The sequence below is a fragment of the Herpailurus yagouaroundi genome, unplaced genomic scaffold, assembly GCF_014898765.1.
Source record: "Herpailurus yagouaroundi ecotype Mexico unplaced genomic scaffold, PumYag 194, whole genome shotgun sequence".
NCBI classification, from domain to species: Eukaryota; Metazoa; Chordata; class Mammalia; order Carnivora; family Felidae; genus Herpailurus; species Herpailurus yagouaroundi.
This window is the reverse complement of record NW_024412425.1, coordinates 1344706-1412042: the sequence shown is the minus strand read 5'-3', so window position 1 is coordinate 1412042 and position 67337 is coordinate 1344706. Positions and strand designations below refer to the sequence as shown.

Genomic DNA, 67337 nt, shown 5'->3' with positions numbered 1-67337 from the left:
GGGGGGGTGGCGCGGTGCGGAGGCAGGGGTCACCTCAACCAGTCCTCTGGGTCTCTGCGCGCTCAGGAGCCCCCTTCCCACCTTTCTTTCTACCTGTGCCCCTGGCCCTGCCCGAGTGACAACCAGGGAGTCGGGGTAGTGGGCGCTCACACGCAGACGCCCAGTCACCCCCCCACCCGCAGTCGGTGCATTTCTGGTTTTGGGCTGTCTGAGTCGCCACCCTGCAGGTCCCGTCTCCCTCAGCCGTGGGAAGGAGCCCCGCCGGGTGGCAGAGCTCCAGTGTCGCATGATAGGCTAGGATCCAGAGCCCGGGACAATCCCCACCTACGCCCCAGGCGGGCTGTCCCACGCTTGGAGCCCGCCCCAGAGGTGACAGACTTCCCTTTCCCTGGGCTGCTGTGGGCTTTGCAGTCCTCACAAGCAGAGGATCGTTCCTGAGCTGACAGGAAGCAGAGCGTAGGGTCTGAGCCTTTTCAGGACCCATTTTCTGCCCCTGAGATCCTTCCGGGGAAACCACCCTCCCCACACCGAGCCCTTGAGACTGTCTCTTTGGGTGGGATGGTGTAAGGAAGGGTCCCCTCTTGCAGTGGTGGACCCGAGAAAGTCTGAATTCCCCTAGCTCCCCAGGGCTCATTGTTGAATGACTTAGCATTCATTTTTATTTGCCAATGTCAAGTAGTTGTAATTAACAAAAGTGTTTCTAGAGATAACACATGGGTAGGGTGTAAATTTCCACAGATAGCAGTGGAGAGAAATTGTAGTTATTGGCAGAACTGTCAAAGGTGGTCAGAGGGGTGCCTCAGTGGCTCAGGTAGTTGTCTGACTTGGGCTCAGGTCATGATCTCGCAGTTCAGGGAGTTCAGTTCTTCCCCACCCCCCTCAAGCTCTCTCCTGACTGCTCAGAGCCTGGAGCTTGCAGCCCGCTTCCGATTCTGTGTCTCCTTCTGTGTCTGGCCCTCCCTGGTTCGTGCTCTATCTCTCAAAAATAAATAAACATTAAAAAAAAAAAAAAAAGGTGGTTGGGGTCCCCGGATTAGATGGTAGTGATCTATCCCTGTTAATTTCTTGATTTTCACCTTTGCCTTAAAGTGGACAATCAGGAGAATGTTCTTGTTTGTGGAAAATACACAATAGAGTGTTTGAAGGTGATCAGGAAACATGTTGTCGACATACTCTGGAATGGGTGGTAGGAAAAAAAATTATTTTAATTCTGTATGCCAGACAGAAAAGAGTCTACTCCATTTTTTTTTTAAGTTTATTATTTATTTTGAGAGAGACAGAGAGAGACAGAAACAGAGAGGGCATGAGTGGGGGAGGAGAGAGAGAGGGGAAGAATCCCAAGCAGGATCCTGGCTGTCAGCATGGAGCCCCAGATGGGGGGGGGGGGGGGGGGGGCGGGAACTCCCAAACCCTGAGATCTTGACCTGAACTGAGATCAAGAGTTGGAGGCTTGGGGCACCTGGGTGGCTCGGTTGGTTGAGTGTTCAACTTCGGCTCAGGTCATGATCTCAGAGTCCTTGAGTTCAAGCCCAGCGTCAGGCACAGCTCAGAGCCTGGAGCCTGCTTCTGATTCTGTGTCTCCCTCTCTCTGCTCCTCCCCTGCTCATGCTATGTCTCTGTTTCTCAAAAATAAGCAAGCATTAAAAAAATAGTAAAAGAATCTTAATAAATAAATAAACTTTTTTTTTTTTTTTAAATTTTTCAACATTTATTTATTTTTGGGACAGAGAGAGACAGAGCATGAACGGGGGAGGGGCAGAGAGAGAGGGAGACACAGAATTGGAAACAGGCTCCAGGCTCCGAGCCATCAGCCAGAGCCCGACGCGGGGCTCGAACTCACAGAGCGCGAGATCGTGACCTGGCTGAAGTCGGACGCTTAACCGACTGCGCCACCCAGGCGCCCCAATAAATAAACTTTTAAAAAGGTAAATAAGAATCTCTGCCTCAGTGGGTGGTTTTAAGGATTGAAAGAACGGTTAGCCCAGTGACTAACACATAGTAAGGATTCAAAAAAATGTTAACTATTGATTTCTTCTTTTTTTTAAGATTTTTATTTTTATTTTTTAACATTTATTTATTTTTGAGAGACAGAGCAAGAGTGGGGGAGGGGGAGAGAGAGAGGAGACACAGAATCCGAAGCAGGCTCCAGGCCCCGCGCTGTCAGCACAGACCCCAACACAGGACTTGAACCCATGAACGGTGAGATCATGACCTGAGCCGAAGTCAGACACTCAACCGACTTGAGCCACCCAGGCGCCCCATTAAGATTTTATTTTTAAGTCATGTCTACACCCAACATGGGGTTCAAACTCATGACCTCGAGATCAAGAGTCACACTCTATGGAATGAGCCCACCAGGCGACCCAGCTCTTGATTTCTTCTTTGACACATGGGTCATCTGGAAGGGTGTTTTTATTTAATGTTTATTATTTTTGTGAGATAGAGAGTGAGCAGGGAGGAGCAGAGAGAGAGGGGGACAGAGGATCCAAATAGGGCTCTGTGCTGACAACAGAGAGCCTGATGTGGGGGCTCAAACTCATGAACTGTGGGATCACGACTCGAGCTGAAGTCGGACGCTCCACCAACTGAGCCACCCAGGCGCCCCTAGAAGGGTGTTTAATTTCTACATACTTGGAGATTTCCTAAATTTCTCTTTATGGTTGGCTTCCAACATAATTCCATTAAGGTCAGAGAACATACTTTCTATGATTTCAATTTGCATACATTTATTACGACTTATTTTATGGCCTTATTTTCTGGTCTACTCTGGAGAATTTCCAAGCGTGCTTGAAAATAGTGTGTGTGTGTCCTGCTTTTGGTAAGCGGAGTGTTAGCTGTTAGGTAAAGTGATTGATAGTGTCTATGTATTCTCAATCCTTACTAATTTCTGTCTGGTTGTTCTATCAATTGCTAAAAGAGGGTTACTACAACTTAATAGCTGTTCAATAGTCTATTTGTCATGCATTTTGGGATCTCTTGTTAGTATACATTTTTACTTGATATGTATATATATATATATGATGTATTTACTATATATGTACGTGTGTGTGTGTGTGTGTGTGTGTGTGTGTGTGTGTATCTGATGGATTGTCCCTTTTATCATTACAAAATGTCCCTCTTTAGGGGCGCCTGGGTGGCGCAGTCGGTTAAGCGTCCGACTTCAGCCAGGTCACGATCTCGCGGTGCGTGAGTTCGAGCCCCGCGTCAGGCTCTGGGCTGATGGCTCAGAGCCTGGAGCCTGTTTCCCATTCTGTGTCTCCCTCTCTCTCTGCCCCTCCCCCGTTCATGCTCTGTCTCTCTCTGTCCCAAAAATAAATAAACGTTGAAAAAAAAAGTCCCTCTTTGTCTCTAGTACAATTTCTTTTACATCTATTGTGTCTGAGAGTAACTCTGTCCTTCTTACTCTCTCATGGTTACTCTTGGCATGATATATCTTTTCTCATCCATTTACATTCAACTTACTGGTGTCTTAGATCTAAAGTGTGTCTTTTCTCTTAATCTTTTTTAATGTTTATTTATTTTTGAGAGAGAGAGAGAGAGAGAGAGAGAGAGAGAATGCAGTTGGGGAGGAGCAGGGAGAGAGGGAGACACAGAATCCGAAGCAGGCTCCAGGCTCTGAACTGTCAGCACAGAGCCCAATGTGGGGCTTGAACTCACAAACTGAGAGATCATGTGACCTGAGCTGAAGTCAGTCGCCCAACCGACTGAGCCACCCAGGCTCCCCAAAAGTGTATCTTTTATAGACAGCATATACTTGGATCTTGCTTTCTTTTTTTTTTTTATTATTAAAAAAATTTTTTTAACATTTATTCATTTTTTTTTTGAAAGGCAGAGAAAGACAGTGCGAATGGGTGAGGGGCAGAGAGAGAGGGAGACACAGAAACAGAAGCAGGCTTCTGTTACTCCGTAACTTAGCACCATAACATTTGTATGATCTTACACGGTTTCTGAAATTAGGATCCAGGAGTGGCCTACTTAGGGTGGTGTGGCTCTGATTTTCCATGGAGTTACATTCAAACATATGTGGAGTTGCAGTCATCTGAAAGAAGCTTTCCAAACTATTGCTGTGGCCAAACTCACCCATTGTCTGATTGAGTATGGCTCACAGGCTAAGAATAGGTTTTACATTTTTAAATAGGTGAAAACATAAAAGAAAGGATATTTCAAAACACTAAAACACTAAAAATTATATGGAATTCAAGTCTCAGTACCCATAACTCAAGGTTTTGGTTTTTGTTTTTGTTTTTTTGTAATGTTTTATTTATCTTTGAGAGAGAGAGTATGAACAGGGGAGGGACAGAGAGAGAGGGACACAGACGATCTGAAGTGGATTCTGCACTGACAGCAGTGAGCCTGATGAGGGACTTGAACTCACGAACCATGAGATCATGACCTGAGCTGAAGTCTGAGTCTCAATTGACTGAGCCACCCAGACGCCCCCATGACTCAAGTTTTATGGGAACACAGCCAGGCTCCTGCATGTCCGCATTGCCTAATGGCTGCTTTTTTGATTCGTTAGTGCAGTCTCTGCCCTTTGATAGGAGTATTTATTTCATTCACACTTGGTGTAATTATTGATACAACTGGCTTTACGGCTGCCTTTTTTGCTCTTTGTTTTTACTCTCTGTTAATCTGTCACTACCTTCTTTTGTGTTAAACAATTCTTAGTGGACCGTTTAAATTCCTCTATTGGTTTTTTTAGCAGTATTTTTTGAAAGCTGGTTTTTGAGTGGTCAGTCTAGTGATTACAATGTACCTCTTTACTTATGACGGTCAACTTCATTTTTCTTTTAAAGATTTTTTTTAAGTTTATTTATCTATCTTGAGAGAGAGAAAGAGAGAGAGCGTGAGCAGGGAAGAGGCAGAGAGAGGGAGAGAGAGAGAATCCCAAGCTGGCTCCATGTTGACAGCATGGAGCCCCACGCAGGGCTCAGACTCACAAACCGTGAGATCATGACCTGAGCTGAAATCAAGAGTCGGACACTTAATTCACTGAGCCACCCAGGCGCCCCAAAACTGATTTAATTCCAGTAAAATATAGCAGCATTGCTCCGTACATCCCTATTCCCCCCCTGCCCCCGCCTTGTGTGGTATTATTGTCATATATATAACATAGAGATGTGCTATGTACCCTACAACTTAGTATTATCACCTTCACTTTATACAATCGTATTTTAAAAGAAATCAAAAGAAGTAAACAGAAAACATATATTTATATCATTAAAAAAATATCTATCTACATACTTCTAATTTCTGGGGCCCATTTCTCCCCGGGGATTTGAGTTTCTGTTTGATGTCAGTTTCTTTCAGTGTGAAGGACTTCCTTTAGCATTCCCTAGAGGGCAGCTCTGTTAACAATGAATTGTCAGCTTTTGTTTATCTGGGACTGTCCTTATTTTGCTTTCGGTTTTGAAATACAGTTTTGTTGAAGATAGAAGTATTTGTTGATAGTTTTCTTTTTCTTTTAGCGCCTTGACTGAGTCATGAAACTGCTCAGCTCCTTTCTGATCTTCTCTGATCCCAAAGACCTTGGTTGTTGGGTTTTTTTTTTTTGGTTTTTTTTTTTTTTTTCTTAATGCTTATTTATTTTTGAGAGAGAGAGAGGGAGAGCAGGGGAGGGGCAGGGAGAGAGGAAGGCGGAGGATCCGAAGCTGCCTCTGCGCTGTCAGCACAGAGTCTGATGCAAGGCTCGAACTCATGAACTGTGAGATCATGACGTGGGCCAAAACCAAGGTCAGATGCATAACCGATTGAGCCACCCAGGCGCCCCTGACCTTCATTGTTTCTATAAAAAGGTAGCTATTAATTGTACTGCTGTTAACGCTGTACAAGACGAGCTGTTCTTCACTTCCTGCTTTCAAGGTTTTCTGTCTTTTATGTTTTTTACAGCAGTTTGACAATAATGGGTCTAGGTGTGGATCTCTTTGTATTTATCCTATTTGCAAGTCATTAAACTTCTTGGATCTGTAGATTAATGGCTTTTGTGAACTTTGGCAAGTCTGTAGCCATATTTCTTCAAACATGCTGCAGCAGCGATAGAAAACCAAACATGACCTCTCCAGGTCTTCCATCCCTCTTGCTGAGCCCCTCCAGGCTCTGCTACTGATTTGTTCCTCCGCTGACATCCCTGGGACATGCCAACCTGGGTAGTGGCTGCCCTAAGCATCCAACTTCATAATCTCTTAGTTGGTTAGTTAGAGCCCCACATGGGGCTTCCTGCTGTCAGCGAGGAGCCCGCTTTGGATCCTCTATTCCCCCCCCATCCCCCGCTCTGCCCCTTCCCCCTCTCTAAAAAAATTTTTTTAATTAAATCTCCCCAGATGATTGCAATGTACAGCCACTTTTGAGAACTAGATTAAGGGAATAAATGAGACAATAAACAATGAATGAACGAACGAACAAATGAATAGACACGGAGAAATGCCTGGATAAACGGATAGGTGAACAAGTGAGGAAATGACAAAGGAATGAATGAATGGGTGAATGAAAGTGTAAACAAATGAACAAATGATTAAATCCATGCAAGGGTGTGGTGGTAAGAGGATGATTGGCTGGATGGTAGATGGTTAGTGGACAGATGGAGAGAGGAAATGGTAAATGAATGGACAAATAGTTGGAAATGAATAGAAGAATATATCATAAAGATATGGATGGATGACATGATAGGTAGAGAATGAAGAAATCGATGCCTAGTCAGAGGGATCAATGGCGCATGGAGAGATGGATAGATGGATGGATGGATGGATGGATGTGATGGAAGGCAGAGAATTGCACGGACAAATGGAGAGATGAACAGATCAATGAGTGAATGCAAGTTGGATGTCAGGATGGCTGAATGGACAGACAGACGGATGAGTGAATAAATAAATGGTTAGATGTTTGAATGGATGGATGGTCAGATGGCTGAGTGAAGGGTTGGGTGATGAATGGATGTACAAACGGCTGGATAGGTGGAGAGTTAGGTGACGGTGAGTGGACGAATGGTTGGATGTTTATTTGTTTTTTTGTGTTTTAGATTTTCAAAAAAAATTTTTAAGTAATCTCTGGGACGCCTGGGTGGTTCAGTCAGTTGAGCGTCCAACTCTTGATTTCCTCTTGGGTCACATTGTGAGGGTTGTGGGATGGAGCCCTGTGGCAGGCTCCACACTGAGCATGGAATCTGCTTGGGAGTCTCTCTCTCTCTCTCTCTCTCTCTCTCTCTCCCTCTGCTCTCCCCCCACCACCCCACAACTCTTGCTCTCTCTTGTTCTCTCTCTCTCAAAGTAAATAAATAAAAGTTCTAAAAAGAATTTCTTTTAATTAAAAAAAAAAGTAATGTCTACATCCGATGTGGGGCTCGAACTCACAACCTCGAGGTCAAGAGTTGCTGCCCCACCGACGGAGCCAGCCAGGCGTCCTTGACTGTGTATTTAGGTGGATAGATGAACATATGCTTGGATGGATGTTTGGAGAGATTTATGGATGTGGTGATGGATGAATGGACAGGTGGATACATGGACGGATGGAAAAATGGGTTGTATAGTGACCAAGAGTGTACCCAGACCACCTTGATTTGAATCCTCATTCTGCCATTTATGTGCCGTGTGACCTTGGGCAATTTGCTTTACTTAAAAATTTTTTTAATGTTTATTTAACTTTTTTTTTTTTTTCTTTTTGAGAGAAAGAGAGAAACAGACCGTGAGCAGGGGAGGGGCAGAGAGAGAGAGAGAGAGACACAGAATCGAAAGCAGGCTCCAGGCTCTGAGCTCTCAGCCCAGCTGACGGAGCCACGCAGGCGCCCCTGCTTTATTTTAATTTGCCCGTTTCCTCATCTTTTCCAGAGGTACGATAATAATAGTCCTATCTCCTGGTGTTTTTGTGAGGAGCAAATGAGTTGATACACTTCAAGCCCAAGATCTGTGTCTGGAATATTCCTAGATTTATTGTGATGGGAAGATCGATGGACAGGTGATGAGGTGGCTGAATGGACAGTGTATGATCAAACCAAGGAAGGAAGGAACAGCGATACGGACGTGACGGACACGCATGAGACACCCTCAGACATTTTATTAAGGGCTTAGAAGAGAGTCCTGTGGGCTCTTTCTCTCTGTGTCCCCAAGAGTTATGGCTCTGGGAATAGATCAGATCTGGATATAGGACAAGTTGATATCACCCTGGATCTCTAGGACGTCCACGTTCTGGAAGGCCGAGAAGCGATGGGAATAGTCGAAGAGGTGCTGGCCGTTGGCGTAAACCTTGAAGCGATCTATGCCACAGCGAATGGACAGCTGCAGGGAGAGGGCAGGCTTGAGGCTAGGGCCAGGACATAGGCTCTGGAGGGAAGGGGGCGAAAGAGACCCCCGACTCACATCAAAGAATTTCCCAGGACCAAATGGGTTGTAGGAGATCTTCCTCTCCTCGGATCCCCACGAACCATTCAGGTAGCTGTTCCGGACCACGGTATCCTCGGTCAGACGGGAGTTAATGTGCAGAGCCATGTCCCCCGTGGACCCCACGATGAAGTTGATCGCAAAGCTGAAGGCAGGGAGGGAAGGAGGTGGGAGTCACACGGGGGCCAGTGCCTGGTTCTCCGAGGGAGGAGGGGGCCGGGGCCCAGACTCCTGGGTCTGAAGGAGGAAGCGGGCTGAGGATCCCCGCTTCAGTGCAGACTGGGTACCTCTTGCCTGTAGGGGGTATAAAGCCCTTGACTATGATGGTTCTTCGGGCCGTAAGCCCCCCTTGCAAGATCCTCCTGAATGGCACGGGCTGTGGGCGGAGAACATGGGGTCCTGTCACCTCTCAGGTCACCAGAAGCCAGAGGCAGGGACAAATTTTCAGAGAGGGGTGCCCACTCCTAGGAAATGTCCCCAACTCCCGTCCCCTCCCCACTCTGGCCACCAGCCCCACCCTCTCCCCGCCTCCCGCCCCAACACCCTCTGCCCACTCTATTTCCCACCCTCTCAGAGCCCCCCTGCCCACCGTCGGCTCTGGCTTCCCCACAAACTGCCCACCACAGAGCCCTAAACGCCCACGGGACACGTTACCGGGTTGAAGATTGGGGGTCCCTCCATGGTCTGTGAGGTGAGGAAGGAGAGGTGTTATTCTAGAATATTTGACAAATATTTATGGCGCACCAACTATGTGCAGGTGTATCTCTGGGTGCTGGATTAGTACAACGGGGGGGCCCACCTCCTTGACCCCCCTCGCACTTCTCACCACCCCTCCCCCCCCACCCCAAGTGGCCACCCAATTCTCCCACTTACAGGCAGGTTACTTGGCAGTTGCTGGGTGTATCCAGGACCCTATACAGATGAATGGAAGGCAGAAATGGTGAGGGGGGCTGGGGGGTCCTTCAGGCCACCAAGCCCCCACCACAAGAATTCCATCACCCATCGACAGGTACTTACTAGGTTTGCCGGCGTGCCCATGGGTGTCTGTGGGCACAAAGGCAATGTGTGTAGGAAGGCAGGCAATGAGGGAGACCCCAAACTAGGGCCTGGGGGTGGGGGGTGTCAAGGATGCCTGCCCAGGGCAGCCCCACGACCGCGGTCCAAGAGGACTCTGGGGTCAAAGAGTGGCACCCAGGTGGCTCATTAATGGAGAGGAAATTGCCACGTTTAGGGATCTTCGGGACACAGTGACCCTGCACCCCTTTAGGGTGAGCCTGGTGCATTCTACTCTTGCGCCCTCCCTGGTCCTGCTTCCTCCTGTCTCTGTGCCTCGGTTCCCCCATCTGTAAAATGGGTCCGATGATCATCAGAGCACTTTCCCCGAGGAGGTGGGGGACGGGGGCGTACAGGCTGGGGAGTAGAGAGCCCTCAGCTGAAGGACATGGCTGGCGTCTAGAATCCGAGTGCTGCTATGGGTGTTTTGGTGCCTGTCTGTCCACTGTGGACGTGGGAATGGGGTTTCTAGGTCATCGCGTGTGTCTCCGCTCAGCTTTCGCAGACGCTGCCCAGTCATTTCCAGGGGAGTGTCGGGCCAGTTCCCCCAGCCTCGCCCACAATCGCTATTGTGTGCCTTTCCCTCGACAGCTCTTCTCGTTGGGGGGGGGGGGGGGGGAGCTCGTTGTGACTTGAAGTGAGTTTCTCTCCGGTGACTAGCAATGTTGGGCAACTTCTCATGGACTCGCCTACTATTCCCCGTGGCTTTTGTTCCTCCTTATCTTTGCTCCTTGACTCAGCTGACGGACTTCCTCCTCCTCCCAGAAGCCTTCCCCTCGGACTCCCCAAACCTCCTGTCTCCCACCCCGGCCTTGACCGCTTAGAGCCAACACTGCCTGGGGAAATGTCTTGTCTTCCCAGTGGATTGTCTTAGTTGCCTCTGAGTCTGTGGCTCAGCCAGCGAAGGGCCTGGCACGGAGCAGGTGCTCGGGGAAATAAAGGAGTGAGGGAATGAATTAAGGAAGGAAGCAGGCACATAAGTGAGGAGACGCCACCCACCTGGCTTGGCGGGGGGTTGCCGCCAATGAAATTGATTGATTGAAGCTCCAGGTCCCCATCCACTTGCAGGTGGGTGACCATCTGCAGGGGCAGCCGGTGCCCAAACTCATAGAAGGGATTTCCATTTACCACCACCTGGAGGGCAGGGGGTGAGGTCAGAGTCAGCCCCCATGACCTTGGGAAAGCAGAAACAGGAAGCAGGCAACAGAGATCTTTTTAACTCGGAGACGCGTCTTGGGGACGAGCTGGGATAGCCACAGAGTCAGGAATCTCGGAGTCTGCAGGTCGGAGGTCAAGCCGGGGTCAAGGGGCAGCTCAGAGACCGGTGGTTGGGAGACAATGGAGAATGTAGCCAGGAGAGCCATCGATCGCGAGATAATCAAGTCAGAGTTTTGGTTTCGGCGCCAAAGGAGATGGGCCCGAGTCTAGCTCTGACGCGTTGGCTGTGTGACCTCGGGGAAGTCATTCCACCTCTCTGAGCCTTTGGAGGGAACATTAAAACCCAGCCAGGCATGTCAAAGGCGTTGTGGAAATCCTGTGTGGAGCCTTGTTATCATATCTCAGCGTCCTTGATGTCCTCACGGTTCTATTTATGGCGCCAGGCAGGGGGCATGGGGCTGACAGCCAGCTCCGGAGGAGTCTTATTTCTGGACTTAGGTGCTGGTGCCACGGGTATGTTGTCTTTGTGAAACACCAGCAAGCTCTGTACACATGGCTCGCACTCTTTTGTGCACTTCAGTAACACATTTTAAAAAATACTTGCGATGCACCCAGGTGGCTCCGTCGGTTAAGCGTCCGACTTCGGCTCAGGTCACGATTTCACGGTTTGTGGGTTCAAGCCCCGCGTCCGACTCTGTGCTGACAGCTCGGAGACTGGAGCCTGCTTCGGATTTGGTGTCTCCCTCTCTCTCTCTCTCTCTGCCCCTCCCCCGCTCACCCTCTTTCTCTCTCCATCTCAAAAATAAACAGGCATAAAAAATTTGTTGTAAATAAAGCTTAATAGAATTAAAAAATTAAGAAAATTAAAAATACTTGCATAGGGGCACCTGGGTGGCTCAGTCAGTGAAAGCGTCCAGCTTCAGCTCGGGTCATGATCTCATGGTTCAGTTCGTGGGTTCAAGCCCCATCTCTGGCTCTGTGCTGACAGCTCAGAGCCTGCTTCGGATTCTCTGTCTCCCTCTCTCTGATCCTCCCCCACCGGCACGCGAGCATGTGCTCTCTCTCTCTCTCTCTCTCTCTCAAAAATAAAATAAACTTAAAAAAATACTTGCATCATAGTAATCAGTCACAGCGTGTGGGCCTTATCCGGAGGCGGAGTCAAACAAAGTGCAGACAAGACTCAGGTCATGATCTCACAGTTCGTGGGTTCGAGGCCTGTGTTGGGCTCTGTGCTGACAGTGCGGAGCCTGCTCAGGATTCTCTCTCGCTCCCTCTTTCTCTGCCCCTCGTCTGCTTGAGCCCTTGCCCTCATGCTCCCTCTCTCTCTCAAAACAAACTTTAAAACAACAACACACCTTAAGGTATTTATGAGGTCACCGGACGGCTGACAGGATGTGAGGGCCCCAGGAAGAATTGTCAGTGCTTGAGGTATGGTAACGGCCTTGTGACTATGTTCTTAAACACTGAAATATTTATGAATGAAATTATATCTGGGATTTGCTTTTAAATCAGATGAGAGGGAAGCGTCAGGGAAGGATGCAAACACAGGGGCCTGGAGCTCACGACCACTGGAGCTGGCCAAGGGGACCAGCGGGTCACTGCACCCGCGCCTCCTCTTGTGTGTGTTCAGAGTTCTCCAGAAGAAAGAGCAAGCATAAGCATTTTGCAAGAATGCAGAGGAACAAAGCGATCAACGTTAAACATGACAAGGCTGCCCACGGTAGAGGAATAGGAATGAGGAACGTGAGAAAAAAAAAAATTGTTTAAGAGAAAAAGTGTTTAATAGGCAGGAAAGAAGGAAAAGAAAAAAGTGAGGTGGGAAGGGGGAGGGGAGAGGGAGGAGGGGAGGAGAAGGAGGGGGAGAAGGGGGAGAAGTAGAAGGGGAGGAGGGGGAGCAGGGGGAGGTACAGCTGGAAGAGAGGAAGAGAGGGAGGAAGGAAGGTGGAGAGGGAGGGAGAGGGAGGCAGCGGGGAGGAGGAAGGGGGGTTAGGGAGGAGGGAGGCCCCGCCCCCAAGCTCAGACCTTGTAGTGCTCGGCCTGGACCATGAACACCAGCTCAAAGGCGGTGCCCTTGCGGAAAGGCATGCTCCTTTTCTTCTCCTCGCTGCCCCATTTGCCACCTTGCATGGAGTTGAAGACCACCTTGTCCCAGCCATCGAAGCGGGGATTGAAGTGGAAGGCGATATCTGACCCCGGGTGCTGCCCCGCCACGAAGTTCACGGAGAACCTGGTGGGACAGGAAGGGCTGTTCCCCCGGCCCCACCTGCCTGCTCACCGGGCCCTCCTCCTGGAAGCCCGCTCAGACCTACCCAGTTCTCACTTCCCGAAGGGGCGGGAGGGGGGTTGGGGGACCAGGACAAAACGGGACAGCACACTTGGGCACTGCTGACCCGAGAGAGGGGGGCGGGGGTAGTGCCCTGGAGTCCAGGAGGACTGCCATGCTCATTCCCTTCCCTTAACCAGACCACGCCCCCCTCCCCCCCCCCGCCCCAAGCCTCCCCCAACTTAAAATAAGACCACACTGGGACTCCTGCATTTCCAAGGGCCGGGCACTGTCCTAGGAACCTCTCTGCTCCCTCCCTGACCTGGAGGCCTTTCCCCACCAGCAGCCAGGGGGGACCTAGGAACCCACGCGACCCACCCCTTCCCTCGGGCCAGCATCCCTGAAGTTATTCCAAACTGGGCACACACACCCCCACCTCAGGGCCTTTGCAAGGGCTGTTCTTTCTATCCGCCTATACTCCCAGGCTCCCTCCCTCCTCTTCTGTGGGTCTTTGAAGTGTTCCCACCCCGCTAAGCTATTTAAAGGGACAATGCCACAGGGTCCCTCCCCACCCCCCACATCCATTCCCCAACTCCTTTCCCAGTGTGTCTGCTTAGCACTTATCACCACTTTGATTTTTGATTTTGATTACAGATTTGATTTTTGTCTTTCACCTCTCCTCTCTACTAGGATGTCAGCTCCATGTGGGCAGAGATCTCGGCCCTGTCGACTGCTCTGTCCCCAGTGCCCAGGCACACAGCGGGCACAAAATGACCAAAACACCAACGAGCGAGAAACAACAATGCCTTCAGCTCGCTTCCATCTTTATCACCATTTTAAGGCCCTAAAAAAATGTTAAGACTTATTTTAGTGCTTACTTTCCAGTTTTACGCATTGAACCCTCAGGACAATCCCATTCTACAACCAGGAACCTAAAGCACAGAGAGGCGTGGTGCCTTTCCCGGGTCACACAGTTGGCCAGTGACAGAGCTGGCCAGGCCGAGCCCAGAGGCTGTGATCTGAATTCATGCTATCACACCCATCAATTCCAGTCCAACATCCCAGCTCCCCGGGCCGGGCTGCCTCTCTCCGTGAGCCTCCCTGACGCCTCCCAGCCCCCAGGCTCCCTGCTCCTGGTCACCGAGTCCTGGACGTCCCAGGGGCTAGGGTTGATCTTTGGCCATCGGGTGCAGGGGCACAGAGGTCCCCTTCCCAAGCAGGAAGGAAGAAGGGCTTCTGCATTAGGGCAGAAGCCCCTGTTTGTAGCCCCTCCTAGCCTAGCCTGGCGGAGGGGAGTGCCTTACCTCTTCATGTGCTCGCTAGCCACTCCTTGGATGTAAACAGACATTCCGATGCAGAGACCACCCGGGATGGGCTTGTTGTAGGGCAGAGTCTGTGGAAGGGGCCTGGTGAGACTTTACCCCTCATCGAGAAGCCCCCCGCACTCTCATTGGGACACTAGGGGTGAAGGGTCCGCGGGAAGGTGAAGAGAGCGGAGCGTCAGGTGTGGCTATGAAGAGCCAGGGCGTCAGGATGGGAGTAAATCAAGCCCCAGGGTCAGTATCGGGTAAATCAGAGTCAAGGTTGGGGGCGAGGGCACCTCTGAGGAATCAGGAGAGGAAATTGGTGTGTGGGGTTCAGGGTGAAACTAAGCCGGGGCCTGCGGTTGGGGCCCGGGCCGCTATCTCACCGGGTTGTAGGTGGGCTGGTAGCCGGGTACGGGGACATAGGCCATCTTGAGAGGCTGGGCTGGTGGCTCGTCGTCGTCGTCGGGTGAGAAGAGGTGCAGGAGCGGGGAATGGTGGCAGACGGCAGGAGGGGGGTGGCTCTTATACCGGAGGATAAGGGAGTGGCTGGCGGGGCAGGGTCCACAGGGCCCCTCTTCCGGGCATTCCCGGCTCCCATCTTTTTCTAGGGCACCCCCTCGTGTCCCCTTTCTTACTAGCCTCACTGGTAACCAGTCAGAACCCAGTTCATCTATCTGGGTCAGGTCAGGAGGACTCAGGTCAGAGCCCCCTCCTTCAGGCCCTTCCGCAAAGAGGAAGTGTAGTGAACTTCAGCCCCGCCAGGGCCTTATCAGAGCCCATAAAAGCCTGCCCAGACCTTTGTTAGCAGAGGGAGGGTGAGTCCAGGAGGGTTGGGCAGGGCAAGGCTGCAGGCGCGACCTGTGACAGATGGGCAATGGGAGTGGGTGAAAGGGAGGAGCTGGATGCCCTGGACACTCTTAGGAACTGCGGAAGGCATTTGCATGCCCACTGCATGCCGGACCCGTGCACACTGCACTGTATAGTTTTTAATTAATTAAATAATTAATTAAAAAATTTCTTAGCATTTACTCATTTTTGACAGAGCACGAGCAGGGGGAGGGGCACAGAGAGAGGGAGACACAGATCCCAAGCAGGCTCCGGGCTGTCAGCACAGAGCCGGATGCGGGGCTCGAACTCACAAACCACGAGAGCTGAAGTCGGCTGCCCAACCGAATGAGCCACCCCGGGGGGCCCTGGACTGCATAGATCACGGCTTCTGGAGCCAGGGGTGCTGGGTTCAGATCTTGCCTTGGCCACTTCCTGGCTGTTTGGTCTTGCATTAGTTTGGCCTGAACCTCAATTTCCCGATTTGCCCAACTGTAAAATGGGGCTATTAGTAGTATCGACCTCACAGAAGCCTTGAAAGGAGTCACTCGGGGAATAAATGCTCAGAACAGGACTCGGCACATAGAAGGCGTTAAATTAATCCTTGGCCTCTTGTACTCGTTCTAAACATAAACCCAGGAGGTTGGGCTTATCTACGGACATGAAAACCTGAAGCTTAAAGAAATGAGGCAGTTGGCCCGAGACTGGGTGTCAGCAGAACTCTAGCCAGACTCTAGCGTCGCATCCCATTAGGCTATGCAGTGAGTGGGTGCCAGGCAGGGTGAACGGAGCTCTGGAGCCTGGAGCAGGCAGGGGGACCAGCCACAGCCCTTAGGCCTGCAGAAGGCACTGACTTTTGCTTGCCCCACCCCTGCCAGACTTTCTATTGGCCCTGGGCTGCCCACTGCCAGCTCTGAATGGGCATCGCCTGCGTGGCTCCCATTCCCATTGGCCAAATCTCTGTCCCCAACATTCAGCACCGCTGAGGGCCGTGGGCATAGGCGCATCTTGGCTCCTTGCTGCCTCTCCTCTCTTTGCAATAAAGACACCGGGTTCCTTAAGTACCTTTATTGTTTGGGTGAAGATAAAGCCCTGGGCATGAGGAAATCAGTGTCCCAGCTATAAATTGGAAATCAGGCATGAAGGCACGGAGACGACGATCCTCACTAATCCTCCTTCTCTGTGGATGAGGAAACGGCATGAGGTGGGACAAAGGGCGAGGCCTGGCCCTTGGGGGCTCTCAGAGCTTGGAGAAGTTCACGCTCTTCAGGTCCTTCTTCTCCAATGCAGCCTGGACAGACTTAACGATGTCCTGGGTTTGCAGCATGCTCATGTTCCAGGTGGCCTGGATGAAGAGGGTGGAGCATAATGGCAAGGGCAGGGAATGGAGTTGGGCCAATGAAAAACAGAGAAGAGACAGCACGCCAATCGGAGGGCAAGGCCTGCAGAGGTCTGCTTGCAGGGGCCCTGATTGGTCGCTCTGGGACTGGAGAGGGGCTGTGATTGGCTGGACGGAGAGCCTTACCACGTAGTTGAGACTCTCGGCCACGGAATGGTTGCGGGAGTAGATCAGGTTGACTTTGGTGCTCTGCACTGCCACAGGGCTCTTGGCGGAAATCTCTTCCGCCAGGGTGAAGGCTGCCTCAAGCATGTCCTCCTTGTTTGGCAACACCCGGCTGCGGACGAAGGGAATCCGTAATGGGGTGTGGGGGTTCTGGGAAGGTTCCCACGGATGAAGAATCGGCCAACCACAGTGGAAAGCGGGAAACCGCCCAGTGAGAGAGACCAATCAGAGCAGGGCACTGGACCCCAGAATAAAGAATTGACCACCCAGAGAGTGGAATCTGTGAAGATACACGGGGACCCAAAGAGCCCTGCCCAGGTTGGCCCGAGCCTTCAACCAGCCCAGGCCTCAGCCCCTACCTGACCAGACCACTGCCCAGGGCCTCATCAGCCATCATCTTGCGGGAAGTGAAGGCCAGCTCGTTGACCAGGCTGCAAGAAAGCGGGGAAAGCCTATCAGGGGACGGCCCTCATCCTGGCCCGGGAGATGCCCGGGGTCCCCTCCCTCGGCTGCTCCGCTCACCTCTGGTTTCCGATGACTTTGGGCAGTCGCTGCAGCGTTCCCACATCAGCTGCCAAACCTATGTCCACCTCCTGGGGCGGACCACGGTATCATGGCTTTGTCTGTGCCCGATACTGCCCCCCACCGTGTAACCTCAGTGCCAGTGAAATCCCGCATTTATTGTAGAGGCACATTCCACACCCACCTCAGAGACTGCCCCCCCCCCCCCCCAATACCCCATTTCATTGCCATCCACATGCTTTCACCCAGGTAACTTCTTTCAGCCTAGAATACAGCCCACTTCCCAATTCCTCTGCCCTCCCAACTTCTTAGGGTCGGCCACGTCTACCTCCAGAGGGAATCCCTCAAACTCTGCCCATCTGACCCCCTTCCTGCCTCTACGGGTTCCATCTTGTCTGCGTCCTCTCCAGGACTGATCCCAGCAGCAACCCCAGCCGCATCTCCACCCCCGTACCTTTACTCACTCCTAACCCCATGTAGATGCATGGCCTCCCCTTGACTTCCTTCATGGCCAAAGTGTTACTTTTTAAGGTGCAGTTCTGCTTGACTCTTCCGTGAAGCCCTCCGGGCTCACTCTGAGCCCTCCCTTCTCCCCCTCCCTCTCCCCCCGCTCCCTTAGCCTCCCCTGTCACTGCTCTGCCCCCACCGAGCCACTCCCTGCCCAGCTCTATGCAAGATCCGAGGACACAGAAGCTCGGGGAGGATGGCTCACCTTCACCTGGAAGAAAGTATCCTGGGCACAGTACCGGATGTCACAAGCAGTGACGAGGTCCACGCCTGCGAGGTGGAGGCCAGGGGCATTAAGCAACCACATGAACCAACCCCTCCTCCCAGGTGGTGGGGTCGCACCCCTGGACCGAGTTGAGCTAGCAACTGATCTGAGGCTGGCGGTCACTGGCCGAGGCGGAAGGGCGGCAGCCAATAGGCGCCCGGCCAGCGTGGGTGCCCGGATGCGTGGCGGGTGTCTGCGTACTCACCCGCACCAATACAGGCCCCGTGGATGGCGGCGATCACCGGTTTAGGGCACTGTAAGGGAACGGAAGTGGGTGGTGGTCAGGGCTGGTCTGGAAGAGGTGGAGGGGGCTGGGGGTGGTGCCCTGCCTGCCCCTGCACCTTCTCGATGACATTGAAGCTCTCTTGGTATCTGCTGATGAGGTTACGGAGCTGCCAGCTCATGCGGGCCACATCATCTCCTTGGGGCTGGAGGATATCCGAAGCCATGTCCATGAGGTCGATGCCTGGTGGGGAGGCACGAGGAGACTCACGTAGTCCACCCCCCCCCCCCCCCCCCGCCCAGGCACCCTCCCTCCCCATCCACTGCCCCAACTAGCGGTCAGAACTCAGACTTGGCAGATTTGAACCCCCAAACCACCGCCAGTGTTTCGAGAAAGCCGCTCACACAGGGCTTTGCCAGGGATCGCATATGGGGTGTGAAATACATAAACGCTGACATTGATAGGGCCGTTACTCACTTTATCCTCACAACGACCCTATGAGGTGGCTATTACCATCGCCAGTTTTACTGGGAGTAAACTGAGGCACCGGACATTAAAGTCACTTGCCCAAGGTCACACTGGCTTGTGAGTAATGGCACTGGAATTGTAAGCCCGGGACCAGGCACTGGCTCCAGAGGTCATGCTTGTCACCATTATGCCAGATGGCACAGGAGACAGGCTTTTGGCAGGAGTCAGTGGTGGGAATGGTCCCTCAGGGAGAAGACGAGAAAGAGAGAGCAAGTTTTCGTGGCTCCAACTGCAAGACGATCCCAAGTCTAACCTTTGCTCCACTAATCCTTCTCCATGACCTCTACTCTGGCTAAAATACTTTCTCCTGGGCTCCCTGTTCCCTGCCCCGACCATTTCCCACACACAGCCAAGAGAACTTGTGAGCATGTCAGGGGGCCTTTTCTTCCCTCCCACCGCACTTACTTAGAAGAAAATACAAGGTATGTGCCGGGACCTTACCAGCCCTCCTGAACACTGTCCCTAGCCCATTCCTTTGGGCACAGAGGCCTCCAACCGTCCCAGGGCCGCCTGGGTGGCTCCGTCGGTGAAGCATGTGACTCTTGGTTTCAGCTCAGGGCACGATCTCGTGTGGCTCGTTGAGTTCGAGCCCCGTGTCAGGCTCCACACTGACTGTGCAGAGCCTGCTTGGGATTCTCTCTCTCCCTCTCTCTCTCTGTCCCTCCTCTGCTCTCTATCTCTCTAAATAAACAGATACACTTAAAAAAAAAAAAGAAGAAGAAGAAGACTGACCCCATCATTCTGTCCAGGCCACAGCCCGAAAGTCATCTCCTCAGAGAAGCCCACCTCAGCCACGCGGGCTAAACAGCAGCCCCGTCATCCTCTATCTCACTTTCTGTCTCTCTTTCTGTCTGCCCACTCCCGCATCCCCAGTGCCTAAACTGAGCCCAGGGCACAGGAGGTGTTCAGTAAGCGAACAGTATAGACAACAGTCCCTGCCCTCACTGAGCTGCCCCTCAGTGGGGGGAAGACAAACGAATAAGAAAATACATTTTGTCGGGTGGTGACAGTGCTAAAAGAAAATTACATCAGGGAAGTGGAATGGAATGTGTGTGTGTGTGTGTGTGTGTGTGTGTGTGTGTGTGTGCAGTGAGGGCTGTTGCAGTATTAAATGGGGTGGTCATGGACCCTCTCATTGACAAAGTGACTTTTGAGTGAAGATCTGAGGAAGGAGAGGGAGGGAGCTATGGGGCTAGCTGGGATCAGAGTTCCAAATGCCAGAAAGGGCCAGCGCAAAGGTCCTGTGGTAGGAATGCCCCTGGGCTGTATGAGGAGCACGGGGGCGGTCAGCATCGCTGCAGTGTAGTGAGTGAAGGGGAAAGTGGGAAGAGCCAAGGTTGGAGAGCTTTACGGGGCAGAGGGTATGGGGCCTCACCGGCCAGGGGGCAAACTCTGGCTTGTTCTCTGAGGGAGGCGTTGCCAGGAGATGATTCTGAGCAGAATCATCCTTCACTTTTTTCTTCCTGGGGTTCATCCTTCTCGTCCCTTTGCCTCTGAACGATGCTATCTGACAAACCAGGAAAACCATTCCCACATCTGGCTACATCCCCAATCCTCTGGGGCTTCACTGCCTCCACAGCTGGTTGAAATAAGTGAGACCTGAGAATCTGGGGCTGAGGGGTAGGGCTGACTTGGTGCACGTTAAATACGCGGAAGACAGGATCGCGCCCCCGCCCCCAGCCTTGGCCAGGCCACTTCCTCCTCTGGGCCTTGGGTTTCTCCTGCACAAAATGGGGGTAACACCCTCCTGAGAGGTGATGGAGAGATGGCAACAATTAAAGGCGAGAGACAGCCCCAGAGGCCCTTCACACCCCACTAATGGCATCACAGTTACCATTTCGGCACCTGCTGGCTTCTGCGCCCACGTCTGTGAAGCCTGGGCGACTCCGCAGAACCCATGCTGACTCCCGGAGCAAGCCCAGCTTGGCACTCGGGACACCTCCTTTCAGTGGCTTTTCTGGCTTCCCTGCACCACCGGGACGCGCACACCCTGGCTTTTCCAACCCCTCGCAGTAAAGGACCCCAGACCATGGGATCAGGTGTCCCCCTCTAAGGTACGAACTACTCGGAGTGCCTGGGTGGCTCCGTCGGTGAAGCGTCCGACTTTGGCTCAGGTCACGATCTTGAGTTTCGTGAAATCGGGCCCCTTCGTCAGCTCCGCGCGCTCTCTCTCTCTCTCTCCCTTTCTCTCTGCCCCTCGCTCCCTCGAGCTCTTAAAAATATACATAATTATATACATAATACATATAATATATGTACGGACCTGTATATGCGTATATCCATATATTACATATGCGTAATATGTTACGGACCTGCCCATCTATGACAACTGCACGCATGGTGTGGGTGGACAAGATATAAACCACTGCCCGACAGCATGGGGCAGATTCTGGAGGACGGAGGACATCATCACTTAATTTCTTTCTTTTTTTTTTTTTTTAATTTTTTTTTTTTTAGCATTTATTTATTTTTGAGACAGAGAGAGACAGAGGATGAGCAGGAGAGGGTCAGAGAGAGAGGGAGACACAGAATCTGAAACAGGTTCCAGGCTCTGAGCTGTCAGCCCAGAGCCCGATGCGGGGCTCGAACTCCTGGACCGCGAGATCATGACCTGAGCCGAAGTCAGACGCCCAACTGACTGAGCCACCCAGGCGCCCCTCTTTTTTTTTTTTTTAAAGCAGGCTTCACACCCAGCGCAGAGCCCAACGCAGGGCTTGAACTCATGACCCTGAGTTCAAGACCAAGAGTCAGGACGCTCAACCGACGGAGCCACCCAGGCGCCCTAGGAAGTTAGCACTTAAAAGAAGGGACTGGCACCAAGTGAGGTGGGGGTTGTTACAGTTTCTAGACTGAGGCGAGGTTGCAAGTGGTGCTTGAAGAACCAGAAAACAGAGTCCAGGGTGACCGTAGCTGCTGGAAAGTGTGGGGGGAAATTCCAGAAAAGAAGAGAGAGCCAGAGAGGGGAGCCCCAAATTCTGTGGATAAGCTCTGCCCAAATCTCTTCCTGACCCATGAACCATGCATGCAGCCCAGCAAGAGATTTAAAAACTGATTCCAACTCGGCCGCTAACACAGGAACCTCCACCCTCTCTGCCGGGTCCAGGATAGCATCCAAGTTCCCACGTCTTTCCATAGTCCAATATCCAGGGTACAATCCAAACTTATTCCAAATGCAAACAAAAAGAAGGATGAGACCCAGTTGTTCAAGAGAAAAGACGATGAACAAGGATTGACCCCAAAGTCACCCAGATGTTGGAATCGGGAAACAGGCACCTGGGTGGCTCAGCCAAGTGCCAACTCTTGATTTTGGCTCAGCTCATGATCTCACGGTCTATGAGATCGAGAGCCCGCATCGGGCTCTGTGCTGACAACGCGGGGCCTACTTGGGATTCTCTCTCTCCCCCTCTCTCTCTGCCCCTCCCCTGTTCGTTCTCTTTTGCTCTTGCTTTCTCAAAATAAATGGGTAAGCTTTAAAGAGTTTTAAAACAGTGGTTATAACTATGATCAACAGTGCAAAGAAAAACATGCTTGCGACAAATAACGAGATACGCAACTTCAGTGGAGAAACGGCGAAATATAAAAAAGAACCAAATGGAAATTTGAGAACCGAAAACTACAGTATCTGAAATTAAAAAAAAAAAAGATCACCGGATGGGCTTCACAAGCAGAATAGCGATGACAAAGGAGTCAGTGAATGTGGTCAGGGGAAATGATCCTGTCTGAAGAACAGTCCTGTGGCACAATAAAACTTTGAACAGACATGTAATTGGAAATCAGCTTGTGTGTGTTAAATAATTATATGAAAGCATCTTATTATAATACACTTCAATGACATGAAAAAAAAACAACAACCGAGAGGTTAAGGGCCTTGGTCAAGATCAGACTTCAAAGCCCATCATCCTGTCCATATTCTGTTGGACTAACTTTGAGATTTGAATGTTTTAAATTAAAGAGAAAAAAAAAAGATAAAAGTGGAAGTTAGAAGCTGGTTAAAACCTTAATTAAGAAGCATTGTTTGGGGGCACCCGAGTGGCTAAGTCAGTTAAGCATCCGACTTCGGCTCAGGTCATGATCTCACGGGTCATGGGTTCAAGCCCTGTGTTGAGCTCTGTGCCGACAGCTTGGAGCCTGTTTTGGATTGTGTCTCCCTCTCTCTCTGCCCTTCCCCCAGTTGCGTTCTGTGTGTGTCTCTCTCAAAAATAAATAAACGTTAAAAAAAAAAACAAAAAACAAACATTGTTCCATTGCCAGGAGCAGTGGCAGGGGTGGGGGTGGAGAGCACCTGGTACCTGAAGTGAACAGTTTTCCTGCACCAGAGATCACCACAGCCCGGCAGTCAGGGTCTTGCGCTATCTTGTTGAAGCACTCCACCAGCTCTCTGTGGAGGGGCAAGGAGAAAAGGGCTGCTTATCCCCTGCCCTCAGGTCACCTGACCCCCACCCCCCACCCCTGCCCACTCCCTCAGCCCCTGCCTCCTCCTGCAGGCAGGCCTCGGTGATCTGCAGGCCCTACCTCCAGCAGGCCTTGTTGATGGCATTTCTCTTCTCAGGCCGGTTGAGCTGCACGTGGAGAATGTGTTTCTGAGCAGCGGTCACTCGAAGGGACTCATAGCTGTGGTCTGGCGCTTCTTTGGGGGCCTCTTCTTGTGCGTTGGAGCTCATGGGGCGAAGGCTAAGGCTGAGACCCCGAGGAGTGGGAGCCATCAGGCCTGGGGAGACAAAGGAAAGAAGAGCCTTTGATGACCCCAGGTTGGGGTCACAGACCCATCAAGGGCAGACGGCACACATTACTTCCCAGTGATGTCAGATTGGGGAACACAGGCCCCTAAGAAACCTCAGGGCAGGGGCGCGTGGGTGGCTCAGTCGGCTAAGCCTTGGGCTCTTGGTTTTGGCTCAGGTCATGATCTCACTATTCGTGAGTTCGAGCCCCAAACTGGGCTCTGCGCTCACAGCGCAGAGCCTGCTTAGGATTCTTTCTCTCCTTGGCTGGCGGCCGCCCCCCCGCCCGTGCTGTGCCACCTCACCCCCACTCGCTCTCTGTCTCTCTCAAAATAAATAAACTTAAAAAACAAAAACAAAAACAACTTGAAGATTAGAAGTGCACTTGTCAGTGGCCCCAGTGCCTGCACTACTTCGGACCATTTAGCATGGGAAGGAGGGACCCCAGACTGGGAATACCAAGCTGTCAGTCACCCTATTGTAAGACACAGGCCTGCAGAATTAGGGAGCTCTTTGGCTGGAAGCACGTGCACCCCTGTTGAAAGCGCTCAGACCGTGACCCGGGACAGGCTTCCCCACCCTACGGTGGCTACGACAGCACGACAGAGCTAAGGACTCCCAGAGGCCGAGGTGACTCACGCCGTATCAGCAGATCTCGGAACCTGAGAGAAACCGCCATCTCTGCCACCTCCGCCACTGAGTTGTACTCGGGAGTGACCGGACAGAAGGAAGTCAAGGGGGCGGGCGCGAGGCCACCATGTTTGGCAAGGGCATTGATGCCGCAGCCTGACTGGCGGTGACGCCAGTATTTCCGCCATCTTTACTAAGGGCAACCGGAAATAGTTTTCTGAGTTCGCTGATTACAGCTTAGAAATGAGACCTTTGCCCCAGTAGGAACCTGGCCTGTTGCTGCCGGATAATTCCTCAGGGGACTGTCTTATAATGATGGAAAAATTGGAAACGAGCTGAAATGTTCAAGGACGTAATGGCAGAATAACTGCAGCGCTGCAACTTTGTAATCATGCCCTTGTACCATGTTAACTGAAAAGAAAAAAATTATCTAGTACTGAGTATAACCCACATAAGGGAATGAAAAGATAGACAACAGACCAGCCAACAATGGGCTGTCTGTGTAATCTGTTTGAGCTCTCACACCAACAACAGGTCGCACCATTTTTCACTGTATGCAAAGGAAACCGGAGCTTGGGGAAGGAAAGTCGCTAGTTCAAGGTTATCTGGGCTTTAGGAGTAAAGAGGGGATTAATGTGGCTTTGAAGTTCATGTTCTTAAAATAATTTCTTTAAAAATAAAACCGGGGCGTCTAGGTAGCTCAACTGGTTGAGCAGCCAAATTTGGTTCAGGTCATGATCTCCCGGTTTGTGAGTTTGAGCCCAGCGTTGTGCTCTGTGCTGGCAGCTTGAGAGCCTGGACCCTGCTTCGGATTCTGTGTCTCCCTTTCTCTCTGCCCCTTCCCCGCTCATACTCTGTCTCTCTCTGTCTCTCTCTGTCTCTCTCTCTCTCTCTCTCAAAAATAAACATTAAAAAGAAATAAAAAAGTTTATGGCTGCAAGGAGACTGTAGTTTCTCCTTTCCAGATGCGGTCTGCAACACCCTGGTGAAGCAATTTATCCCATAAATGCCATGTGACTTCAGATGTTAATCTGTTTTAAAATCTCACAGGGGGCGGGGGGGGGGGGGGGCAGGTGCCTCGGCAGCTCAGTCAGTTCAGCTCAGATCATGATCTCATGGTTCGTGAGTTCAAGTCTTCAAGCCCTGCATCAGGTGAGCATGAGCCCTGCTTCAAGTAAACACAAGCTCTGCTTTGAGTGAGCCCTGCTTCTCTTTCTCTTTCTCTGCCCCTCACTCACTTGTGCCCTCTCTCTCAAAAACAAAACAAAAACTTCACAGTAAATCCCTGGGGCGCCCAACATGGGGCTTGAATTCACAAACCACGAGATCATGACCTGAGCCGAAGCCAGCTGCTCAACCTACTGAGCCACCCTGGTGCCCCTCAGACTTTGGATCTTGGCACAGGATCCAAGGGATCGAGCCCGATGCTGATAGCATGAAGCCTGCTTGGGATTCTCTCTCCCTCATCCCTTGTCCCTCCCCCCACCCCAGCTCTTGTGGTCTCAAAAGAAACTTAAAAAACAAAATCACAGAAAACTCCCTAACTGGTTTTTCCTAAGATATTTTTTACTCTGAGAAAGAGAGAGCATGCGCGTGTGCGCACGCACGTGCAAGGCAGGGGTAAAGAGGAAGAGAGAATCCCAAGCAGGCCTGGTGCTGTCAGGGCAGAGCCCAAAATGGGACTCGATCCCACAAACTGGGAGATCATGACCTGAACTGAAATCAAGAGTTGGACACTTAACCAAATGAACCACCCAAGTGCCCCAGCTAAGACTTTATTATTTTGTTTAATGTTTATTCATTTATGAGAGACAGAGAGACAGAATGTGAACGGGGGAGGGACAGAGAGGGAGACGCAGAATCCGAAGCAGCCTCCAGGCTCTAAAAGCTGTCAGCACAGAGCCTGATGCGGGGCTCCAACTCACACACCGCTAGATCATGACTTGAGCTGAAGCCGGACGCTTAACTGAGCCACCCAGGCACCCCGCTAAGATTTTATTTTTAAATAATCTCTACACCAAATGTGGGCCTCAGACTTATAAACCTAAGACTGGGTCGCGTGCTCTTCCAACTGAGCCAGCCCACCGCCCGTGGGTTCTTTTCCTTTTTTTTTTTTTTAATTTTTTTTTTTTTAACGTTTATTTATTTTTGAGACAGAGAGAGACAGAGCATGAATGGGGGAGGGGCAGAGAGAGAGGGAGACACAGAATCGGAAGCAGGATCCAGGCTCTGAGCCATCAGCCCAGAGCCTGATGTGGGGCTCGAACTCGCGGACCGTGAGATCGTGACCTGAGGTGAAGTCGGACCCTTAACCAACTGAGCCACCCAGGCGCCCCCCGTGGGTTCTTTTTCAAGCGCACGTGCCAGACAAGGCACAATTAACTGTGCTTTTCACTTGTTCTTCTAGGAAGACTTCCCTCCAGCGTGAGTCAAGGTCCTTCAAGTAGGCTCCTCCCACCCTACCGCCTGCCAGGCCCCACCCCCCACCACACACAGGTTCCTCTACAAGGATTGGGAGAGCACCCATCACATTGCAATGCTTACGGAAGCTAAAGATTAGATTTTACCTTCAGAATCAGGTAAATTAGGGCCCGCCCCAGGAGATACTGCGCAAGGGGTAAAGGGAGGAAGCTGTGAGGTATGACACACAACACTGTTCAGCATGGGGCATTTTGTTGAAAGAAACCCTCAGGGCGCCTGGGCAGCTCAGTCCATGAAGGGTCTGACTTGGGCTCCAGTTGGGAGCCCGGAACTGGGCTCTGTGCTGTTACCAGAGACCGCTTCTGATCCTCTGCCCCATCTCTGCCCCTCCCCAACTCCTGCTCTGAAAACAAAAAACCCCATCCAGATAGAACTTTTAAGGGGAAAAATAAATCACCAAAAATTGTTAAAGGGATTGGGGAGACTTTCACCTTCATCTGAGGTCTTCATTTCCAACCTTATAAAAACACGTGGTGACTCGGCAGGATTAAGGCTTGTAGTTTGCTCTCTCAACGTTCTAAATTTCAGCAACATTTACTTTTAAAGTGACTCTCCCAACTAGATTGGGCTGGGCAGGGCCCATTAAGACCACCTCCGGCCCTCCCAGAGTTTCCTCAACAGACCCGCCTCCTCCCAGCAGCCTCCTGGGGCTGTGGGCCTGGACTCCCAAGCTCTCTCTGGGGCAGCAGAGGACCAGGTGGGAGGGATGCGGACACACCCTCGAATGCCAGTAAGCACGCAGTGTATTTTCCAAACAATTTTATTGAAATGTGCCAAGAGTACACGGGCAGCACAAATGTATGAACAGGAAAAAAAAAAAAATCACATGTACAATAATTTTTTAAAAAGTGAAGGTTAATCTTGGGAGATATCAGTTCCCCTTCCCCTCCCCCTCCAGACTTCCAGCGTTTCCATTATGGTTAAGCCTACTAACCTAGCATTTAAAAAAAGGAATACAGGAACTTTTGCAAAAAAAAAAAAACAAAAACAAAAACAAAAAACCCAAAAAAAAACAAAAAAACCCAAAACAAACAGCATAAAGGAAAGAGAAATGTTTTCCTGCTCAGATGGGGCTCTTCCTAGGCACCTATTAGGAGGCGTGCTGAGCGGTGGAGAAACACAACTTCAGGGTGTAAGGGTACGGACCATCTGCGAGACAGAAAAAAGAAAGATTCGTCTGGGCCCCTCTCCAGAGGCTCTAACCACCCAGCACCCCCGCTTTCTGCCCATCTCTCCATTTCTGCAGACTGACTGCAGGAAATCTACCTGGTCACTGCCCAATGTCAGACTTAAAAAACAAGCCCAATACTGAAGGCGCTTTCCTCTCTCCTTCCTTCGATTCCATGGAGAATCCTAGTCCCAGCCCCTTAGCGGACTCCTTTTACCTGCTGGCCAGAATAGCCCCTTTCCTGGGTACTGAGCCAGCCTCCGTGACAGACACTACTGGGTGTTTACTGGCAGCTTCTGACGCACAGAACGCCAGTCCCAAGAGGACAAGTCTGAGTAAGTCTCAGGCTGGCAGAGTGGGTGGCAGCCAACAGCCGGCCTGGTCCTCCCATGGGGACCATCGGTCTAATCTCCTGGCGACCAGGTCCCCCTGCCCGTGTCACGAATGGTGAAGAGATCTCTGGGGGCCCTACCTTGGTGGCACGAAGGTCGGCTCTGGCCCGAAGCCAGCCTACCAGCGGGCCACGAAGGGAACGGCTGCAGGACACACAGATACTCACTTGGGTTTTTCATCTGGTAATGATTCAGGAAGCCCAAAGTCTCCAGGGCGTCGCTCTTGGATTCCCACTCCAGCAGCCCCGAGGAGCTGCGCTCACCTGGTCACAATGCAGAGATTTTAGGCCGACCTGAGCAGGAGGCAGGGGGCCGCCCATGCGCAACCAAGGGGTGGGGAACAAAGGCAAGGGCCGTTTACTCACTTTTGCCTGAGAATACTTTCACAGAAGATGGCCGTTTCACTCCCAGCTCATCGCAGATCTGCAAGAGACAGAAAACACGTTCAGAAACAGGAGAACCGCGTCGCAGGATTCAAGCAGCCCCGGGCGGGGAGCACTTACAATTTTCCTGGAGCATTTCTACGCTCTGATCACACAACATACTCTAAGGTGGCCCCACGACCCAAAGCATGTTTAGACACACTCCTCTTACTATGTTTTTACTAAAGTTAACTATCGTCATCACAGTAGTAACTATTACTGTTACGTTGCCACCAACGGAGAACCTGCTTTTTAAAATTCCCGTCTCCGGCCACTTGTGTTGCTGAACTGAACAGCAACGTCTGAGGCCACGACAAGGTCTGAAGTCCATCCGTGCCATTCAGCCCTCCGCCCCTCACTGCCCCCGTTTCCTCAAACTAGGCCTTCACAGGCACCTCCCCTCTGATGTTATCTAGCCCCCGAAGGGCCTGACAACGTGGATGTTTGAGACTGGACTCTGACCACCGCTCTGTATCACCAGGGGAGGAGAGATCCTTTCCAGCAAAGCCGCCGCCCATCCTAGCCTGTGAGAAATGCAAACTAAGTCTGGTGTCAGTCTCAGCCCGTCTATCCTGGTCCCTGCCGCAACCCTGGGACCCAACCCAGGGCCTGGCAGAGAGCAGGGGCTCCACAGAGATTTGCTGGAAGGCTAGAACAAACAGCCTATTCAGATGGCTGTGGTGAAAGACCAACTCCACAGCACCCACCTCGAAGAAGTTCTCCTCGGTCACCTCCAGAGGGGCATTGAAGAAGTGTAGCACGTTGCTCGGGTGCTGGATGCGGTTCTTGGCTGCCTGCTCCGGAGTAGAGAACCGATTGTTCCTGGACTCGCTGAAGTCTTTGTAACTGCAGGACCCGTCTTCCAGCCCGTATGACTGCCCGGGCATGATGGCTGGTTGCTTGGAGACACTGTACCGGGGAAGGGGAGCTCTTTGTCAGACCCCAGGCCCTCCACCGGGGCCTCGTTCCAGTCTGCAGACGCCGTGCGCCCCAGGGGGCGTCGCTCCACAGCAGGGGCGAGGCCCACACACTTTTTCCCACTGCTTCAGCTGAACCCTGGGGAGTGTTCCCACCACACCCCACTCCTGCCCGGACAAGCAGCCAGCCTTGCTGTGCTCCTCTGCCAGGCCCTTTCCAGAGCAGCCACTTCCCACGTCCCTTCTTTCGCAGTTCCTCGCCGACATTCCCACGCCTGAAGAGACGAAGTACCTACCAGACGTTCAGCTTCTGCCCGAACATGAAGTTGTTATTGAGGTGAGTGATGGCTCGGTCCACAGCATAGCCGTCAGCCATTTCCACCATGGCGGCCCCCGGCTTGCTTTTCATGAATTTCACCTGGAGGACGGCACCCGTGATCAGTGCCGTCGCCCGACCTCCAGGGACCCTGCGCCACCCGTTCGGAGCGAGTTCGAAGCAAGAACTGGCTCTGGAGCGAGGCTTCCACCTCCTCGCTCGTGAGTGATGTTTTGAGAGAACCGAGAAGCGGGTCTGACCCACAGCGAGTGCTCAGCTCAACCGTGTTTCTCTAACCTCAGGCCGTGACCCCGGGAACGTGCACCGCTTAACAAGCACAACAAAAGCCAGGGGGCATGGCAAGAAAATAAAGCATCCGGCTCTCTTGGCTCCTGTCTGTCCCCTTCTCTGCCCTTCCCCGTCCCCTGCTCAGGTGTGCGCTTGCTCTCTCAAAAATACATTAAGAACAAAAAAGTGTCTCTGTGGGTGATAGCATTAAAGACAGTAAAAACTGGCAACAGAGGCACTAAAGCCCAGTTCTCTGGCTCGGAGTCCCACTCCCACATAAAAGCCTGTGAACCTGGGCAAGTTATCACCCTCCGGGCCTTCATTCCCCTGTTCGTCTAATTAAGGATTCTAGTGCAATGCAAGTCACTACACGCCAAGCACTTTTAATAGTGTCAGACACACAAGGGAACGCTCAACCTGCACTTGGCCGCTAAGGCTAGGCCAGGGGCCGCAGGCTCAGACGCCTCCAGGACTCAGAAGGGTCTGACAGAGAGGAAAGAGGCCACCTGGTCAGAGGTGAACGGCCACCTGTCACACAGGCAAGGCAGGAAGGCCCGGTGTTGCCAGATCATCTTAAGTTTTCTGGAGAAAATCCTCACTCGACGATCTTTAGCCATATGAAGTTGTATAAACCACATCCTTGTAGTATTAAGTATCAGCGCTTTTGTCTTAAAACGTTCTGGTCAACGCCCCCAATGAACGAAATAACCAAACACCCACACGGTGAGAGCCAAACAAAATGCCTGCAGCTGGTCCCCTGCTTGAGTTTCCGCTCTTTACCAGCTCGCCCCTAGCCAGGCTCCCTCTCCCACGGGAAGAGCATGAGGCTCGGGCCTGCCAGGTCTACGAGGAAATCGACGCACCGCCCAGGAGCTCACCTTCTCCACGTTGCCATACAAGCAGAAGACATTGAAGACCCGATCACAGTTCATCTTAGATTGATCCAAGCCATAGACCATGAGCACAGGGCTGTCGGCGTGGGGGCCATACTCGGGTGGTGGGGGAGGGGGTGGGGGGTGCCCATACTGGGGGCCGTAGCGACTTGGGCCCCGGCGGTGACCCCCCACTGGTGGGCCCATCCTTCTCCCTTCGTAGTGAGGTGGGGGGGGGCCCGTAGCCCTCATCATGGTAATGGCTGTGGTACCCACCGTGGGGCCCTCCTGGGGGGTGGGAAGGAAAGAGAGGGAGGACGGGTGAGAATGTGCGCGGCGGGCGGCGGGCAGGGGCACATGAGCCACGGGAGTCCACGGAGGGGAACCCCCTGCCCTCACCATATTCTGCGGGGTGATCTCCCAGGAGAGGGGGCTGTCTCTGGCGTTTGTTAGGGTTGCTGCCAGGGTCACCTGTGGACAGAGAAGACAGTCAGAGCCTAACTTGGAAAAAAGGGGTCTTCCCTCCTGGCTAGGGGCTAACCTCAAAGTCCTTTGGTTCCTGCAAGCCTTAGGCAAACCCTCCCTTCCTCACCCGAGCTGCTGGGGCCTCCTTCCTGTGGCCTGACCCCGGGTGGGCATGAAGCCCGAGCCTCAAGGCTGGAGCCCAGACTTCCCTTCCTTGGCCCATACGGAGCAGCTGGTTTCCTTTCTCTGAGAAGGATGAGGCCTGCCTGTGGGCTCTCTCCCCTGTCCGGGCCCAAACGGGAGGCCCATCTCTGGGGCCCTCTGGGAAGCCTGCGGATGCTACGGAAGCTGTCACGTCACGGAGGCCGACAACAGATTTCTAAAGTAACTCCCGGTGAAGGGAGAGGAGCGAAGAGCAGGCGGACAACCAAGGGAGGGCAGGACAGACAGAAGATCAAATCTGGCCCCGGAAGTCCCAAGGTTCTAGGGGCTCTAGGCCCACCCAGCTCTCTGGGCCCCTTCTTCCTCAACTCTGGTCCTCCCCCCACCCGAATCCCTCCCCGTCACATCAGACCCAAGGAGAGGGACCGTAGGAAAGGACGAGCAGGGCAACATCAGAACCAGTTCAGTTGAGCAGTCGTATACAAGGCATCGACATTCTCAGACCCGGACGATGGCGCAGATCCACCCCAGACCCCAGGTGCGAATCATAGTCGCTACATGAATTTAAGGCTTCAGCGCCAAACACTGTGCTAAGTGCTTTACAGACATCACCGCTTCTGAAATTCCTCACAACAACCCTATGAGGTAGGTACTATTTCAGCCCCGTTTTACAGATAAGGAACCTGAGCACTTAACTTTCAACTGAGCAGTTAAGAGACGTGTTGGCCCAAGGTCACAAAGCAAGTTAGCGGCCGAGCCGGGATTTGAACCCAGGTCTGGCAGACTCCAAACCCCACGGCTCGAGACCAACTGCCCTTTCCTGCCACCCAGCCTGGGTTTTTGTTTTCAACAATCAGTCATTACAAAGATGGAAAAGGGCTACTTACAGCAGAAGTACAGAGTACAATGTCCATTTGTCACAAAAAACAAATCTGTATTTTCTCTTACCATTGGACGCTTCAACAGTGAGTTAGCACAGTTCTGAAAGATGGCGTCCCATCAAACATACACTGCGACCCTGCATCACATGGTTTTACAGTCATAAATACAAGTTACGGTACACATCCGCTACAATTTTTTTTTTAAGAATTGTTTTTTAAAAGTCAATGCTTTGATTAAATCAAAAATGGCTCACAGATGTTCTGTCCTCAGAAGATACCAGAAAAGTGGAAAATAAAGGTGTATGAAGTGGGTAGTGTCCCTCCATGTTGTCACCTCCTCACATTGTGTGCTGCAGTGCGGTGGTGCGGTGCTTCTGGCTGTGTAGCGCTCCGTGTGCGTGTCTCCTGGTTGTGAAGTGTGCCAGTGGCCCCACTATGCCCGCGCTTTTGGCCTTGGGAGCGCGCCCGGTTACCCGCCAGCAGGTAACTGTGTACCTCTGAGCTGTTTGGCTGTCTGGTTTTAGATCTGTTTTTTTTTTTTTTTTTTTTTTTTTTGATTTTTTTTTTGTTGTTGTTGTGGTTTAAGTTTTTTTTTTTTTTTTTGGTTTCTGATCTCCGGTTGGTGCAGATTATGTTGGCAGCCGATGACTGCGGAAAAAATAAAAATATCAAAACAGAAAAGAAAAAAAAAGGCCCTCCCCAAACCAAAGGACTTAAAAACAAAAGCAAAAACCAAAAACCAACCCATATGGCGAGGAATGGAGAGAGGATCCTATTGTCTTGGAGGCCCATGGAATCTACTTCAGTCTATGAAACGTTCTCCGAAAAGAGCGCCGCTGGCTGGCTGGCTGGGAGAGCTCTGTTCTCTGTGTTTCCTACTTCTGTGTACATTCTCGGGTTCAAGTTTGCTTGGATTTTGGCTTTTTAATGTTTAATAAAAAAGCAGTGTCTGCTGCCATGTTGCGTCTCTTTCTCTCTTTGTCTCTGTCTGCCTCTGTCTCTGTGCTTGTAGCTGTTCCTTGGAGCACGGTGTGGTGTTCTTGATGTAGTGAGCTCAAGTCTGCGGCTGTTTCTGGGGACGTGGTGGAGGCTGCATGTTCTGTTCTCTCCAGGAAGAGCTAGTGGTTTCTACCCTGTGTGTTGGTGAGCAATGTGCAGAGGCAGAGCCGCTGAAGTACGGTCCCCGAGGGGTGGCGAAGCACCGCCTCACTCCAGGTCACCTCATCAGCTCTTGTGTTTGACCCCCCCGCCTCGGGGCGGCCAAAGCTGAGAGGCATCGAAACCAATGCACAGCCGGCCCCTGCCACTAGCCCCTGCCGGTCTGCACATCTTCTATTTGTGTTCCTTGGAGAAGAAATGGTTGGTTGCCATGTTTCTGTTAGCGGTCATGTAATGCCATTGCCCGCTCTGGTACATTCACTCGGTCACCAATTTGCCTCTGATCTCTGGAGGGGCGGCCATGCCCACAGCGCCCATTGTGAGGGTCCTGGGGAAGAGTCTAGCCCACCCTGCCCACTGCTTCCCAGCTGCAAGGGCGAGCAAGACGGGCCTGCCTGGGAACGGGGGCCTCTGGCCTCCCAGAGCCTGTGAGAGGTCAGCGACCAGCCTCCTCCCTCAGCCCGCGGCCTAGTCCGACGTAGCAGACCAAGACAGAGATGGACGGTCCCGCTGAGGGGGTGCGGCTGGTGTTCAAAGGCAATCCTCCACCTCTCCCTCCTATCCAAGGCAGACCATTCTTGACAGATTCTAGGAAGGGGGTTGTCCATTTGGGCCCCCCGCAGAGATGCTGAGTCCCCTCTACAAGTGAGGTGAGGCGTGTCCGCCCTGCTCCAATCCGGGGTGTCTCACCTCCACAAGGTCAACTTGCTCAAAGGCTCTGCTCCGAGGGCCCAGGAGCCCTCACCGCCTCCCCCGGCTGCTCCCCGCCCCTCCCCCCACCAGCAGACCCTCTCAGTAGTGGAGAGCAAGAGGACCATTCCTGGCCCGGTGAGAATGGAGTCAGTGACCCTAAGCAGGGTCCTAGAAGGGAAGCAGCAGAATCCACCTGGGAGCCGCTATGGTTTATAAGCCATCGCCATGCCCTGTGCTCAGTGAGGGCCTGCTCCCCACCCCGTCGGAGCCTCTGCCTTGGCTCTACACCCTCCCCCACATCAAAGGGCCCCCAGCAGCAACTAGAACCTACAGAGGCCCCTTCATTCACCATCTCCCACTGGGGTGTCTTTTCCAAGAACTGACCGCCCCCCCAGGCCCTCCCATGTCCACAGGGAGCCCAATGGCATTACATAACCCTGAGCCCGGGTCTATGAAGTGCGCTAGTCAAGTGAAGGCAAGGCGGGTGTGTTTAGAACAAAGTGGCCGTCAGGATTACCTTGTCCACTGAGATTGGGGTTTGTGTAGTCCCAAGTATCCTGATCGTTCTTGAACACATTCAAGCGTGTAGGCTGCAGAACGAGACACAGCTTGAAATTAGCCAGGCCCCAGCTCCTCTGGAAGTTGACTAGGGGCAGTCATTTCCCAGACCTACCTTTGCATATTCGATCTTCAGAGTGCAACAGCCCGAATAAATGTCAGCCCCGTTGAGTGAGGCTTTGGCCCGCTGGGCACTCTGCACAGAATCAAATGTGAGTACAGTTAAGGAAAACCGTGGGATGGGTGCTCTCTGGGAAGGGCTTTAAGTCGTCCCAGAAAGGGAGGACAAGAGAGCACCCGAAGACCATACTGCAGATGCGCTCTGGGATCAGTTCACTGCCCAGTCACCAGCCGCCTGCATGGAGGTGAGCTGGAGGGCTGCGTGGGTGGGCAGCCACTGCCCAGAGTTCCTGTCATCTGCACTCCCGGCCCAGAGTGGCAGCCGGCCCCCTCTGCCACCACCCCAGGCTTAGCCACTTTCTTCTTTAGCCCAGTCCTCTCCTACTCGTGCCACGTGCTTTGACCAAAGCTGGACAACCTCTGAAACATCAACCAGAGGATGCTCCTGCCTCGGAGCTCTGTCAGCGGCTTCCCACTGCACCCTGACCCATGTTTTAGAGCACTACGCAGGACGCCCTACTGACTTCTTCCAGCGCCTGCAGCGAACCCTCACCCCGTCAGGCGGCAGGCCTTTTGCTTCCTCCTAAGGCTAAGCTCCCGCCCACCTGAGGACCCTGGCAGAAACCAGTACCTGTCTTGAACACCAGCTCCTACCTCCTCACAGAAATAGATCCACCTTGTCAGGTCTCCTGGTCACTGCCAGCACCCCATTTCTACCCCTACCGCACTTCTGACCCTGAGCTTTCCACACTGTATCGCAGACTGTTTATTAACGACCTCTCCCATCGGACTGGGGACTCCATGAAGGCATCTGGCAGGCACTCGGGAAGTTCCACACTGGTTGAAAGGACAGAACGCTGCGGAGCCTTGTAAGAGCCCCCCACCTCAAAGAACACCCCTCCCCCAACAAAGGATATTCCACCATGGCCTGGACGCCATTCTTCCGGAAAATAACAATTCTCTGGACAGGGCCACAAGGATTGCAGATAGTATAAAGAACATCCTGTAAAAAGCACACGGGCAAGATGAAAGGGCACTGGCAGGTCAATCTGGCTCAGATGAGGGGACAGGAAGGGAAGAAGGAAGATCTCACAGAAGCATCTAAAACAAGGCTTGCTGGCACGCACCGTGGTAATTGAATAGATCGGGTTCAGGATGGTAAAGAGAAGCACGCTGTTGACGCTCCGGGAGTCGTCCGAGTCCCCGGGGCGGGAGATCTTCTGGCTGGTGGAGTAATTGACGAAAGCTGGGTGGCCAGCAATGTAGATTTGGTTGTCGGCTGCGTAGTTCACAGCGTTGCAGGCCCCCAGCACATCTTCAAACTCCACCAACGCTTGTCTCTTTTTAGGCATTACTACCACATAGCTGGCAGAGAGAACACAGGTTTCAGTCCTCCCAGAACACAGGCGAGAGGAAGACGTTCCACTTTCCGTGAACTGATTCCTGTCTCTTGACCCCTCTACACCTTCATCATGGTTTCCTGACCTCCACACCCTGCACCTAAGTGGCACAACAGACAAAAGAGATGGTACCACCTCCTCTGAGAAGCCTTCCTTCCTGAACCCTCCTCCCCTGACTGAGTCACATGCCTTCTACGGGCTCCTGGACTTTCCCATCACAGTGCTGACCACTCTGGGTAGGCAGCTGTCTGGGAGGGGCCCAAGACGATCTCATCTGCTACTCTATTTCCAGCACCTACAGCGTGACAAATACACTTAGTAACTACTCGCTGAATGCGAGACTGCTGCCTAGAAACTACAGGCAGGAGAAAAAAAAAGGCAACAACAAAGACATGGAACTTACTAAAACCTGATCCCAAGCATGACAGCCAAAACCAAGAGTGGAGGAGTCCCAGGACGTAGCCAAAGGACCCTGGGCCAAACCGGCCACCTCACTTCCAACCAGAAATTAAGAATGCATAGAACACTAAGGAGGTGACTTCTTTATGTCCAACCCCGGGGCTCTGACAGGAGTACCTGATGGGTCCAAATTCCTGCAAGGCCTCCACAAGGTCAGCTTCCACCACTCCGTCGATCAGGCCCCTGATGTGGACAACTGGGGAGGCAGGGGTTTTGTGTGGGTCATCGTAGTTCTCCTGAGAAAGGAAAACAACATCACTTCATTTCCTGCTGTACAAGATGGTGGCCCACTGCCCTCTGTGCTGTTGGGGACCTCATCAGATGAGACACTTAAGTGTCACACAGGGCAGACAACAAAGGATGGCCATACAAACCAATCAGCCTAAAAGGGTTTGGGGCCAGCTAAGCACAGGCCCTGAGTGGGTGGCTACTATCCCTATGGTTCCTGCTGCAGCTTCTGAGGAAGGCAGAATGGAGAACAAAGCATGTCCCACCCTTATATTCCTCCTAGAACTTTTCTCTTTCCACCCATCAAGGAAACCCTGGGAAAGGCTGGGATGGAGAGGGGACAGCAGTTTGCAAGAAGGGCTCAAACAGTACCCTGCTGCAATCCGAATCAGAACACTCCCACTGCATCCAACAGTCTCTCTGCCCTTTCCCCCCCGCAGTGAAACAAGTCGCCAACATCAGTCAGCCAAGTATTACTGTTCCCCACACTCATCCCCACGTCCAGTCATGGTAAAACAGCCCGTGACCCAGAAGCTGTGAAAGCCAGGGCAGTCTTGACTGCTTCCAGTCTTTAATAACCCACCAAACTTTGTGTTGGAAAATACTGCCTAGGCCAGCCTGAAGAAAAAGACAAAAAAAAGGTCCTTCAGAAAGAAAAGAAACTCCAACCCACAGCAGCTAAAAACCAAGATCACTCCCTTGCAAGAAGCATCTTTCCACACACACACACACACACACACACACACACACACACACACACAGAGCAGTCTTCCGAAATCAGGAGAAAAGTAACTTTCTAGTGTCTGCTGGGCTCTGGGCCCAACCTCCTGTCTGAGAGCCACCAAGCAGAAGCCAGTGGAACAGGGGCAGAATTGGATCCTATTTCAGGAATGAACCACACAAACCACAGGAGGCACACCCGCCTGAAGATGGTTACCAGCTCAGCGGTTTGCAGTTCCATTGCCCATAAATTCTAATCCTGTCCCCTCCCCCCCTCACTAGCTACAAGATCTAAACAAGTTTACTTCATCTTTACAAGTCCAGAATTGTTAATACCACCCTGTAGCTCACACAGAAAGAACTCTTAAAGATCTGGTTAGGGTATTTTTTTAATAGTGTGCAACAGGGCCTGGCACAGATTAAACCACTAGTAAATCACAGCTACCGATCACCACGAAACCCTGGAAAACCCTGCAAATGGCTGAACGGGAGAGGACTTCATGAGGAGGAAATGGGCTCCGAGCCAGGAGGAACAAATGGTGGTCCTTTCCGACTAGGAGACCAAAAAACGTTCACTCTCACCCTCAGGGAACATTTTAGTTCAGCAAACCAACTGCATCCAGTGAACTCCCGGAAATTGTAAGCAAACTTGTGGCCGTTCCAAAGTTAGTTCAATTCCCAAACGGCTAAAAAAGACCTTCCACAAGCCTTCCTTCCGGTGTTCACTGCCCACAAAAAGGGGGACACATTCCGTTCTGGGGGAACAGCCTCAAATAAGATCAACTTCTCTATAGAGACAAACTATGACACTATATGGATTAAACAGAGATCGGACAGAATTCCCCACCCAAGCGCGGAAAAGGCCACCGCCCACCCATTCCCCCCTCACGCGGTGCCACCCCCGCCCTCACAAGCGCCCACGAGGCCCGAGGACAAGAAGTGCGCTTGCGCATGAGGGCCATGAATTAAACGATAAAGGAAAAAAAACGGCCCGGCCGCGTGCCTGGCCCCCCACACCCCAGCCCGCGGCGCCTGCGCACTGCGCCGCCCGCAGCGCGAGCTACTTCCTCCGCCTCCCACACCCCCGCTCAGAGTAGCGCGCACGCGCAAGCGTCTGTCCTCGCGCAAACCCCGCCGTTTGCCCAACGCCTGCCCCTCCCCCACCCCGTCACAGCGCGAGGGCCTGGGCGCGTGCGCAGAGGCCCCCCCACCAAATGAATACCCTCAAGGTGGAAATTTTTCCCTCTCTTCTCGGCCGTCCCTGGCGCCTAAGACCCTAGCCTCACCCCGCCGCCGCCGCCCGCCGCCCCGGCTCCTCCACCGCCGCCGCCACCGCCTCCGTGCTGGTCGCCAGCGTTGTCCGTCTTGAGCCGCTTAGGGGCTCGGCCTCCCTCACTGCCGCCGCCGTAGTAGCGGCCACCGCCGCCTCCGCCGCCCGCCGCCGCCATCTTCACCATCGCTCCCGACCGCCTCCGCTGCTCGTCCGGCTGCTGCCTCTGCTCCAACCGCCGACGCCGCTTCTCCGCCCGGGGCAGCAGCCTCCGCGACATGGCGGCGCAGAACCCGCCTCCCCCCGCCTCTCATTGGGGGAGGGACACGCCTGTCACCCGCCGCCCCCACCCGATAGGGGGAGCCACTGGTCCCGCCAAGGGGGGAGGGGAAGCCTCCGCACGCCTTGCGCACCTATTGGATACAGCCCACGCCGTTCTGCGGGACGGCCCGCCCTCGTTTGTCTGGAACACTCCTTATAGGCGAGTGTTTTCTGCCAGTCATTTCGCCAATCCCACCGCCTTAAAATAAACTCCAATCTGATAGGTCGGGTTTCTGGCACGGCCTGGCCTCCTTTGGAGCACCTGATAGGAACGGCGCTCCCCACTCGCCTGAACAGCGCCGCCTTCTTTCCACTTTCATTGGCTTCCTCACTAATCCCTCAAGCCGAAACTTCTTAGTCTTCCAGTCACAGCGACTACCTTCCCGCGCCACTCGGCGAGGAGAAAAGGAAACCCCTCCCTTTTGCCACTCTCCAGTGGCTACTGCAGATGCCCGTCTTCTTCGTCTCTACTCGATTAGTCAATGAAGAGTGGAAAGGGTCCCCTCACTAGACAGTAGGACCACCGGTGGGTTTTGATTGGGTGAAAAAGCGAAGCCCTCCCTAGGCCGGGAGGCGCTCTTTGGCGCAGTCAAGGAAAGGATCGGAGGCGAGAGCGCAGGCGCGAACAGGCTTTCAGGCGTCTCTGGAGGCGGGGCGACCCTCTAAACGGGTGAAGGCCTGCAGTACCCCAAGTATTTATTAACATGCTGTGGGTTGCGCCTAGAAGGCTAGACCTAGACAGAGGGGCAGCTGCCAGTGCAGCTCTGTCCCCACCACTATACCTTATTCCTCTCCACCTCGGGCCTTTACAATGCCGGAGGAATTTCAATAACCCAAACTTAACCCTTTCGGTATAAAACCATTTGCTAGTGCTGATTGTCTTAGGACCCTGTCACGTTCCCGGGGGTCATTTCACTGCTCCGCCTCTAAATTCAGCCACAATAGTGCCTTTCAGTTTGCACACAGGGAAGGACCTTCCACGCACCATTTGGCCTTTGCCTGTGCAGGTTCTTCCATCTGGAACACTTTGCCCACTGCCCCTCCTGCCGGAGGAGTAGTCCGTGCAGCAGTCTCCGCTCTGAAAAGCGTTCCTAGCCCATACCAGTCCTGGCTCCAGGCCTGCCCTGTGATAACTCCTGACCACTCCGGCCAGTGGTTTCCACCCGACAGCCCTGACCTCTGTGGCTTGCCACAGTCCGGGGACTCTACTGCGTGGAAGTCCCGCGTGGGTAAGGGAGAGACAAGTCCCGCACGCGGCACAGCGCTTTCGCGCTCTGCAAAGGGGAGTCCTGGTGTTCTACTCGTCCGGCGGGGGCGGGTCTTCCTTCCGTGGAGACGGGGTAGGGACACCACGAAGATAATGCCCTTTCTCAGAGTCTCTAGGGTCCAACGACGCCCAACAGCCAGAACTTAGGGGCAGGGCCGGAGGCTGAGCCAGGATCCCGCCTAAGGGCTCTAATGTTATGGGGCTGACTGCTGGAGGTGGGAGACGCTGCGCTTGCAGAGGATCGAGTCGTGGGAAGTACGGGCGACCACCCCAAGGATGCTTCGGAACATTCCCAGTGGGTGAAAGAGGGTTCCCGAAACAGGAGTCCTCATGGAAACTAAGTTCGAAATGGGCTCAGTGGCACTAAGCGAGTGAGACAGGACTGGTGAGGGTCTGCGGGTTTGGGAAGATAAGAAAGTTGCGAGCGGGCCGATGAGGATCTAAATCAGTTCCCAGTCACGCTGGGAAGACCCGAAAAGGCAAACCGAACGCACCGAGGGGCGGCGCAGCTCCTTCAACACGTGATCCGCGCGAGGGAAGCGAGGCGGGGCGGGTCCCACTGAAGGGCGGGGTCGCGAGGTCCCGACGTCAGAGGAATGCGGTGGGGGGAGGGGGGAGAGGGGCCCCTCCCCTCCCCGCCCCCGCGCCCGGCCCGTACGCCCCTCGCGCCGTCGCGCGCGGCCGGGACGCGGCGGAACCGTTCTCGGCGCCACACGTTGCGGGTCGCTCGCCAGCGGGCCCGCGCCCACGGCGGGCGACCCGGCGGCCGCGTTATCTGCACCGCCTCGCTCCCGGCCTCCGCCCCTCCCCCACCCCTTGCGCTCCGGCGGCCGGCGGCGGGCGGCGCCTCCCACCCATCCCCCTGCACCCCTCCCCGACCCCTCGCCCCCAGCCCCTACCAGCTCGGCGGCGAGCCTGGCCGGCCGTCCGGGATCGAAAAGAGAGCAGACACTGGGAAGTTTTGGGGGAGGGAGGGGCGGGCCTTAAAGGGACCACGACCTCTTTTCAGCCTGGAAAAAAAAATACGGGGTGGGGGTGGGGGGAGAGATCGAGAGTTGCTCCGCGGTTGAATGGAGGGAATAACGCCAGAAAGGAACGAAAAGCCTTATGAGCCCTCACACGTTACACGTTAGGGATCCGGGTCCCTTTTCCCCAAACCCCTCAACACCCCCCCCCCCCCCCGCTTGTAAGTGGCCATAGCGGGCTCTGCCTGCCGTTGAAGACAGTAACCACCACCGTACTGCAGTACCTCTTGTGGTTATGGGGGCTGCAATAGGCAGTGGAGTTTAAGGGCGAAAGCTTTGGGGCCGCCAGCTCCAAATATGGAGGCTGCTCTTACAACTCTTGTGGCCTTGGGAAAGTGGTTTAGCCTTTTGGGGCCTCTTTCCTGATCCAGTGGTAATAGCGCCTGCCTTCTAGGGTGGTCTTGAGGGAGGGTGAGAATGTCTGGAAGCAGAGGGGCCTCAGGCCTACCCCCATTTCACAGATGAGGCAAACTGAGGCCCAGAGAAGGGAAAGACCAGTTGACATACACAAGGACACCTAGTCGCTCCCTTCCTTAACACCCACAAGAAGTAATCTGACCGTTGTAGGCCCATCCGTGCCTAACCCTTTTCCACCTGTTCTTGATGGGGCACAAACAGTGGCTTTCCTTCTGTTCATCAAATGCTCAGAGCTCATTTCTGGCTTTGCACGGGCTCCTCTCTCTGCCTAGAATATTCTCCCCGATCTTTGCTCCTCATCAGACGGCCCGTAGCTCAAATGTCACTTCCTCACCATCCAGCATAGTTAGCAGCCATACGTTTCTAAAACCATGGCTCCCCATTTATCTCTCCCTCTTTGTTCTTTTTTTTTTTTTAATGTTTATTTTTTTATTTTTGGGAGACAGAGTGTGAGCTGGGGAAAGGCAGAGAGAGAGAGGGAGACACAGAATCCGAGGCAGGCTTGAGGCTCCAGGCTCCAAGCTCCAAAGCTGTCAGCACTGAGCTAGTTGCGGGGCTTGAACTCAGAAACTGTGAGATCATGACCTGAGCCGAAGGCGATGCTTAACCCACTGAGCTGCCCAAGCACCCCTTTCCCTGTTTGTTCTTATTGCCACGTGAGGACGTCTAGTTATTTAATTTCTGTCCCTTCACTAAATCTGGGCTCTATGGGGGCTAGAAGTGGGTATGTTTTAATCATTCTAAGAATCTACCCTAGGGTCATTCATTCATTCATCCCACGGGTGTTTATTGAGCCAACACTATTGGGGGGCACCTGGCATAAAATGCTCTACAAGGTACGGAAAACTCCCTCTGTCCTGGGGTTACGTTCTTTTTTTTTTTTTTTTTAATCCAAGTTAGTTAATGTATAGTGTAATAATGGTTTCAGAAGTAGAATCTAATGATTCATCACTTATATATAACACCCAGTGCTCATCACAAGTGCCCCCCTTAATGCCCATCCCCCATCAGCCCATCCCCCACCCAGCTCCCCTCCAGCAACCTTCAGTTTGTTATTTGTACTTAAGAGTCTCTCATGGGTTTGCCTCCCTCTCTGTTTTTCTCTTATTTTTCCTTCCCTTCCCCTATGTTCATCTGTCTTGTCTCTTAAATTCCACACATGAGTGAAATCGTATATTTGTCTTTCTCCGACTGACTTATTTCGCTTAGCATAATACATTCTAGTTGCAGCCATGTTGTTGCAAATGGTAAGCTTCCATTCTTTTTGATCACTGAGTAACATTCCATTGTGTGTGTGTAACATCATCTTTTTTTAATTTTTTTTATTTTTTTAATGTTTATTTATTTTTGAGACAGAGAGAGACAGAGCATGAGCGGGGGAGGGGCAGAGAGAGAGGGAGACACAGAATCCGAGGCAGGCTCCAGGCTCCGGGCCATCAGCACAGAGCCCGACGCGGGGCTCAAACTCGTCAACCGCAAGATCATGACCTGAGCCAAAGGCGGATGCTCAACCGACTGAGCCACCCAGGTGCCCCGTGTAACATTTTCTTTATCTGTTCATCGGTTGATGGAAACTTGGGCTCTTTCCATAATTTGGCTATAGTTGACTATATAGTTTGGCTTTGTTGATTACATTCTTTTTAAAATTTTATTTGTTTTTAAGTTGATTTATTTTGAGAGAGAGAATGCGCCTGTGAGCAAGGAAGGGGCAGAGAGAGAGAGGGAGAGAGAGAATCCCAAGCAGGCTCTGCACTGTCAGCGTGGAGCTTGCCGTGATGCTCAAACCCACAAACCATGAGATCATGACCTGAGCCGAAATCCAGAGTCGGATGCTCAACCCACTGAGCCACCCAGGCACCCCTCTTTTTTTTTTTTTTTTTTCTTTTTAACGTTTGCCAGTTACTTTGAGAGAGAGCACATGGGGGAAGGGGACGGACAGACAGAGGAGAGAGGGAGAATCTCAAGCAGGCGCTGACGTGGAGCCCAACATGGGGCTCTGTCTCCCCGAGATCATGACCTGAGCCAAAACCAAGAGTCAGAGGCTCAACTGACTGAGCTACCCAGGCGCCCCTCCTGGGGGTTATATTGTAGTGAAATACTTAAGTAAGACATTATATCACATGATGATAACTATTATTCAGAAATTAAAACAGGGAAGGAGGATGAGGAGTGTATGAGGGCAGTTTGCTCGAAAGGGTATTAAGAGAAAGCCTCACCAAGAAGGCAACATTCTGGCAAAGGCCTGAAGCAGGGAATTAGCATTCCGAGCAGAGGGAACAGTGCAAAGGCCCTGAGGTGAAAATGTGCCCGGTGTGTTCCAGGAATCGGCTTCGAGGCTGGAGTAGAATGGGGGGGGGGGGGGGACATGATAAGCGATGTTGCCAGAGAGGTGAGAGAAGGGGACAGTCCTAGAGAGGACTGAGGGGCCCCATGGGCTTGGGGAGGACTTTGACTTTTACTCTCAGGTGGGGCCGCTTGAGGCTTCCCAGCAGGGGAGGACCCTGACCTGGCCCAGGCCTTCACAAGAGCCCTGTGGCTGCATGGTGTGGGCGTGGGAAACACGCAGGAGGAGCCACAGGAGCCAGGAAGACAGGGAGGGGGCTGGTTCGGTGGAACAGTCTGGAGAAGAAGGTGGATGGGATCCGGGTGGGGCCGTGGAGGGGCTGAAGTGGGCCAGTTGTGGATCTGTTTTGAAAATAGAGCCCACAGGGGCGCCTGGGTGGCTCAGTCGGTTAAGCAGCCGACTTCGGCTCAGGTCATGATCTCGCGGTCCGTGAGTTCGAGCCCCGCGTCGGGCTCTGTGCTGACAGCTCAGAGCCTGGAGCCTGTTTCAGATTCTGTGTCTCCCTCTCTCTGACCCTCCCCTGTTCATGCTCTGTCTCTCCCTGTCTCAAAAATAAATAAAACGTTAAAAAAATTTTTTTTTTAAAGAAAATAGAGGGGCGCCTGGGTGGCGCAGTCGGTTGAGCGTCCGACTTCAGCCAGGTCACGATCTCGCGGTCCGTGAGTTCGAGCCCCGCGTCGGGCTCTGGGCTGATGGCTCGGAGCCTGGAGCCTGCTTCCGATTCTGTGTCTCCCTCTCTCTCTCTGCCCCTCCCCTGTTCATGCTCTGTCTCTCTCTGTCCCAAAAATAAATAAACGTTGAAAAAAAATTAAAAAAATAAATAAAGAAAAAGAAAATAGAGCCCACAAAACGGGCTGAGGGGTCACATCTCCCCATGATTCAAAATCATCCCCACTGCAGAGCTCACAGTGACGGCCAAGGGCCCCAGCTCCTTTTGGTGCTCTCTCCACCGTGAGATACCGCTTTTGGAAAGAGAATCTTTCTCTCCCTTTGACGCAGACCTGTCCCATGGCCTCCCAGGACCAGTCGTCCACATCAGTGATAGTTGGGGACACGCGTACCTGCTCTCAAACACCTGCGGCTGGCGGTGGGGCTTGGGGGGGGGGGGTTCCCCTGGCCTGTAACCTTTTTTCTCAGCCGCCAAAATGTCTTTTTTTTTTTTTTAGCTTTTATACAAGTCTATTTGTAAAACAGCACATACAACTAAAGCTAATTTGATTTTTAAAATCAAAGTTCATTTAGTGATAATATACATTTGATAATAAAATTGTAATAAAATACTGACATTTGATAGTTTACACAAAGTATCATTCCTGTAAATATCACATCGTATGTAAAATTTCATTAGGGGGCACCTGAGTGGCTCAGTCAGTTAAGCGTCTGACTTGATTTCCGCTCGAGCCATGATCTCATGGGTTGTGAGTTCGAGCCCTACGTCGGGCTCTGTGCTAGCGGCTTGGAGCCTGCTTAGGATTCTCTGCCTCTCTCTCTCTCTCTCTCTCTCTCTCTCTCTGTTTCTCTCAAAAATAAATAAACATTTAAAAAAATAAAGTTTGGGGCGCCTGGGTGGCGCAGTCGGTTAAGCGTCCGACTTCAGCCAGGTCACGATCTCGCGGTGCGTGAGTTCGAGCCCCGCGTCAGGCTCTGGGCTGATGGCTCAGAGCCTGGAGCCTGTTTCCGATTCTGTGTCTCCCTCTCTCTCTGCCCTTCCCCCGTTCATGCTCTGTCTCTCTCTGTCCCAAAAATAAATAAACGTTGAAAAAAAAATTTAAAAAAATAAAAAATAAAAAAATAAAGTTTAATTAGAAAGTTCATAGTTCACAAAAGTACACGTATTTTGTCGATAGCTCACAAGAACATTATCACAAATTTACTCAAGATACAGAACAAAATTCACAGGCTGGGCAGTACTACAAAATTTTATGCTGAGTCCACTAATATTTTTGTTAGTAAGGTATACCTGAAATAATTGAGATTACCAATGAATTGACACTTTATTGTATAACCAAAGTCCATACTGGTTTTACATCTAGTAATCAATTATTTCACCAATAATTTAAATGAGAAATCAAATCAAGCCCAAAACACCATTGACACACACCTGGGGTGCCTGGGTGGTTCGGTCAGGTAGGCGTCCGACTTCCGCTCAGGTCATGATCTCGTGGTTCGCGGGTTCGGGCCCGGGTCGGCTCCGTGCTGACAGCTCAGAGCCTGGAGCCCGCTTCGGATTCTGTGTCTTCCTGTCTCTCTGCCCCTCCCTCGCTTGTGCTCTGTCTCTCTCTACCTCTCAAAAATAAATAAATGTTGTTTAAAAAATTTTTAAAAAGATAGTGGTATGTAAGTGGAAGAAGTTGGGTGACTTCAGCAAAAAGTACACTTTATTGCATAATGTTGTGTAGTTGATAGTTTAGTGGTAACATGTTTGTTTAGTGGTGTCCTGAGCAAAATACATTAAGTATTCTGAGTTGAGGGATCGTCATCTAATCAAAACTCCTTCATATGTTAAAATTTCCTTTTTAAAAAATTTTTTAATGTTTATTTATTTCTGAGAGAGAGAGACAGAGTGCCAGCAGGGGAGGGGCAGAGAGAGAGAGAGGGAGACACGGAATCCGAAGCAGGCTCCAGGCTCTGAGCCGTCAGCACAGAGCCCGACGCGGGGCTCGAACTCACCAACTGCAAGATGGTGACCTGAGCCGAAGTCGGATGCCTAACCTTTTTATGAAGGTCATTTACTATTCATATATATAAAGAGTTGCTTCATTGTTTTCTGGTTTTGCTCCTAGAAGTTTTTTGAGACACTATATGGAACCAAAGCCTTGCTTAAAAATTGTAACGAAACACCCAGATAGTGAGCACTCAGCTTAACAAATAAAACATTAGCGGCATCTTGGGGTGCTCTCCATGTCCCTGTTCGACCACATCCACCATCTCTGCACTCAGACATAATTGCTATCCTGAATTTTGTCTCTATAGTGTTCTCTCTTTTGAAAAAAAAATTTTTTTAACGTTTATTTATTTTTTTGGGGACAGAGAGAGACAGAGCATGAACAGGGGAGGGGCAGAGAGAGAGGGAGACACAGAATCAGAAACAGGCTCCAGGCTCCGAGCCATCAGCCCAGAGCCCCACGCGGGGCTCGAATTCACAGACCGCGAGATCATGACCCGGCCGAAGTCGGACGCTTAACCGACTGCGCCACCCAGGCGCCCCTAATGTTCTCGCTTTTGTTTATGGTTTTATGTACTCCAGAACAGTCTATGGTTTGTTTTCCCAGTTTGGAGCCCTAATAAAAATGAAATCATATTGTTTGTATTATGTTTTTGAGACTCATCTCTGATGGTCTTTGTTTGTTTGTTTGTTTGTTTTAGAGAAAGAGAGAGAGAGAGAGAGCGTGAGTTGGGGAGAGGGGAAGAGAGAGAGAGAGAGAGAATTTTAAGCAGGTTCCAAGATCAGTGCAGAGCCTGGTTCGGGGCTCAATCCCACAACCCCGGGATCACGACCTGAGCCGAAATCAGGAGTTGGATGCTGAACCAACTGAGCCACCCAGGCCCCCCCCAAATACCTCTTAGTTAATTCAGTGCTATGTAACGTTCCGTCGTATGATGTACCACAATTGATCAATTCTACTGATAGTGGGCGTTTGGGTGGTTCCTCGATATTTGGTTCTAAGGAAGAAACGCTTGGTCTCTCCTAGATACTTCAAGATAAAGGCAGAGTGGGATTTGGGACAGAGGTCGGCCATGACCAAAGTTGAGAAGGACTGTTGCCGTTGGCAGCCAGCGCTGCTCCCCTAGAAGCAATTTCAACCCATCATGAGGTAGGGGTACTGTGATGGCCCAGGAAGGGCCTTCTTTTTGGTTCTGACTTGTCACTGTGTTGATTTCTCACAAACTCGACCCACTTTGAAGTCATAATCTAGCCACTAGGAGGACATTCAGGATGGATCCCCCTTTCTTGCGTTGGTTGTCTCTTCTGTTTTAACATAAATAGTAAAAGAACCGAAAACAAGGATTGATGTGACACATTTTCCTAGAACTTGGCTCCCTCCAAGACCTAAGTCTTTTCTGATTTTGGCTGACTGAGCTTCTTGACCCACCTCCTTGGTAAAAATCAGTGATCTTTTTTTAATAAATTTTTTTTTAACGTTTATTTATTTTTGAGACAGGGAGAGACAGAGCGTGAACGGGGGAGGGTCAGAGAGAGAGGGAGACACAGAATCTGAAACAGGCTCCAGGCTCTGAGCCGTCAGCACAGAGCCCGACGCGGGGCTCGAACTCACGGACCGCGAGATCATGACCTGAGCCGAAGTCGGCCGCCTAACCGACTGAGCCACCCAGGCACCCCTAAAAATCAGTGATGTTAAGGGCTGTTAGCGCTGCTAAAACTACACAGGGATACACTTAGAAAATGTAGAGAGACGGTGTCAACGTTGAGACCTTTCTGACGGACGAGGTGCCCAGAAGTAGCATTTTCGCCCAAGCCGTGATTTTTTCAGATGTCTTAAAGCTAGCCTTCCACCCCTACTCCCACCTCCGTATTTGCTATTGTAAGCATGATAGTCTTCCTTGATGGTGGGGCCATTTGTTTGGTGAATGAAGTATGGCGGGCGAGGAGTACTGTGAAGAAACAAACAAACGAACAAGAAAACGCTGCTTTAACCTTCTAGTATTGTCTTATGCACCTGGGTAAGAGTTTCCAGGGCATATGGGGGGGGGGGGGTGTCGCAGGCTCACATGTTCATCTCCCTTCAGCATTATTGGAGAATGTCAAATTGTTTTCCAAACTGCAATATCTATTCCCACTGGCAGTAAAGGAGAGGGTCTCGTTCTTTCTGACGTCTGGGTAGTTTTCCTTGGGTCTCAGGAGTAGCCACTGAATTTGTTCCCAGGCTTCTGACGACCACCAGCGGTGCTGTAATGACCAGCCTGGGGCAAACGTTACTTTCCACAGAGGCGAGTGTCTCTCAGGTATATGCCTAGAAGTGCTGTCTCAGAGAGAATGTACATTGTATTGTACTAATGACTCTTCATTATTACATTGTTTCCTTCTTTCTTTGGGTTTCTTCTGCTGTTCTCTCTCAACACTTCTTCTGTTGGGAAAACGCGTTAATTCAAAGGTTTTCTTCCTTTCCAGTACGAGCATTTGAGGATGATGAGAGAGCGAGGGGCGGGCTGAGGACAGTGGGAAACCTAGCGCACCCCTCTCCCCCCAGGTGGGAGGTGTGTGATATTCCTCAGGCACTCTTGGCTGTCCCAGGACAAAGGCAAGGAAAGAAAACAAATGACTAACTGATAGAGATCACCGTCTTACAGGACATCGGTTTACAAGCGTCTTGGTAAATTACAAGAAGAAGGCAATCTTATCAATAGCCTAATCTCCAGAAACCTATAGACTCAGTTTCCTCAAGCCCCAGCATCACCCCTCCATAGTGATGTGGGGAATGAAGGCAAGGAGGAAATGGCAGGTAAAATTAAATTTCCTCATTACCTGTAGCCCATTGACAAATACTGGAGGCAAATACAGACTAGAACGTTTCTCCAGGGACCCCATACCGTCCTGTCCTAAAGTTAATGCCTTAGTAGAGGGAAACAACCTTAGCTGGACAATAGCGAGGCTGCAGGTATCTTAGGAGTCCTCTTCAGCAGAGCAAAGTCCTTCTGGAAGCCTCCCTTTGCCTTTACCTCCCCCAACTCCTTAGTATGTAAGCAGTCACTCTTCATAACCCCAGCGCAGCTCTTTCTGCCCATGGGTCCTTTTCCCGTGCTTTAATAAAACCACGTTTTTGCACCAAAGATGCGTTTAAGAATTATTTCTTGGTCGTTGGTTCCGGACCCCGCCCCCCACCATCACCCCAAAACCTCATCAAGGCTGTGACTTTCCCTCTCCATGCTGACTTAGCTGCCTCCTCCAGTTAAACAACATTTTTTTTTAACGTTAATTTTGAGAGACAGAGACAGAGCATGAGTGGGGAGGGGGCAGAGAGAGGGGGAGACACAGAATCCGAAGCAGGCTCCAGGCTCCGAGCTGTCAGCACAGAGCCCGACGCGGGGCTTGAACCCACGAACTGCGAGATCATGACCGGAGCTGAAGTCGGACACTCAACCGACTGAGCCACCCAGGCACCCCTACGTTTACTTTATCTCGTTGAAAGTGAGTCTGTTGGGTGTGTGTGAGCGCACGCGTGCGTGTTCACATGCCGTTGGAATTGCTGGGGGAAGACACGTTCCAGGCAGAGGGGAACCGCAAACACAGAAGCCCTGCAGTGAGAACTGAAGTGTCACCCGGTAGAACAGTGGTGGCGTGTGTGAGAGGAGACGAGTTCGGAGAGGGGATGGGGACAGGTGTGTGGCCTCCAGCGGGACATGGTGGGGATGCGGACACTGGCCTGGAAAAAAGAACCACGAGAGCGACAAGGGGCTGACCTGTTGATGTTGACCCTGACGTGGCTGGTGCCTTGAGTTCCCATCAGTGGCCGCTTGGTCAGAGGACACGGCGCATAGGTGGCTGGAGGCAGTGGTCTGTCCTGCCTGCAGCGGTGCACATCCAGCCCCTGTGCGGTTTCCCCAGGCGACCCGATCCCAGGTGCAGGCCGCGTTCTTCGGCGCAACTGTGTCATTTTGGATTCTCTGGTGCTTTGGGCAGGACTCAGAGGCTGTGCTGGGGCCCTTGTGTACCCAGGTCCTTTCCAGTGGATAGCTGCAGCATTAGGTATCCTTCCTGCTGACGAAGACCGAAAGTGTAGACCCAGCTCTTTCCAAGAGCCAGGTGAGAATTTCCAGAAATTACAAACTTCAGATTCACCTTAACGTTGTAAGCGAAAGTGTTGTGATCAAGAATGAAAAACAAAACCAGATCAGATTAAAAAAAAAAAAAAGCGTTTTTATTGAGGTACAGCCACTCTTTTAGAGAATACAACTTCGTGGTTTTTATTCACGAGGTTGGGCAAAGATCACCACTGTCTAATTCCAGAACTTTTTTGATCACTCCCCAGAGAAACTCCACATCCTTTAGCAATCACCTGCCTTCAACCCATAGCAACCATGAACCTACTTTCTGTCTCTATGGATTTGCCGTATAAATGGAATCATAAAACACGTGACCTGTTGCGCTCAGGGCTCACCCATGTTATGGGATGTCCATCATCCCTTTTGGTGGCCAAATAATATTCCGCTGTAGGGACGTACCACACTTGTATTCATCAGTTGAATGCAAATTCTCCATGACTTCGGCTCCCAGTTCACTGGCTTCCATGCTGCCTCTCATCATTCTCTGTGATTTCCGCACCCAGGTAGGTGACCCTCGAACCATCCTGGCCTCTTGGTTCCAAGACCTCCTCTTCCCCAGGGACCTTGTCCTCCCCCCCAGCCCCTCCCTCCCATGGGCGCCCCTACACCTTGTCTCTGTAACCGCAGCCTCTGAGAACTTCAGCTTCACGCATCTCACTCACCGCCCATCGTAGCCTGTCTTTCTTGTTCATTCCCTCCAAAACCTCAACTCCAACAGTTCGCTGACCCTCCCAATTTTCCTCTACCCCTCAGCCCCCTCGTATCTTTACAGAGATTAAATTCCTTGACCAACACATGATGATCACCCCCTCACACACACTCTCTTGCACCCCTCTCTGCCTCACCATATTCATCTGTTGAAACTACAATCCTTATTAGATCTAAGGCTCCACCTGTGCGGCTGAATGTGGGTGGAGAAAAATACACAACCGTGGTAACTGGCCTTGCCTTAACATTTTTTTTTTTTTTTGAATGTTTATTTTTGAGAGAGACAGCATGAGCGAGGGAGGGGCCGAGAGAGAGGGAGACGCGGAATCCGAAGCGGGCTCCAGGCTCCGAGCTGTCAGCCCAGAGCCCGAGGCGGGGCTCGAACCCACAAGCTGTGAGATCACGACCTGAGCCGAAGTCGGATGCTTAACCGACCGAGCCTTCCAGGCGCCCCATAGCCTTGCCTTAGACTCATGCTCGCCCGCTTGGAGCGGACCCACAGTGCTGCTCAGCAGGTTGGTCTGTGTCCCGGTTCCCCTGACTCTCCCAGATGACTTCTCCTCCACCCCGCAAGACCTTTCTCATCCTTGCTCTCAGCAGTGACCTCCTTCTCGCTTCCCGAGAGAACCACAGCCACCTTCCCACGGCGTCCCCCCCTCCTGAATCTTCACCCCCCCCCATTCCACCTTCTCTGTGCCTGGAGGGGGGGCAGAGCCAACCATATTCCCATCTGCTGGACCCCCTCCCCCTGCCCCGTGCATATTCTCCTTTTTCTCTTCCCCCCATTCAAGAAATGGGTCCCCTGGGGGCTCCAGGGCTCCAGAGAGAAATGTGACAGGCCCGAGAGCAGAAATAGGTCAGTTCTCTTTTCTTTTCTTTTCTTTTTTTTTAAAGCCTCTTCAGGGCGCTGAGCGGAAGTAGCTTCATGGTCTGTTGGGTTTCAGATAGAAAGTTCAGGTGCCCTCAGGGGCTAATGAGTGAAGCCAGCCCAGTAGAGGAAAAGTTCTCAGTTACATTAAACTGTTGTGACACTTCCCCCCCGCCCCACCACTTATAAGTGACACACAAGCACATATATTTAAAGCATACAAGTTGATGAATGTTGGGTTATATATAAACCTGTGAGGGGTACCTGGGTGGCTCAGTTGCTTAAGCATCCGTCTCTTGATTTTGGCTCGGGTCGTGATCTCACAGTCCGCGGGATCGAGTCTTCTGTCTGGCTGTGTGCTGACAGCATGGAGCCTGCTTGGGATTCTCTCTCTCTCTCCCTCTCTCTCTTTCTCTGTCCCTCCCCTGCTCTCTCTCTCTCTCTCTCTCTCTCTCTCTCTCTGCCTCTCCCCTGCTCTCTGTCTCTTAAAAAATAATATGAAATGTTAAAAAAAAAAAAAAAAGAAACGATCATGATGGTGAGAATGAACACATCCATCGTTCCCGAATTTCTTCATGCTTCTTGGTAAAGCCTCCACCCATAGCCCTCCTCCGCACACACTCCGCCCCGCACAAAGACAGATCCGCTTTCTGTCACCATTGGTTAGTTTGCATTTTCTGGAATGCAATTTATGTAGTATGTATTCCCACGTCTGGCTTTTTTGTTGTTGTTGTTGTTTTTTCCACCCAGCATCATTGTTTTGAGATCCGTGCGTGTGGAACTAGGCCATTGCGTGGAACAGGTTAAGTCACCCCAGTTGGTTTATTGAGTCACCTGTTGGTTGGACATTGGGGTTGCTTCCAGTTTGGGGCCATTACAAATAGGAGTGCTTTGAACACTGGTGTACAAGCCTTTGTGTGAACATCGGCTGTCATTTCTCCAGCGTGTACCCCTAGGAGTGGATGCCTGGGTCGTATATGGGAGTTACGCATCTAACTTTTTAGGAAGCTGCCGAGCGATTTTCCCCAAGTCATTGTACCCCATGTCATTTATTTCTTCATCACCGCCACCACCCCCACCATCATCAACAACCGGTGAAAATGAGTCTCTTTCTGAATTTGTTCATTCCTTCCTTTACCGGGTATCTATCGGGTACTGCTCCGTGCCTCACCCTGTCCTAAGCACTGGGAATTTAGCTGCGCAGAAGGCACACAAAATTTCCTGTCCTTGCGGGGAGACGACGGTTGACTTAGATGCTCTCAAAGCACAGGTGACATGGTGTAGAGGTTCGGAGCACACAGGTGCTCAGGAGATGGATGACCTGGGTCCGAATCCCGGCTCTGCCATTTCCTAGCTGCGTTGGCCTGGGGCAAAGCCTCTTATCTCTGAGTGAAAAGGGAATGGGGATCGTGCAGTCTTCACCACCTGAGGTTGTGACATTGTTGGTTCGCCAAACTGGCCCCTACACACAGAGGACAAGGGGGGACCAAAGAAAGAGGCGGACCACTCCAGATGGGTAGGTGGCAGGTTTAATAAGCAAGGGAACTCACTTACAGGGCTTGTCTTGGGCACCACAAGAGGAGTGGGTCTCCCACCCACCCTCCAGAATCTTAAAGTTGGCTTTAAAAATTTTTTTTAATGTTTATTTACTTTTGAGATAGACAGACAGACTGCGAGTGGGTTAGGGGCAGAGAGAGAGGGAGACACAGAATCCGAAGCGGGCTCCAGGCTCCGAGCTGTCAGCACAGAGCCCGACGCGGGGCTCGAACTCACGAGCTGCGAGATCATGACCTGAGCTGAAGTCGGCTGCGCCACTGCCTGAGCCACCCGGGCACCCCCAGAATCTTCAAGTTTATACAGAGACCTTAACTGGACTCAGTCACGTATACCATCCACATGGTCTCAACGCCTTACTCTGTCAAGGCTACGTCCTTGGAACAGCTCCCACTGTGGGAACAGTGAGCAGAGGTACATTCCGTGGTTGGGGGAGGGAGGGAGGAGCCTCTGATTGGCTGAGTCCAGATCATGGGTCAACCAGCAGTCCTGTCCGGTGTGACGTCCCCCCATCCTCCACCCCTCATGACCGACTCTTATATTCTTACACATACCCCCCCCACCCCCCACTGATTTATAAAGTCTCCCAGGCCAGGGGTCAGATTGCTGCAGGTGTTCACCTGTGTCCCCATGTGATTTAATAAAGACGATGTGCTAGCTGCCTTATTGGATGGGAACACATAATGTTCTGTTTGGAAAATGACACAGGTGTCTCCTTGCCAAGCAGTGATCATGTCCAAGTCCATTCTGTTTTGGCGGACAGCTTTCCTCATTAGAAAGATTTTAGGGTTCAGTAAAGACAGGCTTTGTTGGCTATCGTTCAAGATTTGCTGGGTGACTTTAGTAAGGGCTTCTGTGTGTGCTATAATGTCCTCCTGACCAGGGGCGCCTGGGTGACTCAGTAGGTTGAGAGTCCGACATCGGCTCAGGTCATGATCTCGTGGCTCATGGGTTCGAGCCCCACATCGGGCTCTGTGCTGACAGCTCAGAGCTTGGAGCCTGTTTCGGATTCTGTGTCTCCCTCTCTCTCTGCCCCTCTCTTATTAGCGCTCCGTCTCTCTCTCAAAAAAATTAAAATAGGCATTAAAAAAATAAAAACAAAATAATGTCCTCCTGCCCAACGGAGGGAACAAAGATGGCCGCCAAACAATGGTACCAGTGGAAAGACATGACCACCTGGCCTTGAGGAGAGGGAGGCTGGCGGTTTTAGGAACTTGACCTGGTTGTACATACCCTACGCGTTGGCCAGGAGAGGCAGCACTGTCAGGTGTTAACAGATGGACCGGGGGCTGGGTGGGCCAGACCAGGACCCCCACCTTCTCTCAAGGGGGCGTGCTCCATTCCGGGTATAACACATTTCCACAGGTCCCGCTTGCAGCGGGTTGGTGTTACCCAGTGGAGATTGAGGGGATCCCCCCTCATTCAGGGATTCGAACTAACCTCCCCATCCCGGGGGATGTCTCATCGCAAGTTCCAGTAGAGAACGCAGAGAACGCCTCTTTCCGGTGTGATAGGGTTCGGTGTTCTCAGCAGCCAAGCATGTCGACCTGCAGTGAGAATTGGGACAATGGCTGTTTCCCATGACTTCCATGCCTTTGTGGTGTCGGATGTCTCAGCAGGGGTGTCTAGTCTGGCATATGAGGCAACAAGTCCTACTGGTTGGTCATTCAAATGTATTAATGCCTGGGGAGAGTACTTAATTCACCCAGCCAGGGTGGTTTTACCTGTTAGTAATTTAATCTGCTGGGTTTTTTTAATGTTTATTTATTTTTGAGAGAGAGAGAGAGAGAGAGAGAGAGAGAGAGAGAGAGAGACAGAGCACGAGTAGAGGAGGGGCAGAGAGAGAGGGAGACACAGAAGCCAAAAGCAGGCTTCAGGCTCTGAGCTGTCAGCAGAGTCCGACTTGGGGCTCGAACCCACGAAGTCAGATGCTTAACCGACTGAGCCACCCGACTGTCACCCTGTGACATACATTTTAAAATTATGACTGATAACACTAGACCAGGACCTATCAGAGTTTTAGGAATTTCATACAAATACAAAGAGAGTTTAGCATCACTTCCTATCTGCAGTTTCCCATGTAATTTATTTTTATTTTTTAAAGGTTTTATTTTTAAGTAATCTCTACACCCACAACCCTGAGGTCAAGAGTCACCTGCCCTACAGACTGAGCCAAACAGGCGCCCCTCCCATGTAATTTAAAACATAAAAAGAATCCTAATTAGTTTAATATCTCTCTTTTATAAGGAGACAGAACACACCTTTTGAGATGTTCCAGGGACCATCTGGAAAATCCCAGAGTTAGTTCAAGGTTAACAAGTCTTGGATTTAGATATGATTTGGGGGAAGTTTGTCAAAAATATCAAAAGGTTCTAAAGCACATGATTAAAGAGGATCATAGGTCACTGTGAAACGATCCTTAGTTATTCATTTAACCAGAGTGACAATGAGAGTAAGTTACATAATTGTAAAAACACTTAGTTCTTTTAATAGAGAAGAATCCGTTTTCTTAAGTCATCAAAGACCTGAAAAAGACAGCAAGAGGCACCGGAGATTATTTTGCTAAGACTTGGAATCTGTTTTCCAGGCAGATTACCTAGGTAAAAACAAAACAAAACAAAACAAATCTTTCATAATCCTATCGAGAACAGAGCACTGGTCCAAGAAAACTGTCCCTTTAGCAGAGAGAAAATCACATTTTGCTTTTACGTAAGCACACCGTTGATACTGAAGCTTATTTTTCTTTAAGCCAATTAAATAGAGCTCTTTTACAAATTAATTTTGGCACCACCCGTGGCCAAAAGGAAACCCGTGGAGGGAGGAAAACCACATTTACATAGCATACATCTATAGATGGGCATAAACGTGTAGACAGAGACCCCATCCTGTCTACCATTCCAGAACCTCAGCCCTTGATGAGTAATCTTCTGGAGGCTGTGGACTAGCGAGGGAGCTTCTGTGGCAGCCTGTATTTTATTTATTTTTCAAGACTTTATTTTTATCTAAAAAAATTTTATTTATTTATTTTTTTTAATGTTTATTTATTTTTGAGACAGAGAGAGACACAGCATGAACGAGGGAGGGTCAGAAAGAGGGAGACACAGAATCTGAAACAGGCTCCAGGCTCTGAGCTGTCAGCACAGAGCCCGATGCGGGGCTCGAACTCACAGTCTGTGAGATCATGACCTGAGCCGAAGTCGGCCACTTAACCGACTGAGCCACCCAGGTGCCCCTAAAAATTTTTTTTTTACATTTATGTATTTTTGAGAGACAGAGAGAGACAGAGCACACGTTGGGGAGGGGCAGAGAGAGGAGACACAGAATCCAAAGCAGGCTCCAGGGTCTGAACTGTCAGCACAGAGCCCGACTCAGGGCTCGAACTCACAAACCATGAGATCATGACCTGAGCCAAAGTCACTCAACGGAGTGAGCCACCCATGTGCCCCTGAAAGATTTTATTTTTAGATCATCCCTTCACCCAAGGTGGGGCTTGAACCTATAACCCAGAGAGCAAGAGTCGTGTGCTCCACCAACCAAGCCAGCCAGGCACCCCCCAGCGGACTGTGTTTTAAAAAGCCTTTTCCCCCACTTTTCCCCTCAGTCTTATGCAATTCTGGGCAGTGCTTACATGGCAAAGGCATGATAAGATTTACATCGTCAAGGGACTGGGAAAGAATTGCTAGTAGTTTTGGGACACATTTCTCTATTATCAGCAGTCTAGGGGAATCACTATTTAACATTTTCCTTTGTTTTAAGGCTCCAACGGTAGGGGCACGGGGTCCATCTCATTGTCAGGCGCCACAACATCCTCCCCTTTCCTCTCGTCACTTTCCCAGGGATTGTAGCTCTTAAATTTTTTTTTTAATGTTTATTCATTTTTGAGACAGAGGGAAAGAGAGAGAGCCAGAGCATGAGCGGGGAAAGGGCAGAGAGAGAGGGAGACACAGAATCCAAAGCAGGCTCCAGGCTCCGAGCTGTCAGCACAGAGCCCCATGCGGGGCTCGAACCCGCACACTGTGAGATCATGACCTGAGCTGAGGTCGGACACTTAACTGACGGAGCCACCCAGGCGCCCTGGGATTGTGCCTCTTAGCGTCCTAATCAGGCTTTGCACAAGTGCTCAGCTCTTAATCTGGGGCGGCTTGCGCCCTCCTAGCTTTGCCCAGCGGCATGCTACTTATTCTAAGTCTGCAACTTATTATTACTTTGTTTTCCTACCGTGCTGTGAGCCCCGAAGCCAGCAGAGTCATGGACAACCGCCTTCCTAACTTCAGCTCTTCCAACTTTCTAACCCAAGCTTCAGCCTCTGGTGCGCACTGCCCAGAGTAGCGGCCGGTCCACTGCGGCAGCTCCGTGCGCTGTGTGATGTGGGGAACAAAGGCAAAAGAAAAAGAAATTAAATGTCCTTGCAATTTACAGTCCATTGACAAGTCCTTGAGACAGGCAGGGTGACCTTCCTCTGGGATCTCAGCTGCCTCTATGAAGTTGACACCTCGCTAAGGGCAAAAGGCGATTTTAGCCCAGTACCCCCCCCACCCCGAATCCTGTAAAGCTACTTTAACACATAAAAATTCCTTTGGAAACTTCCCTTATCTCACCCCGTCCCAAGCTTAGGGCCCACTGATATACATCTGAAGGGTCATATGACTCAGGTTTTATTAAACAGTGATAAATGACCTTTTCCTAACAACAGCTAGCCCCCTCAAGGTCCTGGAAACCTTGCTTCCAAAATTCTTTAGAGACATACCCTGTCCCTAACCTCCTCCCAACCCGAAGGTATGTTATCAGTCACCAGTCACAAACCCGGTGCAGCTCTTCCTGCCCAGGGGTCCAGTCCCTGTGCTTTTTTTTTTTTTTTTTTTTTAATGTTTATTTTTGAGAGAGAGAGAAAGAGAGAGAGATCGTGAGTGGGGAAGGGGCAGAGAGAAACAGAGACATAGAATCCCAAGCAGGCTCCAGGCTCTGAGCTATCAGCACAGAGCCCGACGGGGCTTGAACTCAGGAGCTGTGAGATCATGACCTGAGCCGAAGGTGAACACTCACTCAACCAACCGAGCCACCCAGGTGCCCCAAAGTCCCCATACTTTAATAAAACCACCTTTCTGCACTGATGATGTCTTTTTTTTTTTTAATGTTTATTCATTTTTGAGAGACACAGAGTGTGAGTGGGGAAGGGGCAGAGAGAGAGGGAGACACAATCCGAAGCAGGCTCCAGGCTCCGAGCTGTCAGCACAGAGCCCCATGCAGGGCTCAAACTCACAAACCGTGAGATCATGACCTGAGCCGAAGCCGGACGCTCGACCGACTGAGCCACCCAGGCGCCCCTTGTTAATTGTTGGTTTGTGAACTGGCCCCGTACACAGAGGACAAGGGGAGACCAAAGAAAGAGGCGGACCAGTCCAGATGGGTAGGTGGCAGGTTTAATAAGCAAGGGAACTCAGTTACAAGCCTTGTCTTGGGCGCCACAAGAGGAGGGGGTCTCCCCACCCACCCACCAGCATCTTAAACTGGACTCAGTCACGTATACCATCCACATGGTCTCAACAACACCTTACTCTGTCAAGGCTACGTCCTTGGAACAGCTCCCACTGCGGGAACAGCGGACAGAAGTACATTCCGTGACTGGGGGGGGGGGGGGGGGAGGGAGGAGCCTCTGATTGGCTGAGTCCAGATCATGGGTCAACCAGCGGTCATGTCCTCTTGATGACATCCTGGAACAGGCCTGCAAGCCACGAAGCATTAGCCACGATCATGTTGGGGCAGCCAGAGAATCTATAGGCAGAGCACAGGATGTTCCTCAATGGGGCGTGATGCGGTGGCTCATTGTGATTTTGATTTGCATTCCCCGAAAGATTGGTGAGAAACAGCATTTCCTCGTGTGCCTATTAGCCATTCGGGTATCTTCTTTGGAAAAATATCTATTTAAGTCCTTTGCCCGTTCTTAAATGGAGTGTCTGTTGCTGACTTTTAGGGATTCTGTGTATATTCTGAATATTAACCCCGTGTGATTTGCAAATATCTTCCCCCATACAATGGGCTGCCTTTTCACTCTGTTGATTGTTTCTTTGGACGCACAGATGTTTCTAATATTACATTCTTTGTTTTGTTTTAATTGCTTTTTTTTTTTTTTTTTTTTTTAAGTAATCTCTACCCCCAGCGTGGGGTTCGAACTCACCACCCCGGGATCCGGAGCTGCATGCTTCCCCGGACTGAGCCAGCCAGGCTCCCCACGCTTTCCACTTTGCTGTCGTCCAATTTTGATTTTCTTTTGTTGCCTGGTCTTTTGGTGTCATATCCAAGAAATCATTGCCAAATCCTTTGTCATGAAGCTTTCCCCCTATTTTGTTCTTCTCAGGGTCTTCTAGCTTGAGTTCTTACATTTAGGTCTTTGGTTCGTTTTAGGTTCATTTTTGTTTGTGGTGTTAGCCAAGGGTCCCCCTTCACACCTTCTCATGGGAAAAGGCTGTTCTTTTCCCGTCAAATGAGCTGGGCACCCTTGTCAAAAATCGTTTGACCTTATACGCAAGGGTGTATTTTTAGAATTTGTGCTTTTAACAAGTTGCTGCCAAAGAACCGCTGATATGCCTCTATAGTATCAGATTAAAAGTGAAACAGGAAGAGAGGTTACACTTTTTGAGAAGTCACCGACAGGGTGACCCCTCAACAAAACTTTGCCAGAAGCAAGAGAGTCAGAGGCTCGCATCTGGGGAAGATGTTCCAGGCAGAGAAGACAGCCGCGCAAAGGTCCTGGGGTGGTGGGTGCGTGCCTGGCAGGTGCGGGGAACAGCGAGGAGGCCTGTTACAAGGAGTTACGTTTTCCTCGCAGGTTAAAATTTCCTCCCACCATGGTCAGACGCGGGCTCCAGTTAGATATCAAAAAATAAAAAGATTGAAAAAATAAAAAGCTGTGTCTCTCACAAACCTAAATTCTGGCTTGAGAGGTGAACCTGTGATTTATTTTTAAAATTTCCTTCTGGCTGCCAAGTGGGTGGGAATCGGAGGGGATCCTCTGGACTAGGAGCCCGGAGACAGTGGAGGCTGGGCTAGACCAGGATGGGGGGCCATGGAAGGGGAGGATGGGGTGCACGGGAGGGGGAGAGGGAGGTGTCCAGGATGAGGTTCCGGGCTCTAGTCTAGGGACTGGGGGATCATGAGGGCCCCCTGTAATGGGGACTAGAAGGAGGAGCTGTTTTGGGGGAGATGCTGTGGCCGGTTTGGGACATCGTGGGAGTGGAACCCCAAGAGGAGGCGTCCAGCCCAAAGCCCAGAGCTCCAGAATGAACCAGACACGGGGTGTGCCTCCACAGCCCTCCAGCAGGGGTACCCCAAACATCCACCACTTGTGTTTCACGTTCGCAAACGCTGCCACGTATCCACGCATCACCCACGGACTTAGTTACCGGGTAATTTTCTTGAAATCAGCTCAGATTTTTTTGTTGTTGTTGTTAATTCAACACATTTATTTAAACGGGAAATGTCAGGGGCGCCTGGTGGGCTCAGTTGGGGCAACACGTGACTCTTGATCTCAGGGTTGTGAGTTTGAGCCCCACGTTGGGTGTGGAGGTTACTTAAAAATAAGATTTAGAAAAATAAATAAAATAAGATAAAATAATAAGCAGGAAATGCAGGAAATGTCATTTAAATCTAAGAGGTGCAAAGCCGGTATCATCTGTCATAAATAGAATATGGCAGCATAAATACCCCATGACTCAGCAAGGACCAAGAAGAGGTACCAAAAGCATTGGGTGAAGGGCTGCTGGGGACAGGTTCTTCACAGGGTCTCAAAGTATCACCCACAGGTGACATCATTCAAAGGGGGGGGGATCTGGCAGTCACTTCCTGTTGTGGGCAGAATTATGACCCCCCCAATTCATATATTTTTTTAAGTTTTTAAGTTTATTTATTTTGGGAGAGAGAGAGCACAAGTGAGGGAAGGACAGAGAGAGAGGGAGAGAGAGACAGAATCCCAAGTAGGCTCTGCACCGCCAGCACAGAGCCGGCTGCGGGGCTCCAACTCACAAGCCATGAGATCGTGACCTGAGCCGAGATCCAGCATCAGATGCTTAACTGATGGAGCCACCAAGGCGCCCAGGAAATTCCTCTGTTGGAGTCCAAACCCTCAGTTCCTCAGAATGTGACTGTGTTTGGAGCAAGGATCTGCAGAGAGCTAATTAAGTTAAAATGAAGTCACACGGGTGGCCGTAATGCGCTATGAATGGTGTCCTTATAAGAAGACACGGACAGGGCGCCTGGGTTGCTCAGTCAGTTAATCGTCCTACTTCGGCTCAGGTCATGATGTCACAGTTTGTGAGTTCGAGCCCCGCGTCGGGCTCTGTGCTGACAGCTCGGAGCCTGGAGCCTGCTTGGGATTCGGTGTCTCCCTCTCTCCGCCCCCCCCCCCCCCCTGTCTCTCCCTCTCTCTCTCTCTCAAAAATAATCATTAAAAAAAATGTAACTAATGTAACATTGTGTATCAACTACACTTCAATGTAATAAACAAACAAGTAAATGTTTTAAAAAGGAGAAGAGATCAGGACACAGACACACGCAAAGGGAAAGCCATGCATGTGAAGACGAAGGGAGAAGCCTCAGAGGAAACCAAACCCTGCCAAGGCCCTGATCTTGGACTTCCAGCCTCGAGAATCTTTAACCACCCCATCCGTGGTTTGCTACTATGTCACCTTGATCAAACCAATGTTCTCCTAACTCCCCAATATTCTCCTAACTCCACGGGAACAGTTAGCATCACTGATCAGGGGGCCCCTGACGGGCTGCACGGAGAGGGACACAGTGTCCCCCCCACAGAGTACGCTTCTCTGAACTGCGGGACTGGCATCTAATAAGGACCAGACAAATCCAGAAGGTGGGATGGCCCACGACACATACTCACCCAGAATACAAAGAACTTCTACAGCTCAACAACAACAAAAACGCAAATAACCCAATTTAAAACTAGGCAAAGGGTTTGGATAGATATTTCTCCAAAGACGATGTACGGATGGCCAGCAAACATATGAAAAGATGCTCAACATCACTAATGCAAATCAGAACTACAATGAGACACCCCTTCATGCTCATTGCGATGGCTACTCTACAAAAGAAACAAAAATGATCATGGAAAGTAGATGTCGGGAAGCATGTGGAGGGATCAGAACTCTTGTGTTTTGGGGACGCCTGGGTGGCTCAGTCAGTTGAGCGTCTGACGCTTGATTTCAGCTCAGGTTGTCATCCCAGGGTTATGGGATCGAGCCCGGCATGTGGCTCCATGCTGAGCACGGAGGCTGCCTGGGATTTTCTCTCCTCTCTCTCTCCCTCTGCCCCTCTCCCCTGCTTGCACTCTGTCACTAAAAAACAAAAACAAAACAAAACAAAACAAAACAAAAAAAGAACAAAAAAACCCCCACCCTCTTGTGCTTTGCTGGTGGGAATGTAAAATGGCACGGTTCCTATGGGAAAAAGTTTAGAGGTTCCTTTAAAAGATAAGACATAAAATTACCATCGGATCCGGCCATTCCGCTTCTGGGTATTTATCTAATAGAAATGAAAGCAGGATCTTGAAAAAATGTTTGCCCCGCCTTGTTCATTGCAGCATTATTCGCAATAGCCAAGAGGGTGGGAACAACCCAATTTTCCATAGAAAGCTGACTGGAAAAGCAAAACGTGGTATATACATACAATGGACTATCATTAGGTCTTTATATTTATTATTATTTTAAGAGAACAAGAAACTTTTATTATTACAAATTTTTTTTAATGTTTTTTATTTTATTTTTGAGAGAGAGAGAAAGAGAGAGTGTGCACAAGCAGGGGAGAGGCAGAGAGAAAGAGAGAGAGAGAGAGAGACCGAATCCGAAGCAGGCTCCAGGCTCCGAGCTGTCAGCACAGAGCCCCACGCGGGGCTCGAACTCACAAACTGTGACATCATGACCTGAGCCAAAGTAGGACGATTAACTGAGCAACCCAGGCGCCAGTATTATTATTATTAATTATTATTATTAGTTTAATGCTTATTTATTATTGAGACAGAGCAGGGGGGCAGAGAGGGAGACACAGAATTGGAAGCAGACTCCAGGCTCTGAGCTGTCAGCACAGAGCCCGACGCGGGGCTCGAAGTCACCGACAGTGAGATCATGACCTGAGCCAAAAAGTCAGAAGCTCAGTCGACTGGGCCACCCAGGTGCTCCTATTTTTATTTTTTTCTTTAAGTTGGTTCCATGGCCAACATGGGGCTTGGAACTCTCGACCCTGAGATCAAGAGTCGCATGCGTGCTCTACCGACTGAGCCAGCCAGTTTAAAGACCGCTATTATTTGGTGTTTAGAAAGAAATCCTGGGGCTCCTGGATGGTTCAGTTGGTTAAGTGTCTGCCTTCCGCTCAGGTCATGATCTCACGGTTCATGAGTTCGAGCCCCACATCGGGCTGTCTGCTGTCAGTGCAGAGGCTGTTTCAGATCCTTTGTACCCCTCTCTCTCTCTCTCTGCCCCTCCCCTGCTCCCTGCTCTCTCAAAAATAAAAATCGGTCACACAACAATGTGAATACAGTTAACGCTACGGAACTGCACACCTAAAAACACTTTAGAGGGTAAATCTTGTATGATTCTTACTACAGTGATAAGAAATATATACACATGTACATAAGCGCATAATAAATAAACACAATACAATTCTCAGTGTCCTGCTTGCCCTGGAGGTTCTGGAAAAAGGAGATGGTCCCCTCACATCTCTTGGGTCTCTTGGGATGCAGCTACCCCACTGAGTTGTGTCTGAATCGTAAGATCAGAGGCCACATCCTGTAGCTCATCACCACCCCCCCATCCCTGCTTCCTGCCCCACTCCCCAGTGTAGCCATCCCAGTGTAGCCATTGTAAGCTTTCTGGCTTTTAAAAACAATTGCAGGGGCGCCTGGGTGGCGCAGTCGGTTAAGCGTCCGACTTCAGCTCAGGTCACGATCTCGCGGTCCGTGAGTTCGAGCCCCGCGTCGGGCTCTGGGCTGATGGCTCAGAGCCTGGAGCCTGTTTCCAATTCTGTGTCTCCCTCTCTCTCTGCCCCTCCTCCGTTCATGCTCTGTCTCTCTCTGTCCCAAAAATAAATAAACGTTGAAAAAAAAAATTAAAAAAAAAAAAACACAATTGCAAAGAACTCCTACCTGGCACGCCTTTTTTTTTTTTTTTACTTGATGTCTAAAATTACAGAATTTTGATTATGAAATGCAAAATGTGAAACGTAAAATTTTAATGGCAATACATCTCTTCATGAAATGGACTGAGAGGGATTTTCCTATTTTTCTAGTTAATTCCTGTTATCGGCAGACGCATGTCCTTTGTCGCTAGAAGAGGACTGGGCTGGATATTCGTTCTGCTCCCTTTTTTTCTCTCTTGAAAAAAAAAAATTATTTATTTGGAGAGAGAAAAAGCACGAGTCGGGGAGGAGCAGAGAGAGAGGGAGAGAGAGAGAGAGAGAGAGAGAATCCCAAGCAGGCTCTATCTACACCGTTGGGGCTCGAACCCACAAACCATGAGATTATGACTTGAGCTGAAGTCGGAGGCTTAATGGACTGAGCCACTCAGGCGCCCCAATTTTTCTCTTTTATACGAAGTGCTGAGTCACTGGTAAGTTTCCCGCAGCTGCTGTAAGAAATGACTACAAACTCGGTGGCTGACGACAACAGAAATTTCTTCTGCTACAATTCCGGAGGCCAGGAGTCTGGAATCAGTATCCCCAGATTGAAATCAAGGTGTTGACAGGGCCTCACTCCTTCTGGAGGCGCTAAGAGAGAATCAGGTGGGCGCCTCTCCCGGCATCTGTGGCTGACGCCTTTCCTGGGCTTGTGACCGCCCACCCTCCACCCTTCAAGGCCACGTCTTCAAATCTCCCTCTGCCTCTCACAGGGACACGTGGGATTGCATTTGGAGCCCTCCCCCAGACAATCCAGAATAGCCTTCCCATTTTAAGATCCTTGACTTAAAACATCTGCATGGGGGCACCCGCGTGGCTCAGTCAGTTAAGCGTCTGACTTCGGCTCAGGTCACGATCTCACCGTCTGTGAGTTCGAGCCCCTGCGTTCAGCTCTGTGCTGACAGCTCAGAGCCTGGAGCCTGCTTCGGATTCTGTGTCTCCCTCTCTCTGCCCCTCTCCCACTCATGCTCTGTCTCTCTTTCTCGCTTGACAATAAGTAAGCATTAAAAATAATTTTTAAAAACTCTGCAAAGACCCTGTTCCAAATAGGTAACACTCATGGATTCCAGAGGTTAGGACATGGGTGTCTTTTGGGGAGTCATTTTCAGTGTACCACAGAAACTCTGTATTTACTGCACACCTACTGTGTGCCAGGCATTTGTCTAGGCACGGAGAATACAGCTGTGAACAAGACAGAGATCCCTAGCCTCCCTAAGGCAGTCTAAGGCCACACTGTCCAAAATGGTAGCTCTCAGCCCCGTGTGGCTATTGAGCACTTGAAATGTGACTGGTCCCAACGGAGATGTGCTGAAATGTAAAATACACACTGGAGGGGCACTTGGGTGGTTCATTTAAGCATCTGACTCTTGATTTTGGCTCAGGTCACGATCTCGTGGTCGTGAGATCGAACCCCACCTCAGACTCTATGGTGGGAGGGCGTGGAACCTGCTTGAGAGTCTTTCCCTCTCCCTCTGTCCCTCTGCTTGCACACTCTCTCTCCTTCAAAAACCAAAGAAAGAAAAAAAAAAGAAAAACATTAAAAAAGTAAACACTGAGTTTGAATATTTAGCACGCACACAAAAAGAATGTTAAATAGCACGATAATTTTTGGATATATTTTTTTAAGGATTTTTTTTTATTCAAAAAAAATTTTTAATGTTTATTTTTTAGAGAGAGACAGAGCGTGAGCAGGGGAAGGGCAGAGAGAGAGGGAGACACGGAATCTGAAGCAGGCTCCAGGCTCTGAGCTGTCAGCACAGAGCCTGACTCGGGGCTCAAACTCATGGACGGTGAGATCATGACCTGAGCCAAAGCTGGACGTTTAACCGACTGAGTCACCCAGGCATCCCAATATATTATTTTAATTTTTAAGTAATCTCTACACCTAACGTGGGGCTCGAGCCCACGACCCTGAGATCAAGAGTCACACGCTCCTCTGACTGAGCCAGCCAGGAGCCCCTAATTTTTGGATA

General features: G+C 51.2%; 3 protein-coding genes across 3 annotated transcripts; all 3 read right to left on the bottom strand.

Annotated features, from left to right (window-relative positions):
• Nucleotides 1-7895: 7895 nt before the first annotated feature.
• Nucleotides 7896-15119, bottom strand: LGALS4 (galectin 4). The gene is made up of 9 exons (XM_040445939.1): nt 14534-15119; nt 14148-14236; nt 12603-12807; nt 10422-10556; nt 9243-9281; nt 9024-9053; nt 8657-8745; nt 8349-8514; nt 7896-8267 (listed from the first exon to the last, which is right to left on the bottom strand). The coding sequence occupies exons 1-9, from the start codon at nt 14576-14578 to the stop codon at nt 8121-8123; spliced, it is 945 nt and encodes a 314-aa protein (XP_040301873.1). The 5' UTR covers nt 14579-15119; the 3' UTR covers nt 7896-8120.
• Nucleotides 15120-16028: 909 nt separating this feature from the next.
• On the bottom strand, nt 16029-24073 carry ECH1 (enoyl-CoA hydratase 1). Its single transcript, XM_040445937.1, has 10 exons — nt 23942-24073; nt 23097-23292; nt 22874-22962; nt 18175-18299; nt 18039-18087; nt 17774-17838; nt 17062-17132; nt 16899-16970; nt 16501-16651; nt 16029-16320 (listed from the first exon to the last, which is right to left on the bottom strand). The coding sequence occupies exons 1-10, from the start codon at nt 23979-23981 to the stop codon at nt 16216-16218; spliced, it is 963 nt and encodes a 320-aa protein (XP_040301871.1). The 5' UTR covers nt 23982-24073; the 3' UTR covers nt 16029-16215.
• A 3082-nt stretch (nt 24074-27155) lies between these two features.
• Nucleotides 27156-39197, bottom strand: HNRNPL (heterogeneous nuclear ribonucleoprotein L). Its single transcript, XM_040445936.1, is given in 14 exon segments — nt 27156-27562; nt 28141-28236; nt 28339-28396; nt 29103-29304; nt 29609-29730; nt 30795-31028; nt 31030-31076; nt 31188-31259; nt 34665-34737; nt 34821-34917; nt 35743-35828; nt 35953-36190; nt 36802-36920; nt 38919-39197. Coding segments are annotated over 14 exon segments (1767 nt in total). The 5' UTR covers nt 39183-39197; the 3' UTR covers nt 27156-27503.
• Between the last annotated feature and the right edge of the window lie 28140 nt (nt 39198-67337).

Coding starts and splice junctions, on each gene's coding strand:
- LGALS4 (XM_040445939.1), bottom strand. CDS start 14,578: ATGGCCTATGTCCCCGTACCCGGCTACCAGCCCACCTACAACCCG. Junction 12,808..14,147: donor GCTAGCGAGCACATGAAGAG/GTAAGGCACTCC, acceptor CTGTCCCACCAG/GTTCTCCGTGAACTTCGTGG. Junction 10,557..12,602: donor TCCAGGCCGAGCACTACAAG/GTCTGAGCTTGG, acceptor CCTGCCCTCCAG/GTGGTGGTAAATGGAAATCC.
- ECH1 (XM_040445937.1), bottom strand. CDS start 23,981: ATGGCGGTTTCTCTCAGGTTCCGAGATCTGCTGATACGGC. Junction 22,963..23,096: donor ATCAACAAGGCCTGCTGGAG/GTAGGGCCTGCA, acceptor GCCCCTCCACAG/AGAGCTGGTGGAGTGCTTCA. Junction 17,839..18,038: donor CGGGGCCTGTATTGGTGCGG/GTGAGTACGCAG, acceptor TCCACCTCGCAG/GCGTGGACCTCGTCACTGCT.